The sequence below is a fragment of the Cebus imitator genome, unplaced genomic scaffold (genome assembly GCF_001604975.1).
Source record: "Cebus imitator isolate Cc_AM_T3 unplaced genomic scaffold, Cebus_imitator-1.0 Scaffold68, whole genome shotgun sequence".
Lineage (NCBI taxonomy): Eukaryota > Metazoa > Chordata > Mammalia > Primates > Cebidae > Cebus > Cebus imitator.
Window position 1 is genome coordinate 7,493,816 of NW_016107383.1, and position 69,902 is coordinate 7,563,717.

The window sequence follows — 69,902 nt, forward strand, 5'->3', positions numbered from 1 at the left end:
TTCAAAGGGATGTTTATCAATCATTGTTAGTCATAATTTTAATATTCAAAAATCGGTCACTACGAAGATACATGGAAGTAAACAAAGAATGTGCCTATTCTTTAAATGTCTACAAACTAGTGAAAATTTTCTGTAATTTCTCTGTTGTTTCCTTCTCCCTCCCTCAGATTTCCCTTGATATTTCTTAACACATATAAAGTTTGGAAGAGGGAGCTTTGTGTTTACACACAAAAAATTATTACTTATCAATAAGTAGGTCATCTATTATGATAGCTGAAAAGATATCAAGACAATGGGGGTAAAGGGAGCCTTGTAGGTCTTAGAAGACAATAGTGGAACATGTACTAAGTCATTCAAATAGTTACAAACTTCCACTCCCTCCTAAGGTTCAGACAGCCCCTGGAGTCCTTTTAATCTAATCTTATTTTTACAGTTTTCGAGGAGCACAAACTGTAATGTTTGTTTCTTGGCAAGATTCCCTTGCAAATATGTTTCTTTCAACAGAAGAGCTACTGACACACCATGGGGTGTGTAGAAACTGACTCTGACCCAACCAGCCACTGCTGGAGCATTAGGCACTAGGTCAGTCTATGGCGGCATACCCTATACCTGAGAAAAGCAGTCCAACTGAGCTCATTGCTGAGTCTGCAGTAGCTTTTAAAGCCAAAATAATTTGGCATTTATGGTGTTTTGAAAATATCTTATTTAGTCCTGCCAACAGATCTATAACTTACAGCATTATTTGCATTTTCAGATGAAGAAAATGTGTCTCAAGAACTGATCTAAAGATACATTGGGTAATTGGTTGAGCCAGGATTTAAACCTCAGTGTCTTTGACTCTAAATGCTGTATGTTGGCACTTTCACTTTTCTGACTCACTTTAATGGTGATGTGGGAAGAATCTGTCTTTTGGTATCAACCTTGAGTTTGAATCCTGGCTTGTCCTCCTCTCAGATCCATGAGATTACATAGTCTCTCTCAATCTCACTTTTCTAATTTGCAAAAAAGAAAAAATTTCAAGTTTTCAGAAGGCTTGCATAAATTCGTGTGTGTTCAAATGCTTTATATAGAACCTGGTGCGTAAGAGTTGCCAACACATTACCTTCCAAGAACTTTATCTTCTTCCAACCCTCTCTGCATAATGGGGTAAGTTTAGAGGCAGCTGACACCACTACCACTGCCCTTTGTGCTAGCAAGCCTGCCCCAAGTGGGAGGCTCATTAATTTCCAAGCAAACCTTGCATGCCTCTGTCTCAAACAACAGAAATTCAATTGCTTAGTCAGATTAGTTTCACTCTGTCTTATAGAGATGTGGACTTTCAGTTCATAAGGACTGTGACTTTTTTCCTTCCTGCCTGTTTTAGTGAAAGTGCCTGGTCTGTGTGTCTGAGCAACTACCACAGCAGCACCACAGGATTCACAAACATTCGCTGGATTCTGTGACTTGAAAGACAGCAAATTTCTAGGAAACAAAAATGAAGACTTCAATCTGCAATTCTAATTAAATTGCTATCGACTCTAATATCATCTTTTAAAGACACACAGGCACAATATTAGTCACAATAAAATAAACAATGTTATAAATTTATTACATAAGCTTATGGATGATTTTATTTACAAACAAATCAATAAAGTAACTACATTATAATTCTTCAGAGAAACAGAAACGGCAGGACACATACACACCTTATATAGAATTATATACAATTGTACTCTTAACATTCACTTTATTTGGGTACATACTGTGATTGTTGATACCTTGCAGTAGTACAGCTTCTGAAAGTCATCAAAAATTGTAGGTGAGTTTGAGAAGTTTACGTAATATTTATTCCTTGTTTTCTTAGTAAGTCAGCTTAATGTTTATTTTATATTATTTTGTCACTGGATGTTTGAGCTCACTTCTATGCAAAGACTTCAGTTTTCAACATTATTTTGCCTAAAATTAGCATTGTGATGTTTTCTAAAAGGAATATCTTATAAACTCTATTTCACAGCAGAATTTCCAAATCTGTATAGAGACTACTACAAAATTGGACCAGGATTGGCAATTCTTTGTAAAGAATTTGTGAATTGTATATAAATATCTTCTAACATTTAATAAAAATTTATTTTAACAAAAAGGATGTTAAAAATAATTTATTATATATTCTATATATATTGACTATATATTAGTAATATTTAGTGCTATATATTACTAGATATTACTAAGTAATATATATCTAATTAGCAATTACTAATAGTTACTAATTATTACTAATAATTGCTAATTACTAATATTACTAATTATTGCTAATTATTAGTAATAGTGCTAATTACTAATATCTAATTAGTAATTACTAATTAGTAATGTTAGCAATTACTGATATATAGTACTATGTTAATATTACTGACGGTATGTTACTGTTTATACAGGACTATACAATCTCTATATAGAACTATATGTATTAGTAATATATATATAATATATAGTCAGTAATATTAATCTAGAATTACACAATTATATAGAATTATATTATATCGTATATTATTTAATGTAATATATAACATATATATTATTTATATTAATTACATGTTATTAATATACAATATATACTAATTCCTATTATACAATATAATAGATTCTACCAGATATACATTTTTTAAATGGCTCACGTAATTATGGAAGCTACAAAGCCCAGACCCAAAAGAATCAATGATACAGTTGTAGTCCTGGTTTGAAGACCTGTGAACAAGGAGAGCCAACAGTGTAAGTTTCAGTCAAAGTTCAAGTCTGAGTCTGAGGCAGGAGACAACCTATGTCCCAGGTCAAAGATAGTCAGTACAGAGAAGGAATTTGTTTAAACTCAGTCTTTTATTCTATTCAAGCTTTCAGTGCGTGGGAGGAAAACCATTCATTTGGAGACAGCAATCTGCTTTACTCAGTCTATTGCCTCCAATGTTTATCTCATTTAGAAACAGCCTCACAGACAGTTCCAGAGGTCACATTTAAACCAGATATCTGGGCACTCAGTGGCTCAGTCAAGTTGACACGTAAAATTCACCCTCGCAGTAAGCCTTTAGGTAGCTGAGTTATACATTGATTACATTCATTCACGTATTCATTCAGCCAGTAAATCAGAACACATTTTACTGCCTTTCATATGCTAAGCACTATAGCAAGCTGAATATTAAAAGATAAATATCATCTGGTCCTCAAAAGTTCAAAGTCTACTGGGGCGCTGATGAATAAATATTATCTATAATATAATATAAAAATTTTTCTCAAAAAGCAGTCTATCATCCTTAATAATTGAAACCTTAAGTGTTTATATGCTTAAAATATGAAGATCTTACACTTTATAAAATAGAAGCCAAGCTCGCACTATATTTTTGTAGGTGAAGTCTTGAAGCCCAGGGATAAAAGCGCTAGTTAACTTCTCCGAGCTTTGGTTCTCTGTTGAAGTCTCCTACAGCGTGTATCCCACAGGTGTGTCTCTTCAGTCATGCCCCACTGGATATGTTGTTAATTACCTCCTGGGAAAGAGAGAATTGGAGGCATAAGGGTAAGGTTTCACTTCAGTTTCTCCACAAGTACTGTATCTGGGGCAGTGGGAATGGGAAGTGAAGGTAGTAGGCACATTTAGTTTGTCTTTTCAAATAATAAAATGAAAATGCCCACTTCAATAGTACAGGGCATTAAGTGCTCTAGAGATGAAACAAAGTGCATGTGAGTCAATTTGGGTAATATAACAAGAGCTGCTGCTTTTATTTTATTGTACTATTATCATAGTATAGAAAATGTATGACTACTACAGAGATGGGGGAAAGAACTGATACTGTTAAATGAGACTTCAACCAACGTCAGGAAGAGATTCTGCTTTTCCATTGTGACGTGGCCAAATTCTACTTTAGGTTTATATATATTAAAAAAAAACTCCATGTCTTTATACATATTTCAAAACACCATGTTGTACACAAAAAATATATGCAATTTTTATTTGTAAATTAAAAAAAAAATGAGTAAAAAGAAAAAAGCTTACTATGCCTCTACTCTGTGTGTCTCAGTCCCACAGTGCAGAAATCAGATTTTCCACTGTGTCTCTTGCACTTAGACCAAGAGTACACATCCTTTTCTATGTGCTTGTGGGAAAGTTTGAGGTTTGCCTGGCTCCAAATAGCTAATCCAAGGAAACATCTTCCATTCCTCACTTTTGGATATTTATCCAAAAGAAATTCAGAGGCTGCTAGAGCTGAGCAATTGGAAACACTTTCCAGAAAATAGTGTATGACAGTGTTTGCCTGAGTTCTCCTCTCTAGAACTGTAAGGGTGCATTGACTTGGTGGGTATATATAGTCACCATTTGTTGATTGCTTTTTGTATGCTAGGCACTGTGTTCAGTGTTTTGTAATCATTATCTCAGTCTTTACAATGATCCTGTGAAGTCAGCACTGACATCCCAGTTTACATATGAGAAATCTGAAGCTCAGATAGGTGAAGGAGCCTGAATTTAAACTCAAGTCTGCCTTAACAAAGAGAGCACCCTTTACCACTACATTGTGATGAACAGTTTTGCTAAGGGATTTGGCCCTTGAGTATATGTGAAATGACCCAATTTGGTGATGAAAGCCAGCTCACGGACTCCTAACCTTTGGCCATAGAGTTAATCCAAGTCTTTTTGAACCAGAGAAGGCACTGCAGAAGCAACCATGACATGCTACTTCTGGAGTAGAGGCTGGTTCTCTCCACAGAACAGACAGCTTGTTGGCTATGCCCTGGGCCACAGAAAACCTGCAAGCCATGTGCTCCAAAGAAAAGCCAGACTTCTCAGGAGAAGTTATCTTTTCCAGATTGTACAAACTTTGGAGAGCTTGGCTTAGTCAGGTTAATACAGTTTAACACAGAGGCAAAGTAGGAGGGGAAAGAAAGCAAAACTAATGAAGCTCGTCCTTTGATCTCTGCTAATCAAGACATTTCATGGGGTAGTTTATGATCCTGTAGTATTCCGTTGCTAATGAAATTGGTTTAAGTATGATTTTACTGTAGAGATCTAAGAGGCACGCATCTAGGGAAGCAGGCCAGATATTAGGTAACTCAAGACCACTCAGGAAATCAAAACAAAGTTACTGCTCCATTAGTCAAGTGTAATGTTTTTAGAGGGAAGGCAAAGGGGCCCAGGTAGCCAGAAATTTTCCCTGCCTTCATTCTCCCTGGGGAAAATACTGAGTATATTGTACATCCTGATGCATCCTAATCACTATCTTAACCTTTTTACAGGCAGGACTACAAGTCTTTTACCACCTTTGCACGCTAGCACTCAGCTGTTTACCTTATAATAATTTGCCTTTCCACTTTTGGCAGAGTCTTATTTGCCAGATGGATACTTCATTGAGTGTACATGTTCTGGAAGGAAGGAAACGTCTCGTGGGATGTGTCTGATGGAAGACAAAGATGTCCAGTGTATTACTCTACATTTCAATAGCACTTCATATTTGCAAAGGGCTTTATCACAGTGTTTTATTAGTGACTGCACACAACAGCCCAATGAGGGAAAATAGTGATGTTTTCACCGTGCAAACAAAACTGAAGCATATTCAGGCAAAGCATTTGCTCCAGCTCACATAGCAAAGATAAGAAATTTCAGATTCAAAGTTACATGTTTTCAGAGCCTCACTTGCTTTACCATCTCTGAGGTGGCAGCTACAACTATACAAGCCCCAACTGAAATGAAATCACAACTTAAGGCAGTAATCTAAGTATCCAAAGCAAATATAAATTTTTATAAGGTACAGTAAGTGTATCGTAACGGAAAGGCCAGGAGAATGGTTTACCACCTTCTTCTATATTTGCATAATCCCACGTTTTCGGTTCTTCCAGTTAATCTTCAGCAACTCCTCTCCATTCTCCTACTAACTTTGAACATTCCCTAAGGTCTAGATGCTGAGTTTTTAATTCCACTACTCTCCCCAGCTTCAAACAACATCACAATATTAACAAATCTCAAATTACAAAATTGTTCTGTCTCTTCCAAATTATTTTTGTCCATTCATTCATATGTTGACTCACCACATATTTATTGTATTTACCATATGCTTGGGGCACAGGACAAACAGGTAATTAAGTCTCAATACTTTATGTAGTTCTCAAGCTATCAAGACATGGTCACAGAAGAGAGCGTTCCAATATCCCATGATAAATGTCATCATGATCTCGGCATTATCAGAGCAGAGAAACACCTTGCCCTGACTGAGGCTTCAGAGCCAGAGAAATCCTGATGGAAACACACTTAATTCTTATTCGCATATTCCCAATTTATATCTTAATTATTCATGTATCTGGTGATTAATTATTTAGCACCTACTGTGTACAAGTCAGAAGTGAGAACACAAAACTTATTTATGGCTTCAAGGATTTTAATATATAAGCAAGAAGGATGCATATTTCTACAAATAAGAAGGAGTCCCATATTGATATTTATCTTATCTTTGTCTAGTTAAACATTTTTAATTCCTAACTTTCAGTATTTGTTTTTGTTTGTTTTTTATGGTTCTAGTAGAAAACCAGTTTTTAGATAAGTTCCTTAATGAAAGGGGCTCTGTGTCCACTAGTTACTAAACATGTAGCTGCAAGAAAATCATAGGATCACTTTGAATTTAGTTTCTTTTCCCCCAAATCGGAACTATGAATCCTATTCATACTATGAAGAGTTTAAGAATCAAATTATAGCAATGCTGTTATAAGAAGCATTTTCCAAACTATAGCCTGTATACAATATGAATAATGGTTAGATTATTTTTATACTGTAACTATGTTAACTTTAAATTTTAAAAAAATATTTGCAAATCTATGAATAAAAGTTTTATCAAATCAATTTCAAATAAGATCAACTATAAGATTTTTAATAATCTTGAATCTGCTTTCTTTATATAACCTCCAAATAATCTGTACAGCGTAGGAAGTGCGGTGAAAAGGCACTGATAATTAGAATTTTAATTTTACAAGAAAATAGTCTAAAATCAACTAACACCTACCAATTTTTTTGTAATAAGATATTTTGGACTTAAGTGATTTTTTATTATCATTCCTAGGGTCTCAGAACTAATTAAACATAGATGTGAAATTAGAGCACACATCAGCTAAGTTCTCATGCATCATATTTTATTTGTTGAATTTAGTTGATTTCCTACTGGAGGCAAATTACTTAGTTCCTATGAGGCCAAAGCAAACAAGATCCCATCCATATAATATGTAATACAGTGGGGTTTGTTTCTGTGCTTTCCTGTTTTACTTAGCTTCATATGATACACAAAATGGAGCGGGAAGCACGTTGGCACCAATAATAAAGTATTGTCATAGGGCAAGCATGGGAATGCATATCACTTCATGAAGTTCCAGAGGCTTGGACTGATTATTCTAAGAGCTCTATCCACTGTCATGCCCCTTGATTCCCAAGGACCAATGTGAAATGAATCTCATAATGGTCTCTTGAGAGATGAAGAGGGGAGGCATTTATTCATCTGCTCCTGTTTCCCATTGGTTGGGTGTTGCCACGTGGGGAGATAATTCACTCACACTTCCAAATACAATTCCTGGTAGGTACCAATAGAGGAACCACCCATTATGTAAGAGAATGCCCAGGACACAAAGGGAGAAAGGTGCATAGTAACTGCGGTAGGTACTGTCAGACTACACCTAAAAACCAGCCTGATACTGAGGTAACAGATGGAGTAGGGCATGCCAAGAGAGATGAAAGGAAGCAAAAGAAGTCAGACCTTACTATGTATCATATATTCTTTGCAACACTAATATAGTAGTTATTATGCATCATATATTTTTCTATACACACGCACTAACATAATACTATGCATCATACATCCTTCAATACAAACACTGACATAGTACTTACTATGTATCATACATTCTTCTTAGTGCTTTCCACATACTACGTCATTTAAACCTGACAGTAATTTATGACCTAGACACTAGTTCTATGTCCCTTATGCAGATGAGATAACTGAGGCAAAGGGGTTAATTCAGTTATTTGAGTTTACACGTTTAGTAAATGGTGTAGCTGGGAATTAAATTCAGGCATCCTGGCTCCAAACACCATACTCAGACTATCCTGCCCTAGGCAGTGCTTGGGAGGTGAGTAAAAGAGAGAAATGTTTTAACTTCTAACAGTACAAAGAAGAGTAACTTTGAAAGACATGCCTGACTGTCATTTTAATGACTACAAGAAGTTCAGTGTAATAGTTCAGTGAATAAATTTTCAGGTCAGACAGGCCCGAATATTAGTTCAGTCCTCAACCTGTTCTAGCTACTTTGCACAGAATACTTAACCTTTTTAATCCTCAATTCTTCTTCTATACAATGGGTCATATTTATTTCATAAGGCTATTGTGAGAAGTATGTTTAAGTTGCTTAGGTAACTTAAGTTACCTAAGTCCTCTAGAAATAAATGGTAGCTTGAAATTGTATATTTTTGTAGAACATTTTTTATTGCACATGTCTCTTCTGCTTTTGAAAGACCTTTATAAACAAATGCAAAAGAGAATGAAGCTTAGTGCTAGTAGCATATGGCTCAGAATGAGGCAGGAAACTTATTTATGTATATACTTGCTTTTCAGTTAAAATTTCTTTAAAATGTTTTTCCTGCACTTAGCCAACATAAAAAGGAAACCATTCTAACACTGGACAGTGCTGAGTTCTGTGAATTAAAATCCGGAGACTGCAGTATGTATAGAGCCCTGGAAGCACCTGATCTTAGAATCTCAGCTCCATCATTACTAACCTGCTAGGCATACATTTTTTTTTTAATTTTTAAAATCACTGAGCATTACTTTATGCCTTTTTGTTTGTTCATTTATTTATTTTTGAGGCAGAGTCTCGCTTTTTTGCCCAGGCTGGGCTGGAGTGCAGTGGCGTGATCTCAGCTCATTGTAACCTCCGTCTTCAGGGTTCAAGCAATTCCCCTACCTCCGCCTCCCAAGTAGCTTGGATTACAGGCACATGCCACCACATCCAGCTAATTTTTGTATTTTAGTAGAGACAGTGTTTCCCCATGTTACCAGGCTGGTCTTGAACTGCTTACCTCGAGTGATCCGCCTACCTCAGCCTCATGTAATGTATATAATAATGATATTTACTTAGCAAGACTGTCCTGAAGACCAAATGATATGATATAGGTGATGCATCTGATCCACAGGAGATGCTAACCAAATGATAATGTAGTTGCACTGTGATGTTGAAAAAACTTAGACTATTTGGTGGAAAGGAAAATATGAGGTCAACATTCTGTCTGAAGGAAAAAAATCTCCTGATACAATTTTATTTCTCTTCACCCTTACTTGTCCCTCTATCCTCTTAATATTTATAGGGATACCTCTGTTATATAAAGTTGAAACTTTGTTTTTGACCCAGTAAAATGGCAAATAGCTAAACACAGTGGCACTGGTTCATGGTGGAATGGCTAGTGTCGAATGGATAGATTGGTAAATAATGATAGGGCAATGAAAATTTGATTGGCAGAATACAAATTTTGGAATATAATTTTTAGGTTGCCCTTTAGGAAGACAGAGTGGACAGAGCCACATTTTATTGGTAGGTAATAGGATAGGAAAGACAGTCCTTCTGAGTGAAGGCCAGACATACATACTATCTTTCCAGGAGATTCCGATGGGATGCATTTGGCCTCACAGTTGCTTCTTGGGTACTATTTCTGCAAACTTTGCTAATTTAGGCAGCACTTCACGTAGTTGAGGAACTTGGGAATGAGAACTTGGTCATATATAAGGCTATGACTACATATCCTTTGTTTTGGGTCTTTTTTCAATATTTGATCAAGGCCAACATTGGACAGGTGCCTGGGGCTGCCTTTTGGGAGATGATTGGATCCAGAGCACAACATCTGTTTGACATGGGGTTGTTAATGAAACTTCCTGGCATTTGTCACTGTCTAAATTCATTTGGTACATGCTGTAGAATGGTTCTTGGATTTGGAAATAAAGTAGCATTACCCAAATTTCCCATATGCATTAATTTAATGATATTAATAGAAATAATATATTTCATAGTTAAGGACAAAGACCTGTCCCTCAATAATTTCTGGGAAACCCTGAAGGAAGGGGGTGTCTCATCTCTGTTATAATTTTCTCATGACTCATGCATTTTCATGGTAAACGCCCCTCATCTTCCACTAGATGCCCTGCCAATGTAGTTACCACTTTAAGGTGGCAGGTCACGCTGTCCGTTGCTGTGACTTCTGAGAAATGCTGGTTACCATATTAAGAATACAGTTTCCCAATGCTCTCATATCTGTGTCACCCTGGATATTCCAAAATGATATTTTGCTCCATTAAGTCTTCCAGGGCTGGAAAAAGCATCTCATGTATGCAGAAAAGAAACAAATGTTCCGTCCGCTACCCAGAGGCAGATGTACTCTAGGGCACTGTAGTGACTCTAGCAATGTGTTCACAAGATCCTGTATCTTATGCATTGACAATCAGTATTACAAGAGATCTTTTATATATTTTCATGCTTCAGATCTCTGCTTAAATGTCTCGTTGTCAGAGAAGTCTTACAAGGCCACTCTACCTAAAGTAAATCCCCATCCCCAACTTTCTCTCAGCATCAATCACTTGGAACTACTTATAATCAGGTAATTAATATATATTTACCTGCACTGAATTATTCAGCACAATATAGATATTTCATGGCAACTACAAAGCTCTCAATAAATATTCATACATTCCCATAAAATGGCATTATAAATATAGTCATAGAAATCCATAAAGAAAACACACATGACACAAATTTAAACTTGTGTTTTATTACTAGATCACACTAGCTCTTCATTTTTGGGGGGAACAGATAAATAAGTAGATAATCTGTTGAATAAATTCATGACACATGTTCAAATGAATGAAATCATGAGCTGAGGATAACTATTGGGAGCACAGTCAGGTGGACTGGATTGGATATGAAGATAGGCAAGTGTTACCTAGAACAAAAAGGTTAAGGAGACGCTCACTCTCAGTTCCTGTGAGGTTCTTGTAATGTTTCATATACCAAGCCTGCTCTTGCATGAACTTAAGAAAAATCTAAGGGTTCCCTCCTTAGATCTTCAACCCTGGCTGGTTCCCTCCTTAGATCTTCAACCCTGGTTCTGAAGTAGAATCCCTCAGCAGAGGCAGATGGACTACTTTGCATTTATGACTATTGATTGGGGTGGGTATAAATTATGGTGGCCTGAAGGTTCATAATTAGTATGAACATCTTCATCTTCAACTAGTGACACTTAGTTGGCTTGGGCACTGATAACTCCTAGGTCAGTAGTTCTCAATCTTCATTGTATATACGGAATCACACAGCATGCTAGTTTAAAAAGGCACATTACCATCCCTCATCCAGAAGTTCTGATTCAGCAGTTCTCATAGAACATTTAGGAACTTAACTGCTCTTGTCCTTCCAGATGTCAGCTGCTTGTCCTCTGTCCATTCTAGGTGACAGTACAGCAGAAGTTATGGCACATAATTACTGTGTACTTACCAACTCCTATTTTACTTTCCCTCTAGAAACACAGACCACATTGTCCTCTGGACTTGAAATCAGTTGAACTATGGAACTGACTTCTCAGCAGGAGTGGTCAATGCCACATCCAGGCCAGGTCCATAAAAAGACCCAGGCAATCCTCTATGCCCTCAACTTTCTCTCATTTATCAGCTGGATGCAGATCATGCAGAAGACACCTGAGAACATAGGAGATAAGGGGATTACACAGTGGAAGGAACCTGTACTTCTAAGTGACTGCCTGGGGCAGCTGCCCTGGCTCCAAAATGCTTTGGTCCAAAAAGTGAATGAAAAATTGGATATAATTGTATTAAGGCATGAAAGTGTGTGTTCAACAGCTAGTGCAATCTCCCATGACCAAAACAAAACTCACTTTTTCCTTCCGACCAAGTTAAGAACACAGTACTAGGTATTTGGGATGCTGTGTTACTTCTAAGTTTGACTTTGAATTTAGTGTTTTCTCACTGTCCTGAAATTCAGATTTGATTACCCAAGAGACACATCAGATGAGTATGAGGCTAAAACCTTGGGATCTGAAATCAGACCTCTTTGAGTTTGCATCCCAAATCCACCACTTACCAGCTGTGTGTTTTTGAGAGTTATGGAATCTCTTTGAACATACTTTCCCATTCATTTGTAAAATGAAGGGAATAATAACACTCTGTGAACAGTAATAATCAAATGATAGCTATTATTAATTACTCTTAATATTGCTCTTATTAATATAATTAGTAGTATTAAGTTATTAATATTAGTAGCCAATATATAAAATAACCAATATGTTGCTATAGTTTATGATTTAATTATATTTGTATGTTATATACAAATAATAACTTATTATTGGTGTTACTAATATATTACTAATTGACATTAGTAATGCCAGTTACTAATTAGTACATATATTACTACAAATATTTAATTGGCCAATTAGTAATGCCAATTAAATATTTGTAGTAATATATGTACTAATATTTATGTATTAGTAATAAATACTACTAAATGTTTTTATTACTGACACTCATAAAATTGGAGAAGTTTTATGTATATTTTTTCTTACATTTTTAGGTTTTGCAAATCCAGAATTTTTATCCCATTTACTGATTATTCATGTCTGACAATAGTTATGTTGAACATAATCCATAAGATTTTAGCCCACAAGATTGTCTGATAACATTTTTCTTAAAGAATGAATCTTTTACTTCAGCATACACGTGATTCTATTAAGACACTGCAAGGATACTAGCGACTGACCCATGGGTGCATACGGGTGTTTCATGTTGTTGCTTTCCACTTCTGATAACAAATCATGAAGCTATCTCATGACATGCCCTCTAGGCTTTTGGTGTCTGATATTTTCAAATGTCAGAGTTTTGTATTTGCCCTCAGATTTCGACAGATTTCAGCAAAATGTCAAGTCAGATCCAACAAATGTGGAAAAACAATCTTTACTAATAATATTACAAAAGATACAGTAGTTACTCCTATGAAAAATTTGTCTTAAGAGTTTCTTTCTTTTAAGAACTGAAGGAAAGAGAAAGACCTTCCCACGCAACAGAGAAAGACAATCTATACATTGATACGTTACCCTAAATATATATATATATATGTATATAAAAGTTATAATTTAACAGTTAACAAGCACAGATTTGTTTTAACTACTTTATTGAGGTATAAATGACATGCATTAAAGTGCACCTATGGGAAGTGTACAATTTTTTTTTTATTTTGAATTATGCATATACTCATTCATGTGCTCCATCACCACAATCAAGACTGTGAATATATTCATCACCCCCAAGATTTCTTTGTGATCCTTTATAGTCCCTTGCCCTTCTCTCCAGGAACAACTGATTTGCTTTCCATCACTATTAGTGGCATTTTTCTAGAATTTTATACAAATGGAAATATATAGTATGGACTCTTTGGCCTGGTTTCTTTCCTAGCATATTGAGACATACCCATGTTGTTCCATTTGTAAAGAGTTCAGTCCTTTTGTTGTTAAGTAGTATTCACTCCATATGTGTACAATTTGGTTATCCACTCACCTGTTGATGGACATGTGAATCATTTCCAGCTTTTGGCTATGACAAAATAAACCATTAGGTATATTCATGTAAAAGTCTTTGTATGAACATGTACTTTTATTTTAGAAAATACTCAGAAATAGAAACGCTGGATCATAGGAAAGGTGTTTATCTGAGTTTTTAAGGAACTGTCAAACTGTTTTCCAAAATAGCTCTACCATTTTACATTCCCACAAACTGTACAAGTGTTCAAGTTTTGCACATCCTCAACACTTAGTATGGTCAGTCTTTTTATTTTAGTTATTCTAGTAGGTGTGCAGTGGTAACACATTGTGGTTTAACTTTCCAGTTCTTTGGTAACTAACGATGTTGAGCATCTTTAAAGGTGCTTATTGCCATTAGTATTTCTTGGGCGAGCTTTCTGTTCAAATGTTTTGTCTATTTGTGTTGGATTATTTGTTCTTAGTTTCGAGTTCAGGGAGTTATTTAAATATACTGGATATAATCCTTTATCAGACATGTGATTGGCAAATATTTTTTCTTCTGGTCTGTGGCATTTCTTTATCTTCACCTAACATTTGGAAAGAAGAGTTGAAACTAATCCTTTAAGAAAACAGGACACTGGAGGACAGTGAAGTTATTTATTTACAATATAAACTAAATTGTGTTTCTAAAACATGCATGTCATGTTAATCCACATAATTGTCATAAGGTTTGGTGGCATATTGCTTGATGGCCTTTGATGGCATACGTACCTCTTCTCCTTGACAGTCCTATAATTAATTTTAACTGATTCCAGCCTGCCTTTTCTGCTTTTTAACACAATTAACCCTCACTGCTACCAGAGTATTCTTTCAAATATGTAAATCTAATCATGTGATTGTTTTTCTCTGTCTCTAATAGAAAAAAAGATATCCAAGATTTCAAATCCACAGACTCTTCATTGGCTGCCAAGTATGCCCACCATCTCCTAGGATGGCTCAAAATCTCAAGGTGGATACACAGAGCACGAGAAAGTACATGTGACTGAGACGCTGTCCCTGCCCCAAGCATCTCACAGAACAGTGATAGAGGAAAATACAAACAAGTTGAAAGTGTTTCTGGTAGAACTAAACCAAAGAAATGTGGATTCTATCCACATCACAGACTGGACAGAATAATGGGCTTTAATGTATAAATATGTTCAAACTCTGGCTATGCAAGTCACTAACTGTAAATCTGGGTAAGTCATTTAGTATCTTCGTACTTCAGTTTCCTTTCCTATATAATGGAGATAATAAGATCTAACTGGGAGAATTGTTACATGATAAAGAGATAATGCATCTAAAACTTAGTATCTATCAAGGCATCAAATTATAAGTTATTTTAATTGCCCAGAAGACTATAAAAGTAGAGCAGAAACGAGAAGGTGGAATCAAATATTTTGTATGGCTCTAATTTTGATTACTAACATTATTATACAGAACGTTTTATTTGCTATGTTACATGTATTATTATTCTTATTAATAAATGAAGAAAACGAGAAAAAAGATTAAAAAACAAAAGTATCCACATTTATACATCTCAAGCAGGGATTTTAACATAGGCCTTCTATCTGGAATTAAATTTATTGAATTATCTTTTCAATCTATGTAATGTCTATCTGGTTAATTCTGGGATCAGGTTTTCTCAATACTGTCGATATTGACATTTCGAACCTGATAATTCTTTGTTATGTGGGGGCTGTCCTGTGCCTGGTAGGATGTTTGTCAGTGAAATGAAAATATTTCCTGGTTCCCATCACAGGGCGTTCGATCCGCGTGTTGGTTGCCTCTTCAGGGCCCCACTGCTCAGGCCTCTAGGGGAGCCTACAGATGCACAGGCTGTGGGGCTCTGACCCCAGGGCAGTGTGTAAGGGTGAGTGTTTACAGCTCCTGAAGCCCCAGTGGATGTGTGTTACAGGGTGCTCTTTTACTTTGGTGTCTATAGGCGGCTTGTGTTAACCAGCTCATTGAGACCCTCTACCTTGTCACAAGGACAGAAGGCTTTCTGTATCCCAGGTTCTTGCCTTGGTGTACCAGAAGAATCGGATCACAGTGGGCTTGAAGAAGGAATGTAAAGTTTTATGGAGTGAGTTGGTCTGCTTGGTGGCCCCAGCTCTCCTCCAACTGCCCCGCCAAACTGTGTCTTGTCCTGTGGGGGCGCCAGTGTCTGTCTGTTGCTGTGCTCTTCCACCAGCATGTTCCCTCCATGTCCTCTTGCCGTCCAGCTGCGTCTTATTTTGCTGATGTGATTTTCTCTCTGTCCAGCAGCTTCTGTCTCTACCTTGCTAGGGCTTGGGTTTTTATAGGCCCAGGATGGGGGCATGGTGGGCCAGGGTGGTCTTGGAAAATACAACATTTGGGTGTGAAGGCAGAAGTGCCTGTCCTCACCTAGGTCCCTGGGAGTAGAGCCCTAGCCAGGGACCACGCCCTCCTCCACCCAGCACTTCCTTCCCCACTTCCATATCATTTAAAGGGACTACGCTCTTCCCTTCCCAACACTTCCATATCAGCAGCATCTCTGGCCTCTTCCCAAGAAATGCCAGCAGCACCCTCACTCCCAGCTGTGACAACCAAAAATATTTCTGGTCATTGCCAGGTATCTTCAAGGGGGTAAAAAGCACCCCTGTTGAGAACACTGTGGTAGACAGAAGTACTGCTCCAGATGAAGACAGAGTTTTGGCCTCTATGTATCTGAGTTCATAGCACTATATCACAACAAACAGCTAATAGAGTCCTATGTGAAGTTATAATTTTGCAATCACCCTACTTGTATAATGCAAGAGAACCTGAACTTTGACTCCCACTAAAAAAGTAGAATTTTTCAGGTAATTGTCTCCAGTGGGCATTCAGAGTCTTGAGTCACTGTCTTCTAAAGTTAGAGAATACCTTTAGGACACCTTCCTGGCTTTGTGCCTCTGTAATACTTTCAAGCTGTTGTATACACGGGGCCAATACATTAAAGTCAGGAAAAAGAAAGCCCTTCAGGGAGCTGAAAGTGGGTCTCTAGATCTCGGTGGGAGATCTCTGTCAAACGAGTCAGAACTGCAGCTTCTCTTGGCCCCTGGTGTGGCAGAACTTGCAAATGTTATTAAAACATGTTTTCTAGGGTCTAGAGGAAGGTGAAAAATGAGACATTTGTCATAAAAATTGCCAGTGGGTCAACTTGGACCTTGTTGAATTGACTCTGTTACGTAGACACATCCTGTTATTTAAAAAAAAAAAAATGGCCCCAAAGCCTTGTATTAGCTCATACTCCAACATAAATTCAGTGCTTTGTAAAAAAAAAAAAAAAGACCTTTGGAACTGAAAATAAAGGAGTGCATCATGTGGACTGCAGCAGTCTGCTTCTTGAGGAACAGTGGTGACTAAATAGAAAGCTAGGGATTTTTTTTTCCTTGCTAATTATTCCCTGAAAAAAAAATATTTTAGTGCTATAAAGGACTCAGATGGTGGGAATGGCAGGACTTGCTGTGTGAGCTTGAGAATAGCGCCTCCCTTTCTGCCACTCACTTTCCTCATGGTAATTTAAGAGTCAGAAGAGACAGTATTTGAGGATCTCTCAGCAAATCTGCTTTGCAATACTGTGATTAGAACTTGAGTCTCCTGACTTGACCATTGAATGCCTTCCCTTGGAAAATAATGGAATCCTCAGTTAATCCTCCTCAGAAAAGAAACTGAGTCCACTAAACTTCCAAGATGCTCACAGATTTTTTCTTATATACCAATAATTTACAGGAGAAATTTTAAGAACAAATGAGACGACTCTGAGATACTCACTCCAGAGCAAATGCCCTGCAGTGTTGGTGAGGGCTCCTTTTGCTCAAGATAATGATGATTCCCTGATCTCATGGAACTTATGTGTTGCATGAATCCTCTGAGCTGGAAAATTCAATTAAACAGAGAGAGAGCGAATAAGGGAGGCAGGAAGAGAGAGTGGGAGAGAGAACATAATTCTCTTCAATTATTACTTTTCTGTAATTTTCTCTTCCTTAAAAAATAAGTTAAAGGTGATATGTGGTATTAAAGAGAAGAAACTGACATAAGTCTTAGAATCAAATATATTTTAATGTAATACTTGTCATTGGTCTTGCTATCTCTATGATCTTGAACCTCAGTTTCTTCATTAGCAAAGTATGAACAATATTTTGCTGGGGCTGTTGTTTGAGAATTAGATTTATATAAATATCTGGCATAGAAAAATTGTTATAAATCTATAGTTTCAGAATTACTGCACAAATGAAAAGTCAGTAGCTACAGGGTCATTAACAATTTTTGACAAAAGAAACTTTCAAGATGATTGGAAAATATTGGGTTCTTATAATTTACAAAGACCTAGGCAATAAATATCACCATAATGGCAAACAATTGAAAAATTTATAACTATATGAACAGTTAATTTTTAATGTTTTATGCAGATGTTTGGCATTAGAGACATAACCAAAGAACTGCTGGAGTATTTCCTTATATCACGGCATATGCTTTGTGATCAGTCATTCCATACCTCTAATTCTCTTGGAACAGGGGGATATTGATAAAAAAAAGTACTTGAATTGGCCCAGCATGGTGGCTCACGCCTATAATCCCAACACTTTGGGAGGCTGACGTGGGCATATCACCTGAGGTCAGAAGTTTGAGACTAACCTAAACAATGGGGTGAAAGCCTGTCTCTGCTAAAAATTCAAGAAAATAATTAGCCAGGCATGGTGGCGGGTGCCTGTATTCCCAGCTACTCAGGAGTCTGAGGCAGAATATCACTTGAACCTAAGAGGTGGAAGTTGCAATGAGCCAACATTGCACCACTGCATTCCAGCCGGGGCAACAGAATGAGACTCCGTCTCAAAAAATCAAAAAACAAAAAAACCTGAATCTACTTCCTTTTCCGTAGCACATTTTATTTAGATCAGCAATACTTGTTCCCTGGGCACAGTTGGGTCGAGATGGGAGAAATCTATAAAATTTAACTTTGCACATTTCCAGAACCCCATTTTACCATTTATTCATTGAAAACAATTCATTTAATTCTGCCATTTGCCCAAGACAGTGCCAGCCCTAAGGAAAGCATAATCTTTCCCTTTAAAAAGAGAATCTGCTAGTGGTTTCACAGATATTAATCAACAGTAACATAAACAAACATAAAACTGCAGCTGTGATAAGTTCTTTTGTGGACAGAACTATGGTGCTATGAATGCACATTGTAAAAATTTGACTCAGCCAAGGCTTCTCTGAGGAAATGGAATTGACATCTAAGGAAGGTAAAAGGCAATGAATCGAGAGGGAGTGAAGAAGATTCCAGGCAGGTAAACAACATACATTAAGACCCTGTGATGTGGCTGAGAATGGGGAGTCTGTAAAACTGAAGAAGGTCTTTATGCCTTGACAGGCTCCTCAAGGGGAAGAGGGGTGAGAGTGAGTCTCAAGAAGCAGGTAGTGACTGGCCAAACTATGTATGGCTGTTTCAGTTTCAGCAAGACCCAAATCCTTCCCCTTATCCTGAGAGCAACAGGAGGACACTAAAGATGGCTTTGCAGCAAGGGAGAGGGTTCATCAGATTTATGCTTGAATAAGTCACTCTGGCCGGTGGGTTAAGAAAAAATGCTGGAGAGAGTCAAGTAGAGGATGCAGTGAAACCAGTTTAGGTTCTGTTACTGAAGCTTATGGGTAAGAAAATCATAGCTCAAACTAGGTGGTCTTTTGTTGTTTGACATAGAGGGGGGAAATGCAAATCTAGATGTAAAATCCAGTGTCTTGGCACGGACTGACTGTGGGTGCAAGAAAAGTGATGGAGAGGCGTCAACAAAAATTCTTAGCTACTGATTCAAGCAACTAGCTCTATAGACGACTCTTGGTAGATACAGAGACATAGAATAAGGAACAAGATCAAGAGTATTTAAAAGTCATTGATTAAGTTTTGGACATATTAAGCCCGGATACCTTTGAGATACTGAAGAGGATTCAGGAGCAGTGCCCAAGCCAAAGTGACAATTTCTCCATGGGCAGCATGTTACCTGTAGGAGGCATGTAGATGAGAGATGGAAACTGGTTTCCGGCCAGCCAGTCTTAACTTCAGAACTTAGCAATGAGCCAGGTGCTGACTTCCATGGAGAAAACTGGTCGGTTTTGCATTTTCTGGGACAACCACTTCCATCTCTTTGCATCTTCTCTCTTGTTTTTTTCTAGACTCACAATTTCAGTTGGCTGTTCCTTGGGATTTTAGGTCTCTAAGGCATCTGGTGTAGGGGAGTTTGCAATGAGAATCAGGAAGGATGCTTCAGTTTTTCCAGAAGGAATGCCTGAGTTTCTTCCATTCAGAACTTAGAATCAGACACACAGCTCCTTGAGGGTGAGAATGAAGTCAAATAAAAATGGCATGTTGAAAGGATCTTGTACAGAGAAGGGAGTCTAGAAAATGTTGTTTTTCCCTCCCTATGTAGGAAATGACCTTATCCTGATATGAGGAGAAAAACTGAGTAGAAAAGCTTTACTTGAGAGTGCCACTTCTGATTAAAGTGACAAAACCTAAATACCAACTAATCACTAGATAAACTCACTTCCCATTTGTTCACATTCTGTTTTCATTTGCTGTTTTTACTCCCACGCCTCTTTGGAGAAAAATAAAAATTTAGAAAGTGTATCAGCATGATACTCTTCTTCCCATTACCAGCAGTCATTATTTCCTTCTCTGAAAATAGGAATGATTACTCTAGCAGGGGAGTATCTGAATTGGTGCTCAGGTACTTTTTATTAAAGATCTAAGGTGCTTTCATAGTGCGGATTCTTAGGACTTAATTCTTGGATATTTCAATTCACTAAATCTGCAATGGGGCCAAATGATTTGCATTTTTACAAGCTTCTTGGAATAAGGTAATGCACACTACATTTTGAGAACTGTGGATTTAGAGCAGAAACCAATTACTTATTACACGATAGATACAACATTGAAGAGAGTTAGTAATGTTTACTTTTTAAACCATCCAACTTTCTCTCACTTTCATCTTGTTTATCTTATTTGCAGAATCTCTACACACAGAAGTTATCAATCTGTTAAGATAGCTCTGCAAAGACAGAAAATCTCAGTTATTATTCTATGCCCACCACAGCTCCTGGGACCCCCTTCTATAAAACTGAAAAGTCTTCATCTGTTATCTGCCACTGAAACTTGAAACAAACAGGAAATAAAACATCTTATTTCAATATGGATTTTTCCTTTTTATTTCATGAGCGTCTACATTATTTTACATGAAGTAATACTTCCTTTGAACAGTGGAAAAATGCTGAAACAATGGAGAAATGATTCTATTAAAGTATTTGCACGATACTTTAGATTGGCTTGCTTGATATCTTTCCATTCTCCTTTGGGTGTGTCTTCTGGGGCTCAGAGGCTACAAAGCTGGGTTCCAGATGTGACCTAAGTTATTTCTAATTGGGAGCAGTGATTGGCAGTAGAATTGAATTCCAAATGGAATTAAGTGTGGAAAGAGGCAGTAGGAGGCAAGACACCCATTTTGCTTGTGCAATGTAGTAGACATAGCATAGCTCCGGAGATAGTAATTCTAGAAATGTTACTTGTCTCTGGACATAGAACATTATGATCCTAAAGCCAGCCTTTATTAGCCAACTCTCCAGCTCCCATCTTTGGACCAATCATAACAAAAGCTATGGCTTACACTTCTGCACCTACAATTAGAAACATGATTCTGAAGTGCTACTGTTCCTATTCTCTGTAACATATTCACTTTTTTCGGGAGCATGCTGAAAATTAGGATAATTCACCAATTGGATAAAGTATTTAGAAGAAAAAAAGGTGAATTTGTCTAGACCTATACTTTGTATTAGTTCATTCTCATGCTACTATAAAGAACTACCCAAGACTGAGTAATTTATAAAGAAAAGAGGTTTAATTCAGTTCCACAGGTCTAGAGAGCCCTCAGGAAACTCACGATCATTGTGGAAGGGGAAGCAAATATGTCCTTCTTCACATGGCAGCAGGAAGGAAAAGAATGGGTGGCCCAGCAAATGGGGAAGCCCCTTGTAAAACCATCAGATCTCATGAGAACTAACTCACTATCATGAGAACCAGATGAGGGAAACCACTCCCATGATTCAATTATCTCCACCTGATCCCTCCCACGATACATGGGGATTATGGGAACTGCAATTCAAGATGAGATTTGAGTGGAGACACAGCCAAACTATATCATACATAAAGACTATTGTGAGGGATTGAGAAGAAGCATGAGAACAATAAACCAGCCATTGCAGTGATTTCCCTATTTCTTTTGAGAGACACCTTGCACTCACTGAATTGTCAGATAAAAAGGAAAAGAAAAAGAGCAAATAACATTAACAACCATAGTTACCATTTCCTATAGGTTTACTATTTGCCAGGCCCTGTACACTTAACACTAACTAGATGTCTGTGAGGTAGTAATAGCATTATCCTCATTTTACAGCTGAGAAAACTGAAGCATAGAGAAGTTAGTAATTTGCATTGTCACGTAGTTATAAGTTACAAGGTCAGGACTGAACACAAACATATTATTTGCCAATTAGATTTTTTTAAAAATTAAAAGAATACTAGTCTTGCTAATGTTTAATCTTCACATCTAAGATACAGTTTCCAATACAGAGAGCTTCAAGTTCATCCCCATATAGGATAAGCAGGGTATAGACACCTTGGAGATTCTTCCAATGAATCAGAGTTAGGCAACCACAAATTTCTTTTTGACTAGCGCAGAGGCCAATTTCCTTGTTTAATTGTGTGTGAGATGTAGTAGTTTATAAACTTGACAAATTCAGTCATCCATACACAGGTAAAATAGTCAAGGTGAAGAGTGAAATTACATCTGTCTTTTCATGAGCCACGTGTCCTTTTACATGCTTTTCAGGTTAATTGCTATAGCAGAGACAAAAGGTGCTTGAGTTTCCCAGAGTCTTTAGCCTTCCACTCATCTATTTCCAACACACAGAGGTTCATGTAAATTTCCTTTGTTAAGTACTATGCTTTTCCAAGGGCAGAGCCATGTGATTTTACCTACAACTTTTTATAACTAGGGAAATGTTTAAGTGTTGCTACCCATCAAGTTTTAGAAACTAAGCATGTTTTTTATTAAAATATATATGTGTTGATGATGATTACGGAATAAAAAGCAACTTCTATTAAAATGTTGGGCTGCACGTATAGAACTTTAATCATTTACATTTCAATATCCAGTGGAGAGCTCAGGAGGCACCATGAAAAATACTCATTTTGTTTCTCAATAGTAAGCAAAAAAAAAATAAAACAATAAAATAACAAATACACAAAAATCAGAGTCATCACTTCTTATGAATGGGATATATTTCTGAAAACACTATGATATCCCAAACTGAAAATAATGCAGAACAAATCCTGATTTTAAAATAGCCATTTTCTTTGCATATTGCTTGGTCTAAATTATGTAAATTTTCACAGTTGGTTGAACTGGCAGTTACATTTTTGTAAATTATGCAAATAAAATGAAGTTCTATTAATATTAAATATTACCTTACTTAAAATTTTAAAATTAAATTTATATATAATATACAAAATAAATGAATAATTGCATTTTTTAAATATTTTGTGCATACAATATTATTAAATAAATATTAAATAAAGCCTCCTATATGGAAACTAGCCTATTTATACCAACAAATAGACCTGTCTGCAATTGGGCCAAATGACGCTGATCTAATGTTAAAGTATATAAAATACCGTTTGAAAGTAAAGTATACTTTGGAAGTGTATAAAGAAACTTAGCCTCCAGCTTCCCTGTCTCCACTGAACAATTTAAATGTGCGTACACTTTGACATAAGTTGTTAGTGACTCAGACAGAGGATACATTAGAAGTTTAGGCTTTAATCTCATGGCTGAGATTGAGTTGGAACTGGTTTGAGCAGGATTTGTTTATTCTATATATCTAAAGTCAGAGCCAATAAGTCGCTTAGTTTTGAATAGCTGTAAATGTCTATTCCCATTTGGACAGGGTTGATAAGCCTATTTGCAGATAACTAGTACTCCCATGTGTGGTGTTGCACGTGTGTTGGTTGAAACAAGACATGTTTTGAAAAATAGCCTCCTCTGCAATTGTATCTGTATTTGTATTTCAGGCATATGGGGTTTCCTTCTTCCTTGAATGTTCAAGGTAAATGTATACATTGGCAAATGTGACTGTGTAATGGTTGGCCTATCAACCAGGAGATTAATGAGGGAGTAATTTAACAATAGATCAAAGGCAAGTTATATTGATGCATGCTCCTGGGGAAGGATGGGTCAGGGCACAGTGAAAGAAACCAGGTTTCAAATTGTTTAGTTCACGGGAGAAGAACCAGGAAAGAAAAACAGGATGGTAGCAAGGTAGCTGTCTAGCAAAAACGAAGAGAGAAGAGGAAAACAACAGGAGGTGCTTAGCTGAGAAAATTTGGGAGAAAAAGGTGAAAGACATAAAACTTTTATACAGAGAATCAAGAAGAATGATAGAATGCAGAATGGGGGTGTGGGGGGGTATTTTAATCTTAATTAAACCACATTAAGCGGTTTCCCAAGCAATGATAGTTGTTCCTATTGTGTGTGTGTGTGTGTGTGTGTGTGTGTGTGTGTGTGGTTTTTTTGGTTGATTTTTGTGTGTATGTGCAAGTGAGGGGAATTGTTTGATTTTTACGTTTTGTTTTGCCCTTTTTCAAATTGATACTACTCAACTAATACTCAGAAAATCCAATCATATTTGTGTCTATACTCTAGTCATTTGCAAAACCTGACCCAAACCACTATCTCAGAATAATTCTTTTGAGATTGTTTATATTAAGGCCAAGATCAATGTAATGGACATGCAGCCAAGGCAGCAACATAAGATCCCACCCTCAGAAGCTCTGTGGACACTTTCTTGAAATTCGTAATAATTTTACCTTTGAATTGGTGTTGTGTAGCGAAGTCTGACAGGACAGTGGAGCATGAGCCAGGGGCTTTCAGATCCAGCTCACACGCAGGCCTGCCTGGGACGTACCCTCAGGATATGTTTTCAGCTCCCTGGCCTCTACCTTGCAGTCACTGCCATGCTTCACCCCTGGTGGGAGCCTGGGTGTGGGTGCAGGGTGGCTTGGAGTCAGGTGTGTATGCTCTGCTTGCTAAGTCATGGAATGTGTACCTGAGCATCTGTGAGGGTCTCTACTCCCCTCAAATATTCCTGTGCCCAAGGGCACAAAACATTAAGTAGAAAATAAAAACTACCATGCATGATGAGATAAGGTGGGGGGAAGTGGGTGGTACAACAAGGCTGCAACAGAAATGAAAATGTCTGTAATATTTTTTTGTTCTTTTTTTAAAAAATCTTACTACACTTTAAGTTCTGAGATACATGTGCAGAACGTGCAGGTTTGTTACATAGGTATACACTACGTGCCATGGTGGTTTGCTGCACCCATCAACCTGTCATCTACATTAGGTATTACTCCTAATGTTATTTCTCCCCTACCCCCTTACCCCACAACAGGCCCTGGTGTGTGATGTTCCCTCCCTGTGTCCACGTGTTCTCATTGTTCAACTCCCATTTATGAGTGAGAACATGCGGTGGTGTTTGGTTTTTCTGTTCTTGTGTTAGTTTGCTGAGAATGATGGTTTCTAGCTTCCTCCATGTTCCTGCAAAGGACATGAACCCTGAATGCACCCAATCTCATCTTAATACTTTTTGAACAAGGGGTTTCACATTTTTATTTTGAACTGGCCCCCATAAATTATGGAATTGATTATGATTTAATATTCATTTCCTAAAAAACTGGAAAGCATCTCACATCCATTATCCGGTCCAATGCTACTCAGACATTGCTTAAAGAAGAGTACACAACACACTTTTCAAGGAGACAGAGTGAGAGTCACCAATACTCAAAAGAGATCAGAGAGAAGCCACAATTTTCAGTCCCCAAAAAGGAAAATCTCAACGTCCTTCCAAAGGTGACTAGGACACACAGTCCTGCAATCTCAGGGCTCTGAAGAACACAATTCGAAAATCAGCCAACTACTCCAAATGCTTCATTTGAGAGAAGAGAAGATCTGGACTCAGAAATTAAGTTCTCCTCCAGCTTTACAGAATTTTTCATGGTCAAATCTTAATTAGAATTCAGAATTCTGGATTTTCAGTCCCAGTAATTTTTTCCTTCACAACATCCCTTTGCAGCTGGGGCAATGGCTCACATGTGTAGTTCCAGCACTTTGGGAGGGTGAGGCAGGCGGATCACTTGAGGTCTGGAGTTTAAGTCCAGCCTGGCCAATGTGGTGAAACCCTGTCGTTAATAAAAATACAAAAATTAGCCTGCTGTGGTGGCATGCACCTGCAATCCCAGCTACTCAAGAGACTGAGGCAGGAGAATCCCTTGAACCAGGAAGGGAGAGGTTGCAGTGAGCCGAGATTACATCACTGAACTCCCAGCCTGGGTGACAAAGTGAGACTCTGTCTCAAACAAACAAACAAACAAAACAAAACAAGAAAAACCCTTTACTTGCCTTTGCCAAAATGATTTCTTGCAGTTTTTGGAGAAACAAACCTGCTTTAAGCTGAAAGATGCCAAAGATGGCCATTTCATCAACTTGTTGGTATGGAAGACAAAGCATGCCTGGGTTACGCCCCATGCACAGAACAAAAGTTCCTGCTGTAGGTCTTCCCATTCACCCGTATTTGCCCATCTCTCTCACTACTTCTTTTCTTCTTCTTTCTTCTTTCTTTTCTTCTTTCTTCTTTCTTCTTTCTTCTTCTTCTTCTTCTTCCTCTTCCTCCTCTTCCTCCTCTTCTTCTTCTTCTTTTCTTCTTCTTCTTCCTCCTCCTCCTCCTCTTCCTCCTCTTCCACCCTCCTCCTCCTTCTCTCACTACTTTTCTTCTTCCTCTTCCTCTTCTTCTTCCATCCTCTTTCTCTTTCTCTTCCTCCTCCTCCTCTTTCTCTTCTTCTTCTTTCTTTCTTTCTTTTCTTTTTCTTCTTTTTTTTTTTTTTGAGACAGAGTCCTGCTCAGCCACCCAGGCTGGAGTACAATGGTACATTCTCCACTCACTGTAGCCTCCATCTCTCAGGTTCAAGAGATTGAGTCTCCTGAGTAGCTGGGATTATAGGCAGGTGCCACTACATCTGGCTAATTTTTTTGTATTTTTAGTAGAGATGGGGTTTCGCCATGTTGACCAGGCTGGTCTCAAACTCTTGAACTCATGTGATCTGCCTGCCTCAGACTCCCAAAGTGCCAGGATTACAGGCGTGAGCCACTGTGCCCAGCCCTCTCTCACTTCTTTCACCTTTTCATCGTGTACTTTCTGTATACTAGACACTGTGCTAAAAGCTATACATAGAATATCCTACTTAATTCTCACAAGTGGACAGCATCATGTTCCTTATTTTATACATGACAACATGGACTCTTAGAGTGGTTAGGTAAAGTTCACCAAGCTAGAAAGGCAAAGCAGGGATCTGAGCACAAATCAGGCTGACATCACAGTACAGCATACTTACCTTCTAGGCAAGCTGTCTAGATTACTGAAAGGAGACAAAATCAGGACTGCCTATTCCTGCACTTCCTAACCCTTTCAGCCAGCAGTCACGAGAGAGTTGAGGAATCTGATGTACCTCTTTTTCTCTCTCCTAAGCAGTAACTGAGTTCACTCATTGCAGCAGACTGCCTGGTTCACACATTTCCTGGATTCCAAATGGTGGGATGGAGATAACTACCCATGGGACCTCAAACATAGTCACTCAAGGTGTATGTTCCAAAGGGGGGCAAGCTATGATTTTTAATTACTCTGCAAGCTTTTGCGGCTGCAGCCCCAGCTGGAGTTTAGGAGTTGCCAGAGCCTGCTGCTGCCCTGGGCTGTTTGCCAGCAGCCACTCTTGGAAAGCTGACAAATTTTACCCATGAGTGGCAACTCTGTTGCAGCTTCTTATTTTGATCCATAACAACACAAGGATTTTGCTACAATTGATGTCTGGGAACACTGGATTCTGGGCACTAAGTTTGTTTACAGCCCTAAAAAAGGGAGGGGGTGAGTTTATAGACGTCATCCTTTTCACCAAGATTGCTCTTTTTCTGCCTCAAACAATTAAATTTTTGCTCTCACAGCCTCTAATTTCAATATCCAAGTATCACCTGTTAAAAAAATCAACTCAGGTTTGGAAATAACATTAGCCAAAAGCAATTTTACAAAGCGATTATGCTTGACTTCTGTATTTGATTAAGTATTCATTTTGGGTGGCTTTATTATTTTTGGATAAGTGTCTCAGCTTAATCAATGCTGGAAAAATTCTTCCCAGACACTGAAAGAGTAAAGTTTGCCTGATAAAATTTAAAATAATTACATTGTAGCCTAAATACTATTTAAAATATAATACATTTATGCATTAGAAACATTCAATTTATGTGGAGGGTAGGGGTTTTTTAATTTTAGAATTCATTTCAAATTTCTAGGGCCTCATAACTGCCCTGCCCTTAAAAGCTTTGACACAGCATTAAAAAATAATTATGGTATACCCTGCATTGTGTTCATGAATTTATTTTACAATATTTATTGTATGTTATTTCCCAAGCTTTGTTGTAAGTGCTAAGGATACAGTAATGAATTGACTTATTTAACATATAGTGTTTGGTTAGTTACTACCCTATTTAATTTCTGTTATCTGATTTGGCCTTTCTACTACACAAAAAGTTACATAACAAAGGGATCATCTCCATGTTACAAGTAAGATTATTTTTGATTAATATCAAATAGAAAATAAGGAACCAAACCAGAACTCAGACTACAGTGTTATTGGTTTTTTCTTCTTACAGTCTCTTTTCTTTCTTTCTTTCTTTCTTCTTTTTTTTTGAGACAAGAGTTTTGCCATTTCACCCATGTGGGAATGCAATGGCATGATCTTGTCTCACCACAACCCCCACCTCCAGAGTTTAAATTATTCTCCTGCCTCAGCCTCCCAAGTAGCTGAGATTACAGGTGCTCACCACCACACCCAGCTAATTTTTGTATTTTTTAGTAGAGACAAGGTTTCACCATGTTGGCCATTTTGGTCTTGAACCACTGACCTCGTGATCCACCCACCTGGGCCTCCCAAAGTGCTAGGATTACAGGCATGAGCCCCCGCACTCGGCCAGTCTCTTTTCATTATACAAAAACAACCTTATTGAGGGCAGGAAGGACCACACCTGGGGTGGTTGTTGTTTTCCATAATACCCAGTGCCTTGTCTATCTTAATGACTCAATGACACCACAATAAGACATAGCAGCTCATCAAAGCTACAACACAAGTCTGGTGTCCTAAAAATAAAGTGGGCTTGGGAATCAGGGCGCCACATTTAAATTTGCATGGTTACTAACTAGCAGGATGACCTGGAGTAAATCATCTGGCCAATTAGTAAATTTCATATTTCATACAATCAGATAGTCATGCCCACCTCACAGAATTACTGCACAGGAAGTTTTCTGCTGCTTAAGAAGAAAAGCATTATTAAATTTCAGTTGAATCTAAATATCAATTCCTCACTAACTTTCTATTGAAGCCTCTTCAGTTACTCTTGTGATCCATAGCAGTCACCCCCATCAACCTCCAAACCCATCAAAGATGACGGAGAGCTATGGAAAAGTTGTAAAGATAAGTGACAAGGTCAAAGCTGCTTTTAAAATTAATCTTCCCTCTTCATATTACATTTCCTTTATAGCTTTACTCATCTTGTTCTTAAATTCTTTTTCACAAGAGGTTGCCCTCCCACTTTTGACATACAAACTCTTGTTTTAGGCCTTTTATTCCATCCCAGTTCCCTTCTTTCTTGGTCCATCAGTCAGCTGTTCTGTTTCATAAACCATCATCTCTCTCACCCTTAAGGATTCTTCTTATAACTATAATTATGTTCAGAAAATCTTTATTTGAAAAACCTTTTTATGGCTTGTTTTAAGGTCCTGACTTGTATGATCCTGCAAAGTACCATTCTTTTTTTCTACTCTCTTTCTCTGACAAATTCCTTTGAATAGTCTGTTCTTATTGCCTTCTCTGAACAACTACCAGCTTCTTTTTAGAACCAGAGGTTGTCATTGGCCTCTGATACTAACAGGTAATGTTTCTGCAATATAAACCCCTAATTTTAGTCAGTGGACGGATTTGAGACTGATCTCCCAGCTCCTCAGCTGCAGCACCCTATTAAATCCTTCCTTGGCAATAATAATTATCTCCATGATTGGCTTTCTGTGCAGCGAGCAGTAGGACCTAGACTAAAGCCCTGGTGTTTTGGTAACACAACTTTGTGACTATATTTTGTTATATTTGCTCATTTATATATTAACAATCCAACCTATTGTAATTAAGCCATCAGTATTTACTTGTGAGCATCCTATGAGCTAGGGCGTGTGTTAGACATTGAATTGTTTTCAACATAGCTAGTTGTCCTTCTCTATTTGCTTTATTGCTTGTTCTGTTTCTGCAATGTAGATATAAACACAAAGCATTAGGGTTCAGTTTTTTTAATCTTAATAATTTTTTTGGCCTTCACATCTTCAGATGGCATCTGCCCTTAAACAACTTAGTTCTATATCTATATTGAGAGTTCCAAGCTTAGTCCAATATCACATTTTAAAATGTTTGTGGGTTACTTATATTTAAATATCTAAATAGTACCTAAAAATTGGCACATATGAGAATAGCTTGTTAACTCCTTTGTTTCTTCATATTTTTCTACTAAGAAAGATACGTCTCATCCTTCTTTGTATTAAACCATCTTTAATTTTTATTGTATCTTGTATTCTCTAAATTACATTTCTTTTCTTTTTTTTTTTTTTTTTTTTTTTTTTTTTTTTTTTTTTTTTTTTTTTTTTTTTTTTTTGAGACGGAGTTTCGCTCTTGTTACCCAGGCTGGAGTGCAATGGCGCGATCTCGGCTCACCGCAGCCTCCGCCTCCTGGGTTCAGGCAATTCTCCTGCCTCAGCCTCCTGAGTAGCTGGGATTATAGGCACGCGCCACCATGCCCAGCTAATTTTTGTATTTTTAGTAGAGATGGGGTTTCACCATGTTGACCAGGATGGTCTCGATCTCTTGACCTCATGATCCACCCGCCTCGGCCTCCCAAAGTGCTGGGATTACAGGCGTGAGCCACCGCGCCTGGCCCAATTACATTTCTTTAGCTTTCATTTTCAATCTCTTCTGCTTTGGTAATTTTCATGAGGAAATAGCAGTAGTTAACAACTTTTGAATACTTATTATGTGCTTGGCCCTGTGCTTGAAGATTTACATATGATGTTTCATGATGTTTTACTTAATCCCCATATAAGGACATTCTGAAAAGAGGACAATTACTGTTTCTATTACACACACATGCACTCAGAGTCCATCTGTTTTCTCTTTAACAATATTATATATTTATGCTACTATCAATCATTGTGATATGGTTTGGTGGTATCCCCAACCAAATCTCATCTTCAGTTGTAGTCCCCATAATCCCCAAGTGTCACAGGAAGGACCCACTGGGAGGTAGTTTAATCATGGGGGCGATTATGCTCATGCTGTTCTCGTGACAGTGAGTGAGTTCTCATGAGATCTGATGGTTTTATAACGGGCTTTTCCCTCCTTTTCTTGGCACTGCTCCTTGCTGCCACCCTGTGAAGAAGAGTTTGCTTACTTCCCCTTTTGCCATGATTTGTAAGTTTCCTGAGGCATCTCCAGCCTGGTGAAATCGTGAGTCAATTAAGCCTCTTTGCTTTGTAAATTACCCAGTGTCGAGTGTGTCTTTATTAGCAGCTTGAGAATGGACTAATACATCTTGTTTTTCTAATTTGTTGCAATTTCTTGGAAGGAAAACATATCTGGCCTATGTTAACACATGCATATCTGGCCTATGTTAACACATGAGATTACTGGAACACTGAGAAATGAGCATGTTTTTTCTAAAATCTTCCTAGTCCAAAGTCAAGAAAACAGTTAAAAATGTTACTAAATCATCTGGGGATTAGTCTAGGTCCTGCTGCTCTCTGCACAGAAAGCCAATGACTGAGATGATGAATATTGCCAAGGAAGAAGGCTTTAATTGGGTACTGCAACCAAGGAGATGAATGATAAGTCTCAAATCCATCTTCCTGACCACTAAAACTAGGAGTCTGTGTAGCAGGGAAGAAATGTAACAATGTGTAAGAACACAGAAACTAGGATGGGGCAAAGAAGCAATTATGATGAATGAGGGTCTGGCATCTCATTGTCTGGATGTGGTGACCTGGTGAGTTTCAGCTCTTTGAAACTTGTTTTGAGAGGCCTGAAGGTCACTTCCTGAGGAAGGAACTCAGATAAAACAAATCTAAGGTTCAAGCTTTAAGACCAGAAGGGTCAATTCCTGTTTATCCAAAAACAACTGTTTATGAGACACTATTGGGTCTGTTTCAAAAGCATTGTATTTTGGAAGTTGCAAATAATAAAATATGACTAATTTCAAGCTACTATTATTATACTGTTTAATGTATTCAAAGTCCATCTTGTAATTGCCATTTGATAATAAACAAACGAATATCTCCTAAAGCAGAATCTCAGTTCTCTTTTTAAACCACTTACTCAAGTGTAATGGAGATAAAAAGCTGTAGATATGTATACCATTTGCAAGTCCCAACGCATTTTGAAATTAGTATGCTTATAAAAATAGCCCTGTGCCAATCTTTTTATTTCACAGATGAAACTCAAATCTGACAGGTTAATGTCTTGACAAATAAGTCAAAGGTAGTTTGTGAGAACTCAGGGCTTCTTTAATCTCCCTGCTCTCAGTAATAGTCACAATCTTGAAAAATGAATGGCAAGTTTCACTGGTAAACTAATTTTAGCCAATCATAAAGCTGATTATATTTTCCTTTCTGGAAGAGGATCAGTTCCACCTTCTGCTTATTTTCTTGCTTTGGATTTAATGTAACTGTATCTCTCAACACTGCTATTATATACTGATATCTGACAAATGTGGACCTTTTCAATGATTAGAAACAAGATAGTGATGCCCAGAGTAGTGGCTCACAGTGGGCCACAAATTTGTCCCCATACACACTATGTTATTCTATAAGAGTCTGTTTCTTAGAGCCTAAGCAGGTTCCATGTGCTATATATTAAGCTAAGATGCTTTATTTGGAAAAGTTTTGAGGAATCATTGAAGGATTTTAAATAAGCGTTGGCATGATCAGTAGGTGTTTTGTTGTATAACACACTCTATAGCAGCATGAATGAAGTAAGGATTAGCAAGACCTTGAGAAGCTTACACAGTTGATGGATTCTTGGTATAGCTGGCCTCTTCTGCCTGTTGCATATATGCCATGTTTGCTAATGGTATGCATTCACAATTCTATTCTGGAGATTAGGGATCCTTCCTAAATACTGTGTTGTTCCCTCCCAATCTAGCTAGAGCCAAGATGTTCCTGTGTGAAGAAGCTCTTCTGCCCCCTTCTTATACCTATTCTCTGATCTGCTTCCCATCTTGGTCATGGCCAGACTAGTGCAGCAGAAATTTAATTATTTTGTACTCCCAAATTTAGTCCACCTATTTTTCATGCTTACTATTTTATACAGTGATCAATTTAGATAAAACTAATAGAACCTCAGCCAGGTGTGGTGGCTCATGCCTGTAATTTCAGCACTTTGGGGGGCCAAGGTGGGCAGATCAGATCATCTGAGGTCAGGAAACCAGCCTGGTCAACATGGCAAAACCCTGTCTCTATTAAAAATACAAAAATTAGCCGTGTTTGGTAGTGGGTACCTGTAATCCCAGCTACTCGGAAGGCTGAGGCTGGAGAATCGCTTGAACCCAGGAGGCAGAAGTTACAGTGAGCTGAGATTGCACCATTGCACTCCAGCCTGGGCTATAAGAGCAAAACGCTATTTAAAAAAAAAAAGAAAGCAAGCAAGAAAAAAAAACCCAAATAGAACTTCATTATCAAGAGGATTGATAACAAAATATGAATAGATGTTACTCTGAAACTTATTGGAATCAATTCTTCTTTTCCTTCATTCCCAATAGTCTCTAGTATGTAGTCTGCTTTTGCGTCCTCTCCCTTCCGTCAACTCTCTTCTACCTCTCCCTTCCTTCTTGTTCTCTGTCTTGCCAGTTATTAATTTCTGGAGCGATTTTACTCTTGAATAAGTATGCAAGTTCTTTTCTAAAATTAGCCTTTGCCTTTCACTAATTCATGTCTTCATCAATCAGAGGCACATTCCCACCACAAACCTTCATTACTGTAGCTTAGAAATTATAATTTGGTAGTACATGTTTCACATGCAGGTCCGCATATGACCTTTACAAAGTAAACCAGCAGTAAAAAATCAAGACATTTAATCATAAAAGTGCAGGCTTTTAGTTTCTCTTTAATAAGCACCAATTCTGGCAACACCAAGCCTGAACTCCTACATAGCTTCTAACGACTGTAACCATGTAGCTACTATCCCAGCCTTAGACAGAGTGAGTATTATTCAGCACACCAAAGTCTCCATCCTTCTTTATTGCCTCCACAACAGTAAATCTAAGTGTCAGTTGGGATTTATCACAAGATTTACTCTGTTGATTTTCTTAGACTATAGAAATAAAGGCATACAAATTAGAAAGGAAGAAGGAAAATTATTCCTCTTTGAAGATGGCATGATTTTATATGTAGAAAACCCTAAAGACTTCACAAAAAAATCTGTTAGAACTAGTAAATGAACTCAGCATTCGAAAACAAAATCAATATACAAAACCAGTTGGATTTCTTTATACCAATAACAATCAATCTGAAAAAGAAATTTAAAAATTCAACTTATGATAACATCAAAAAGAATAAAATACTCAGGAGTATATTTAGCTAAAGAAGTAAAAAATCTGTACACAGAAAACTTGAACAAGAACGCTTATGAAAGAAATTGAGACACAAATTAATGGGAAGACATCCCACGTTTGTTGATTGAAACAATTAATTTTGTTAAAATGTTCACATTACCCCAAGCAATATACAGATTTAATGCAATTCCTGTCAATATTCTAATAACATTTCACATTGAAATAGAAAAATATTTAAAAATTTGTATAGGACCACAAAAGACTGCAAACAGCTAAAGCAATCTTCAGAAAATACAACAAACCTGGAGGCATCACTTTCTGGTTTGAAACTATATTACAAAGTTATAGTAATCAAAACAGCATGGTACTGGCATAAGAACATACACATTGGCAAACAGAACAAAATAGAGGTCAGAAATAAATACAAACATAGACAGTCAACTAAATTTTGATGAGGCCACTAAGAAGACACAATGGGAAAAGGATAGTCACTTCAAAAAGCAGTGTTGGGAAAATTGGATATTCACATGGAAAAGAATAAAACTGGACCTTTATCTTACTTTATATACAAATATCAACTTAAAGTGGATTAAAGATCTAAAACATAACAGCTGATTGCATTAAATATAAAATTTCTAGAAGAAAACCTAGGAGGAAAACTCCTTAACAGTGGCCTTGGCAATGATTTTTTTTCTTTTTCTTTTTTAACTAGCACATAGGTCAGTACTACAGTTTATATGTTTGTCTTCTCCAAAGCTTATGTTGAAATTTGGTCCCCCATGTTGGAAGTGAGGCATTGTGGAAGGTGTTTAGTTCATGGGGGCAGGTCCATCGTGAATAGATTAATGTTCTCCCTTGGGAGTTAGTGAGTGCTCACTGTATTAGTTCTTGCTAGAGATGGTTGTTAAAAAGAGCCTGACACCTCCCCCTAATGCTTGCTTCCTTTCTTTCCATGTGATCTTTGTACATGCTAGCTCCCTTTCACTCTCTTCTATGAGTGGAAGCAGCCTGAGATTCTCAACAGATGCTCAATCTTAAACTTTCTCAGACATCAGAATTGTGAGCCAAATAAATCTTTTTCCTTTACAAATTGCCCAGTCTCGGGTATTCCTTCATAGCAACACTGAACAGGCTAAGGAAGTCAGACAACAAAAGCAAAAATAAAGAAGTGGGACTACATCAAACCAAAAAACTTCTGCACAGCAAAGGAAATAATTGACAAAATAAAAATGCAGCCTACAAATTGGGAGAAAATATTTGTAAAATATATATCAAATAAGGGGTTAATATCCAAAACCATAAGGAACTCACACAACTCCATAACAGACAGGCAAACAAAAACAAATCACCTGATTTAAAAAATGGGCAAAGGACCTGAAGAGACACTTTTCTAAAGGAAACACAAAAATGATCAACAGGTATAAAGAAAAGGTGCTCAATATCGCTAATTATCAGAGGAAGTACTAATCAAAACTACTATTAGGTAACACCTCACACCTGTTAGGATGGCCATTAGCAAGAAGACAAGAGAAAATAAGCATTAAAGATGATATGGAATAAAAGGAATCTTGTAAACTCTTGATAGGAATGCAAACTGGAAGATCTGTTATGGAAAATTGCATGGAGGCTCCTCAAAATGTCAAAAATAGAACTACCATATGATCCAGCAGTCCCTCTGCTGGGTATATCGAAAGGAAATGAAATCAGTATGTCAAAGAGATCTGCACTCCATGTTCACTGCAATATTATTCACTATAGCTAAGATACGGAAACAACCTCAATGTCCGTTGACAGATGAATAAACCATGTTTGTATGTATGCATGTATGTGTGTATATACATATGTGTGTGTATGTATATATATATATATATATACATACACACACACGCACACACACACACAATACAATATTATTCAGCCATTAAAAAAAAGGAAAAACTGCCATTTGCAACAACATGGATGAACCTAGAGATATTATGGTAGGTAAAATTAGCCAGACACAGAGAGTCAAACAGTGCATGATCTCACTTATTAGGATTCTCTTTTTTTTTTTTTTTTTGAGACATTTCTAGGGGCAAGGACAGGGGCAGAAATGAGGAGATGTAGATCAAATGATACAAAATTGCAGTTATATAGAGCAAACAAGTCTGAATATCTCATACACAGCAAGAAGACTGTAGTTAGTAACATTTTATCCTGAAAAATTACTAAAAGAGTGGATGTGAGATGCCCTTCCCACAAAAATGCAGCCATGTGAAGTGTTGAGTATGTTAATATGCATGCCTGTAGTAATAATTTTATTATGTATATACATGTCAAAATATCATGTTTTTAACAAACAAACTCATGTTGTACGCCTTAGAAATACGTAATAAAATATAAACAATTTATAAAAATAATATGAAAATCGTTCTGATACAGCTATTTTGGTCAAAAGTGAAAAATATTGCCATTTTTTATGTTTCTGAGTACCAGTGTTTAGCTCCCACTTATAAATGAGAATATGCAGTATTTAGTTTTCTGTTCCTCATTAATTCATTTAGGATAATGGCCTCCAGCTGCATCCATGATGCTGCAAAGACATGGTTTTATTTTTTTTTTATGGCAATGTAGCATGTCATGATATATATGTGCCATGTTTTCTTTATCCAATTCACCGTTGATGAGCATCTATGTTGATTCCATGTCTTTGCTATTGCGAATAGTGCTGTGATGAACATACAAGTACATGCCTCTTTTTGGTAGAACAATTTATATTCCTTTGGGTATATTCCCAGAAATGGGATTGCTGGGTCAAATGGTAGTTCTATTTTAAGTTCTTTGAGAAATCTCCAATCTCCTTTCCACAGTGGCTGAACTAATTTACATTCCCACCAACAGCGCAACAGTGTGTAAGCATTTCATTTTCTCAACAACCCTGCCAATATCTGTTATTTTTTGACTTTTTAATAATAGCCATTCTGACTGGTGTGAGATAATATTTCGTTGTGATTTTGATTTACATTTTTCTGATGATTAATGATGTTGAACATTTTTCATACTTGTTGGCCCCTTGGATTCTTCTTGGGAGAAGTGTCTGTTCAGGTATTTTGCCTACCTTTTAATAGGGTTAATGGTTTTTTGCTTGTAAGTTCCTTATAGACTGTGGATACTAGACCTTTGCCAGATGCATGGTTTGCAAAAATTATCTCTCATATTGTAGGTTGTCTGTTTACTCTTTTGATAGATTTATTTTGCTGTGCAGAAGCTCTTTAGCTTAATTAGCTCTCATTTGTCAATTTTTGTTTTTGTTGTAATTGCTTTTGAGGACTTAGTCAAACATTCTTTCCCAAGGCTGATGTCCAGAATAGTGTTTCCTAGGTTTTCTTCTAGGATTCTAGGATTCTTTGTGGGTTTTTTTTTTTTTTTTTTTTTTGAGACAGAATCTTGATCTGTTGCCAGGCGCCAGACTGGAGAGGAGTGGCCCAGTCTCTGCTCACTGCAACATCCACCTCCCAGTTCAGGCAATTCTCCTGCCTCAGCCTCCCAAGTAGCTGGGACTACAGGCTCGTGCCACCACACCCAACTAATTTTTGTATTTTTTAGTAGAGACGGGGTTTCACCATCTTGGCCAGTATGGTCTCGATCTCTTGACCTCGTGACCCACCCCCTCGGCCTCCCAAAGTGCTGGATTATAGGCATGAGCCACCGCACCACGCCCAGCCTCTTCTAGGATTCTTATAGTTTGATTTCTTACATTTAAATCTTTAACCCATCTTGCATCAATTTTGTGTATGTACATGAAAGGCTCCCATTTTATTCTTCCACACATGGCTAGCCAGCTATCCTAACACCATTTATTGAATAGGAAGTCCTTTCCCCATTGCCTATTTTTGTTGATTTTGTTGAAGGTCAAATGGCTGTAGTCTTATACTATGGTCCCTACTGGAGAAGGAAGGGAGGGAGATAGGGTATGGGTTGAAAAACTGACTATGGAGTACTGTGCTCACTACCTAGATGACAAGATCACTTATATTCGAAACCTCAGCACCATGCAATATACCAATGTAAAAAGCCTGCGCATGCGCCCCCCATGAATCTAAATTAAAAGTTGAAATTATTTTTAAAAAAGGAAATACAAATTGTGGGTTAAAGGATAAACAGTATATTGGTGTAGCATCAAAATATTTTCCCTGACATATTCATTAATACCTTTTACCTAATAATTTCTTTAAAAGACCTATGACTAGTTAAAGCAAAAATTCTAACATGGTATTGTGGGATTTATTACGTGTAGGTGCAAAATGTATGAGAGAAGCACAAAAAATAGAAGGAGGCAAATAGAACTGTTCTGTAGCAAGCCTTTTATATTTTATACTTATTAAAATAGTATAATATTAACTATAAATAGAGTATAAAGTGTTAGAGATACATATAATTTCTAGAACAACCACTAAAAATGTAAGGAGGTGTCACTTAAATGTTAATAAATGCATTGCATTAAATATAAAAAAGTTTTTGTATGAGAATGTTCTTAGCTCCTTAGTCACAATAACCCAACATTCATGCAACAGAATTCTTAGCAATACAGGAAACAAACTATCAAGCATACACCGTAGATGAATCCCAAAAATATTGTGTTGAGTGAGACAGCTGAACATAAAATAACACATATTATATGATTTCAGGCAAAATGAACCTTGATGAAAAATGTAAATATAGAGAAAGCTACTGGGAGAGAAAACATTTTCCTGGGGAAGAACATGAGAGAATTTTCCAACTATGATGAAATTATTATATTTTTTCTTTTTTTTTTTTTTTAATGTCCTGGCAACTTTCATTTAAGAAAATATTATATTTTTTAAAATATATGAAGGTTATATGGATACATTTATTTGTCAGAAATATACAGTTATGATTTGTGCCTTTGAATGACCTCATTTAAAAAAAAAGAACTGATATATGGGTTTGGGGAATGGCTTGAACTGTAGGTGACACAAAAACGGTACATGGTTAGTGGTTGCCGACGCTGGGTGAAAGTCTATTACACTAAGTGGTTTACTTCGTACTGTTGAAAATGTTCTGCAACAAAACACTCGTATACAAAATTAGCAAAATGAAAACTAATAAGGCTGGTGAATTTTTTTACACTTGGCTATTTTACTCAGTTTTATAACTTTCATGCCTCCTGGAGACATCTGAGTTTGCAACTTTTGCTGAGACCTTTTGACTTGCATTTACCATTCCTTATTATTTGAAAATTAAGAGTAGCTTTCAGCATGGACAAATATACCAGTTAGCTTTTGCTGTGATGTGACTAAAAATAGCATTCAAGATTCTGAAGTTTAGCAATTTGGACTTGGTTCAGCTCAGTGGTACTTCTGGTCTCATTAAGGCTCACTCTTGCATCTGCTTTTAGCTACCAGGTCAGTGGGTAGGTAGCTAGACTGGATGGCTACATCTGGGAAAATTCATCTCTATTCTGTATGTCTTCCATGTTGCAGCTGCCTGGCTTGGACCACGTTGATATAGCAGAATTCCAAAAGAACAAGCAAAGGTGAGCAAAGCCACTCAAGGCCTACGCTTAGAAGTGGTAAACCTTTACTTCCTTCACTTTGTGTTAGTCACAGAAAGGCACTAACTATGCTAACTGCTGAATTTGAACCTTCACACAATGACTGCTCCTCTTGAGAGGATTCCACAGGTGCTTCGCCTTCAGAACCTGTTGAAAATGGAGAGACAGAAATGTCCCCAGAAGAATCATGGGAGCACAAAGAAGAAATAAGTGAAGCAGAACCAGGGAGTGGTTCCTTGGGAAATGGAAGGCTACCAGAGGAAAGTACCCATGAAATGATGGAAGAGGAAGAGGAAACCCCAAAACCTAAATCTGTGGTTGGACCGCCTGGTGCTCCTAAGAAAGTGCATGTAAATGTAGTATTCGTTGGGCATGTAGATGCTGGCAAGTCAACTATTGGAGGCCAAATAATGTATTTGACTGGAATGGTTGACAAAAGGACACTTGAAAAGTATGAAAGAGAAGCTAAAGAGAAAAACAGAGAAACTTGGTACCTGTCTTGGGCCTTAGACCCAAATCAGGAAGAACGAGACAAGGGTAAAACACTAGAAGTGGGTCGTGCCTATTTTGAAACCGAAAAGAAGCATTTCACAATTCTAGATGCCCCTGGCCACAAGAGTTTTGTCCCAAATATGATTGGTGGTGCCTCTCAAGCTGATTTGGCTGTGCTGGTAATCTCAGCCAGGAAAGGAGAGTTTGAAACTGGATTTGAAAAAGGAGGACAGACAAGAGAACATGCAATGTTGGCAAAAACAGCAGGTGTAAAACACTTAATTGTGCTAATTAATAAGATGGATGATCCAACTGTAAATTGGAGCAATGAGAGATATGAAGAATGTAAAGAGAAACTAGTGCCATTTTTGAAAAAAGTTGGCTTCAATCCCAAAAAGGACATTCACTTCATGCCCTGCTCAGGACTTACTGGAGCAAATCTCAAAGAGCAGTCAGATTTCTGTCCTTGTTACATTGGATTACCGTTTATTCCGTATCTGGATAATCAGCCAAACTTCAGTAGATCAGTTGATGGACCAATCAGGCTGCCAATTGTGGATAAGTACAAGGATATGGGCACTGTGGTCCTGGGAAAGCTGGAATCAGGATCTATTTGTAAAGGTCAGCAGCTTGTGATGATGCCAAACAAGCACAATGTGGAAGTTCTTGGAATACTTTCTGATGATGTAAAAACTGATACTGTAGCCCCAGGTGAAAACCTCAAAATCAGACTGAAAGGAATTGAAGAAGAGGAGATTCTTCCAGGATTTATACTTTGTGATCCTAATAATCTTTGTCATTCTGGATGCAGATTTGATGCCCAGATTGTAATTATAGAGCACAAATCCATCATCTGCCCAGGCTATAATGCGGTGCTGCATATTCATACCTGTATTGAGGAAGTTGAGATAACAGCCTTAATCTGCTTGGTAGACAAAAAACCAGGAGAAAAAAGTAAGACCCAACCCCGTTTTGTGAAACAGATCAAGTATGCATTGCTCACTTGAGGACAGCAGGAACCATCTGCCTTGAGACCTTTAAAGACTTCCCTCAGATGGGTCGTTTTACCTTAAGAGATGAGGGTAAGACAATTGCAATTGGAAAAGTTGAAACTGGTTCCAGAGAAAGACTAAGCATTTTCTTGATGATCCTGCACAATACTGTGAGGAAAATTGACTACAAAAGCCTGCTTCACACCACCTTCTCTTATTTTCTGCCCATTGATAAACCACTCCCCATATTTTGCAAACAGAAAATTCACAGTAAAAGTCCACATTATATTAGCTTTCTCATATTGAGAGCTCTGCTATGCCACTGTTGAATTTTTCCCAAGATTCTCGCCCCTAGCCCCCCCCTTCAAACTCTGCTTCCTTGGACAGATTTGGCAATAGCTTTGTAAGTGATGTGGACATAATTGCCTACAGTAATGAAAACCTACAAGAATTGTTTTTATTTTTCATTTTCCCCTTTTAGACATATTTAGTATTTTTTTCCCCAGGCAGATCATTCTGAGTGTGCGAGTGTGTGTGCACATGTTACAAAGACAACTGCCATGTTAACAAAATATTCAATTTGAAAAAAAAAAAAGAAAGAAAGGCACTAACTAGCTGGCCAGAAAGGAGTGGAGAAATAGATTCCACTACTTGAGGAAAGGAAGTCCAAAGTCTCATTGCAAAGGGCGTAGTACAGGAAGATGTGGACAATTGGGATTGTTTTAATTATGAATCTAACACACAAAAAAAGGGACCATAATGAAAAGCCTCACTTTATAGCCAGGGGACATAGTGAAACAATGCCCAGAAATAAGATCAAGAGTGATTTTGGGTGATTTATTGTCCTTAACAGATCCATTTCCGATCATTCTCTACACACTTGAGCAATGGTTCGAAACACAGGAATTTCTCTAACATTTGAGTTTAGTAGGGTCATCCCAATCAAATGAACAAGGATCCATTAGGCATGGGAACTAATGGGCACAGCCAGAAGCCAGCAAGCCAGGTGTTTAGGGAACTGGACAATCATTAGAGGAGGGAGCGGATGGCTTTGTAGGAGTCACAAGGAGCAGGGATGGGAAACTGAATGACCTAAGTGGCCAAACGGTCCAACCGCTCTCCATAACTATGACTAATGATTTGATAAATGAAAAAATGTAGGCTAGCTGGCAGGTCACTACATCACCATTATGTGTTTGCCTTTAAACCACAAGAGTCAGAGAGTAGATTTCTTGTACAGTTTGCAAACGGAAACTAATGATTTCTGTTCTCATACATGGACTTGCAAGCAGGAACTGCATGACTGCTTTCCAAATTCTAAGCTGACTGATCACAAGCAGCTCAGTAGGAGTTCCCAGCATAGCATAAGCCTGCTTCTAGCCTCTCCCTTGTATATTTCTGCTATGGTTACTTGAGGTCATTTATATTATTAAAAATTTTTGAAAAAAATAGAGAATAAATATGATAGTTTATTATGGCTGTCTTTGTAAGATTCTACCACCTATTGCAGCAAGTTTGAAGGTAAAAACATATTATTTTAATGAAGCTGTTTACTAAAAGATTAAAATGTTTAAAAGGCATAATGATGTTGGAATATTGTGGCATAGAAATTACAAATGTAGGTCTTCCAAATGTTAACTGTCATATTGCTTGTTTTCATAAGATTACGCATTGTATTTCACACTATACACAGACACCTGCAGATGTTTTATACCTATTTTTACTTATCTTCTAGAAAAAAATAGGTTTTGAATATTTTCTCCTTTAACCATATCACATAACTATAAATCTGTTACATACATGAGTAGATCAAAATCACAATTATATTGACAATATCTTGATATCAGATTAATAATTACTGCCTCTTAATTGGACTTCCAGTATACTTAAATTTCTTGAATTTAAATGCAATTTTATTATTTGAACCACTGATATAGAGAAATAGATCTCCTAATTATCAGTCAAAATCCCTATCCACAATACTGAGATAATGAATTCAAGACTAATTTAATTCCAGTCACAAATTTTGCCAGTGGTATTCAAACAAATATATAAGCTACTTTCTAGAAGTCACAATGTGGAATGTAAAATGCTTCAATACATTGGCTTTATTTTGCTTTCCTTTAGCACGCAGAACTAGTATTTGGATTAGTAGACAAAATTCAGAATAACTTTGCATTCTAAAACAGAATTCTCTGCTGGAAAGTTCTCACAAAATAATTTCTTTAAAGAGATATAACTAGTATAAGAGATTTGCAGACAAATTTGCATTTTTTTTTTTTTTGGTCCCAAAACCATTCTTATGGGACACCGTAGAATCCTATGATCAAGGAGCTTAGATTGTAGTGGTTGCTATCTGACTTTTTTTTAAAGGATATTTTTGTCAATGGATTTGTCAGATTTTCAAGCATAAAAACGAGGAGAAAATCCAGATTTGGCAAAGAATTTGGGGAAATGGCTGCTCTCAAGTACTGCTGTTAAAAATATTAATAAGTCCAATCTCTTTTTTTTTTTTCAATTTAGGAAGTTTATTTTGCCAAGGTTAAGGACATGCCTGTGACACAGCCTTAGGAGATCCTGGTGAATTAGTCCAATCTCTATAGAGGACAATTCGGCAACAGGTATGAGAAACTATAAAATATGCATTCCCTTCCATCTATTAATTCCAATTCTAGGAATATGAATCAAATAATAAACTAGACAAGTATTTATGCAAAGTTGTATATAAGAGGATGTTCAACTCAGCAGTCAATTCTAGCTAAAATTAAAAACGATGTCATTAATTACAGACTATCCAAAAATTACAAATAATTTTCTAGAAAGGAAATAGTCAACAGAGTAATATAAATCTGAATGAAATGATATTTAAAATATTAAATTAAAAAACAGGTTACATAAGAATACATTTATGATTCTACTTTGGTAGCTATAGAAGTAATTTCATTTTGTGTGTTTATTATAAATATATGTTGGATTTGCATACATAGATACACAAATTGAAGAAAACTCAGTAGCAAAATGAACAAAGCATAAACAGCAGTTATCATAGGAAAGTGAGATGATGACAATGAAAATGACGACTGGTCTTGTTTTCCACTTTCTATTTAAATTTCTTAACTCAGATTACTTGCATAAAAATAAATACATAAAATTAAAATAAGCTACTTCTGTCGAGTATGTGTCCTTAAAGCAGACACAGAACTGTTGCCCAGATATAACTCATTGCCCAGACTAGCCTGACTGCTAAAGAATCCTTGAGGCCATCTGAGTACTTTTTCTGAAGAAAATTAGGTAACTTACACAGCATCCAATGGCCTATGTAAAGTTATAAAGAATTTCTCAACAATAAATTTTCTTTGTTCCAAGTTTCCTCTTATTCATATGACTTTAATAACTTTTTCTTGTCCCAGTGATTAATTTATGCTTGTCTATTAGGAAAGAGATTATGGGCCCCTCCCCCTTAGCATAAGTCAGAGAATAGCCTTGCTTAGCACATATACAAAGTATTTTAGTTCACAGTGATCCAAAGTGTTTAGTGGTATTATTCTCCCATATTCACAGTCTTCAGACTATGCTTCAGACTGAGAAGGAAAGATATTCAGGTTTCCAAAAACCAGCAAGAATTTGGATAGAGTCCCCAGACAGCTTATTCATTTTCTTCTTTCCTGGTTTCTGGCTGAGACTTATGATGTTGAAACGTTATAAACCCACATCCCAGTCTTTTAAAATGAGGAAATACCTCAGTAAAGAAACAAAAGCTCCTGAATTGGATGCCCACAGAAATCTATCAAGTTATAAATAGTTTTTAGAAGAAGCACCCTAGGCACTGAAAGTACTTGTATGTGGGTATCTGATTTTGCACGTTACTGAAAGTGGTGATTTGAAGAAGAAATAGTTCTGTATCAGAGCACTTTTTAAAATTAAAACCTGAAAATGAGATGTAAGTTATCCAATTTTTTAGCACAACCTCAAACTGCCAACAGCAAGGGAAGGGGCAGCAACTGAGATCAATTTTTATACATGGTCCTAGTGAATCTCCTCAATAATCTCTTGGAGGACATCTTAACATTTTCACTTCATAGGTGATAAACTAAGCCCTAGAGACTAAATAAGCTGTCTAGGGTTACATTATTTGCATATGGGACACCCAGAATTTGACCTGAAGTGTTCACATTCTTGGTTAGATTTGAGAGACTGGAGACAGAGCTAGAGAGAAGAACATTAATCTTATGAGAGGATGATACATAAAATATTTACGATCAGAACCAACAGTAACTTTCTTCTCTGGCCAAAGACTGAATCAATTAACAAATAAGAATAAGACAGATAAGACAGCAAAAATCATCTTTATTACCAACAAAGCTGATATGACAGGCAATGAATAACATCTTTGGGAAAACTGACTTAGTGAGTCCAGAATTAAAGCAGGTGTCCCCATTCAGGTACAGACCATTTTGGAACACCATAGCCTCCCCTCTGGGAGCAAGCAGAGAACAAACAAAAACCCATGTTCTCTACAGGCAGGCTGTCTCCCAGGAAGAGAAAAGAATGAATATGGTGAACTGAGTTTGTCTACTTTATCCTTTTTTTTCTTTTTCTTTTTTCTTTTAAGATGGAGTCTCACTCTGTTGCCAGGCTGGAGTGCAATGGCATGCTCTTGGCCCACTGCAACCTCCACCTCCTGGATTCAAGTGACTCTCTTGCCTCAGCCTCCCGAGTAGCTGAGACTACAGGCGTATGCCACCATGCCCAGTGAATTTTTGTATTTTTAGTAGAGCCGGGATTTCATCATGTTGGCCAAGATGGTCTCAATCTCGACCTCGTGATCTGCCCACCTCAGCCTCCCAAAGTGCTAGGATTACAAGTGTGAGCCACCACGTCCAGCCTACTTTATTCATTCTAAATTTACCAATAAGAATGTCTCTATTCTTCCCCCATGGAGCAACGGAGTAGTAGATGAGAGGGCGGGAGAGAATCCAGGAATGTTACATTAGTAGAACTCCTTCCACATGGAAGGAAGCATTGGGAGTGTAGAAGAGTCATTCCTACACAAGAACTTTAGTTTGCACAGTCTAATAACTTCAAGATTCAAACAGTGTGTTTCTTTTAAACATACTGCTTAATTTCTAAATTTACAGATTTTTTTTTCCAGATTCTTGGAAAAAAGTAAAAAGGATATGACAAACCAGGAGAGCTGGGTTTCCCCTATTTTTCTTCTCCTCTCTCCCTTCAGTTCCTGCCACTCCTTGCGCCAGATAAAGTATACATACATAACTCTGACTTAGAGTGAAAAATGTTTATTCATAAGGAGCATTTTGGAAGATGAGATTCCCAGGGCCTAAAGGCAGTTGAGAACCACCTATCCCCTTAAACTGGGGAGGATAAGTGGGGTAGAGGAGGAGGGCGATAATTTTTTCTTCACAGGTGGAGTATGATGAGAGACCGCCCACAGATGTGTACTGGGACTCCACCACATAATAGAGAGCAGAGGAGAGAGAGAAGCATGGGATGTCTAGGGACACTTCCAGTATCACAGCCCACAAGTGGCATGGGAGAAATTCAGTACTGCCTGCTTGCTAAAGAGATACATGTAGATTAGTTGACAAAAAGGCTTGAGTCACAGGCCTGGGATGTTATGTGATCAGGAGAGGTGGGGTCTCCCCATCTCCCCAAGCAAATGTGGATGGTATTGCTGGCTGGTTCCACAGCTAAAAGTGTCTGATGAGGATAAGCACGGTGGAGAGTGCTGTGTGGAAACAGAAATACCTTCTCAGTGCAGCCAGGCAGAGGCAGAGGAGCTACTGAATACCACTGTCTATACCAGGAAGCTGATAAGAGTGAGAATTGAATCACATCTTCAGAATATCAGTGTGTGGCCAGTCAGGAAGCAATGGCCCTCTTCTTGCTTGAGAAGTCTCCATCTCTGTCCCTCCTGCTCCATTCTTGAGAATTTAAGATTGGAATCAAGTGGAAAGAAAGGAAAGCCTGAGATGGAGCTTTGAATTGAACTGAACCTGGGATCACAAACCTGAATTTACCCCAAAACTCACTGGATTGAATTAAGAAACTCCAAAAAAGGATGATATTAGCTATTCTGTTAAGCAGAAATTGGAACTCACAAGCTAAGTTAAAAAAGAAAATGTTTCCTTTTGCATATATGGATTGTGTTCATTATATCAGCTGTGGATCAATACAATTGTATCTATAACTTCATTGTGGTATTGTGTTGTCCTTTTCTTCCAATCACATCATCTGGCTCCTGGGGGACAGTTGAATAGAAAAATTATAATCTGTTAGTTGTACTATAATTAACAGGGGAGCAGCTTTTACAGACTTGAATTTAAAATATGCCAAGGAAGGCAATTCTAAGTTCTTCCACAAGAGAATAATCTTTCTCAGTGGTTCTTTGGATTCTAACCAAGACCCTCAAATAGGATAAATCCAAAATCACAGCTCTTGACAGAAGTAGCTGAGAAGTGGTTGTTTGGAGGATGTAATCTCTATGGCAACCTTCTGCTTGAAGAGAGTTCTTTGTAGATGACATCAATCATACAAATTTCTTTGATGGATGATGTAATGGGTTTTCATACTCATTTTCTATTTCTTTATTTTGTGCAGATGATGATGTAAAAGGCTGAACCAAAAATAACAACTGATCTTATATACACCATTCCTCTGCTGCATTAGTATGCTACAGCTGTGATCTTCACAAGGTAATTAAAAGGTGTTTATGGATACCCGTCAGCATGTGGAGTCATCCAGCTGTTCCATAATGCATGACTCAGAATCCTAGAATTAGAAAGTTGGGAAAGACTTACAGATATTTCTGTAACGTCGTTCCCCCCATGCAAAATTTTGTAGGTCTTGGGGAAAACATTCTTGGGCTTCTTGGGCTTGCAATATATTCTTATTTAGATTCAATTCCAGTGAAAACATAATCCTGTATGAAGATGCATGATAAATCTAGAATCAGGCAGCACACCATAGAGCTTCAGAGCTTGCTTGGTTTCTAAATTTGATCCCTCCATTTATTAGACATGTGAATGGATATGTAGCTTAACTTCTATTGTTTAACATCCTAATTTGTGTAATGAAAAATTTGGCTGGGGTGGTGGCTCACACCTGTAATCCCAGCGCTTTGGGAGGCCAAGGTGGGCAGATCATGAGGACAGGAGATTAAGACCACCATGGCCAGCATGGTGAAACCCTATCTCTACTAAAGTACCAAAAAGAAAAATTAGCCAGGTGTGATGGCACGCACCTGTCGACCCAGCTACTAGGGAAGCTGAGACAGGAGAATTGCTTGAACCCAGGAGGTGGAGGTTGCACTGAACCAAGATCACGCCATTGCACTCCAGCCTGGGCAATAGAGCGAGACTCTGTCGAAAGGAAGGTAGGAGGGAAGGAAGAAAGGAAGGAATGAAAGAAGGAAGGAGAGAAGGAGGGAGGGAGGGAGGAAGGAAGGAGTCTTTTCCATAGAGCTCTTGTAAATGTTAAATCATTTATCCATGTAAACCTCATAGAACAGTGGAGTACATAATAAGACTCAATGATGTTATCTCTTCGTATATATATGGACACACATCTGTGGATAAACTATTCAATTAAATGAGCAAGGTGAGTTATTGAGGGACCAGTGTTTTCGTACTTACATCCTGCTTGTTCAAAGATGTAGTGTTTGCTGGAAATAGATGGAGATGTAGTGTTTTTAAGAAAGACTAACAAATACTGAGTAATTTGATTCCTTAACTTTGGATCTCACTCCTTGTTCTCTTGGCCATTTTCTTCCCATCCTATTGTTTCTAAAATATTAAGGAAAGTTTTAAAGGAAAAGAGAATATTAAGAGCAGCTGATGGAACTCTTCTGGCTCCTTCGCTGGACACTATAGCAACGAAAGAAGAGTGACCTAAATTCAAAAACGCAGCATCTCATGTCTGTCTTAGAATTTCAAATACAAATCCCTTTTCTTTGATTTTCCTTATTCCTACCCTCAGTCTCTCAGCTGGGGAATTTCTATTAGCAAATTTCAGTGCATCTTCATTTGGATGAATCCTGGGAACCCAGACATAGCACGCAGCATCTGGGAAACATGGGAAACCCTTTAGTTAGTCTCCCCCGAGTTATCTGAAGATGAGAAACATCTGTTACCATCTTTTCAAAGACAGGGCATTTGATGCGTTTATTTTTCTGCTTTACTTGGATATTCTCAGCTTAGCCAAATATTTTCCATAAAGAAGTAATCACAAATAAGGTCTGATAAACCCATGAACTTAAGGTGTTATCAATCATAAAAATACTGTAAAACATCCCAGCGATGGTCATCCCCCATTATTTAAAAAATACATATATAGCTAAGATACTCAAAAGATTGTGCTTTTCATTTTCTGCAGAACAGCACCCAAGAAACAAGCTCTCTGTGTTAGTAGTTTGAACATAACTGGAAGAGATTAAAAAAAAAATGCATTGAAACAGGTGCAAGGGTGTCAGAGTCATTGAAGCATTGATGTAACTGTCTTAAGTCCCATAAAATAGTAGCAATTGGCGGGTATTTATATAACTGAGGTTAGGTTTGCCAGAAAAGTAAAGTAGCACTACTGGTAAGTTAACAAATCATATCCTATCAGAATTTCCCTGCATTCCATCCAAAATTTCTATGAAACTTTGGTAATAGTCTGATTCATCACATATAAATTCCATTCCAAAAAAAAAAAAAAACTATAACTTTCCCACAAGTTTCCCACTATTGCTCTGTAGAAAGGCAAAGAGCAATACTAGAAATATGTTTGCCAGTTTTTTGCTCATAAAGAAATATGCCATTATCGCTTAGCGATATTTCTCTCCTCATCTCCACCCACCTAAGATAGTACAGTGATAATTATAGGGAGTATCTAAAATGATAATAACAATATTATAAAATATACTTTTTTGTGATTGAAATTGCTTTCGATAAATTACATAAACGTATACAGATGAGTTTGCCAGATTGCAAACTGACATTCATCTAAGTTTCAAAGTGAAGTAATCTGCCTCACCCATTTAAGGAGTTAACTCACTAACAATAAGTTTATGACTACAACTCAAATGGGTGGCTTTAATCGGAGTTTAAATTAAATGAGATTTACAGATCATAAGAGCTAGAATTTTTTTTTCCTTATGGGTGTGGGGAAAGAACAGGCTGGGAAACAAGCCCTTGGATGAAGTACTGGGAACAACATTTTTTTTTAACTATTAAAGATCTGTTTACAGTCTACAGTGTCCCATTGTGTTGCACTTTAGCTAAATAAAATGACAACTGTCCTCTGTTTATAACTTGAGAAATTCCTGTGGCTGTGGAGTCTGGGGACCAACCTTTAACTCAGAGACCTCCCAGACTCCCACTTCTCTTTAACTTACCCACATGACTTTCCAATGACTCTACTTCAGTTCAGGAATGAATGTTCTGGAAATATTGTTCAGTTGTGTTAACTGGTGTATGAGAAAACTGTAATGCAGGAATTTATTTGCTTAACTAGTGACACACAAAAAAGTGCACCAGTGAAACTCTTAAGCATAAATTAGGCTGAGCTAGTGCCAGAGAAAAGCAATTTGTAATAAAATGTGTAATTTCCCTTTCAAGATAAAGAGTGCAGAATATAGAGATGTGGGAGAGGTCCCACATTGGGAACCACAATTTGAGCTTCTATTTTTTTAATTTAACTTTTATTTTCAGTTCAGGGGTACATGTGCAGGTTTGTTATATAGGTAAACTTGTGTCACGAAGGTATACAGATTATTTCACCATCCAAGTATTAAGCCTGGTACCCATTAGTTACTTTTCCCAATTCTCTTCCTCTTCCCACTCTCCACCCTCTGATGGGACCCAGTGTGTGTTTTTCCCCCTCTATATGCCCATGTATTCTCATCATTTAGCTCCTACATATAACTGAAAACATGAAGTATTTGGTTTTCTGTTCCTGCGTTAGTTTGCTAATGGTAATGGTCTTCCGCTCCATTCATGTTCCTGCAAAGGACACAATCTTGTTATTTTTTATGGCTGCATAGTAGTATTTCATGGTGTACATGTACTACATTTTCTATGTCCAGTCTACCATTGATGGACATTTAGGTTGATTCCATGTCTTTGCTATTGTGAATAGTGCTGCAATGAACATGTGCATACATCTTTATGAAAGAATGATTTATATTCTTTTGAGTCTATACCCAGTAGTAGGATAACTGCGTTGAATGGTATTTTTGTTTTTGGCTCCCTGGTGAATCACCACACTGTTTTCCACAATGGTTGAAATAATTTACACTCCCACCAATAATGTATAAGCATTCCTTTTTCTCCACAATCTTGCCAGCATCTGTTATGTTTTGACTTTTTAAAAATAGCCATTTTGCCTGGTACGAGATGGTATCTCATTGTGGTTTTGATTTGCATTTCCCTAATGATCAGTAATGTTGAGCTTTTTTTCATATGACAGTTGCCCATGTGCATGTCTCCTTTTGAAAAGTGTCTGTTTATGTCCTTTGCCCACTTTTTAATAGGGATTTCTTGTAAACTTAAGTTCCTTTGTGAGACTGGATACTAGACCTTTGTCAGATGCATAGTTTGCAAAAATTTTCTCCCATTTTGTAGGTTTGTTCACTCTGTTGATAGTTTATTTTGCTGTGCAAAACCTCTTTAGTTTAATTAGATCCCGTTTGTCAATTTTTTTAAGCTTCTAGTTTTTCATCTAAAACAACTTACCATACTGGGTAAATAAAATTTCCAGTAAGCCACCACCAAAGAGCAGCTTCACAGATCACTTTCACATCAACTGTGGGGGTCCCCTGGCATCTGTTCAGGAAATGACCACAAAGCTGCTTGCCTATGGTGCAGTGTAACAGTGGGTAAGAGGGCTCTTAGTGGCATCGAGGGGAAACAGCAGCTCCATCTTTATTCCATAGGAGACCAGGCATTTCTAAGGAGTCCGTCGTCCTTCCTTTGACTTCTTATGCTCTCCATTTTGGTTCTCCAGATAGAGTTAGACAGAAGAATGAAAACAAATACCTTATGTGTTAAGCATTTTTGCCTTTGCTCTCTGATTGTTGACGGGGGTTAAAATTATGAGCAAAGGGCTCTTGTATGTTACGCCATCAACAAACAATACAGGTTTTAGTATTCAAATCAAAGACAATTTCATGGTCATTAATCAGGCATTGTATTGATCAACACCTGAAAAAAATGTTTCTGGGAGAAACTAGTATCTTCTGAAATATTAATAAGTTCTTCATTAAGAAAAAGGAAAGCATGCTGTGGTCTAATCACTTTAGAAATCAAGGGTTAAACAAAGTTAAGCAGATTTAGTTTTTGTAGGAATTCTCACATCTATAATATATTATTCATCATCTATCTTAGCTCTAACTGGTATTTTTTCAGAAAGAGAAAGGAAACAGACAAGACAAAAATAATGAATGACTTTAGGAAGGCTATCAACCACATCTGCCACAATATACTCACAGGCATTACGATTCTTCAGTGGCAGAGGAGGAGTAATAAATAATACCATATTTAAGCATCAGTTATTTTATTTCAACTATGGCCACCACCATCTCACAGTTGCGCAGTTTGGGAAATGGACATAGAGGATACAGTTCTATGTCAAATCTTGTAGATCACAGTTACTTGACATTGTGTAATGTATGTTAAAGTTAAATATAAATCATTTAACTTCTCCTAGCCTCGATTTTCATAGCCACAAAAGTGAGCTAAAATTGTAAAAATTGCATGTGATTATGCACACAGTGCTTGGCACAGAAATGATCAACTGTTTTCTCCTCTCCAGCGCCTTCACTCTCACCCCAGGCCCAATCTGTCATTTGAAGTGAAAGTGCTTCCAATCGGAATAGGCCACTGCCCTGCAGCAGTGTAGACAGTTTCCTCCAGGGAACAGAGTTAGTCTCTGAGAGTGATAGGCTCTAAAATGTCTTCTGTCACTCATTCCACTCCTCCATGGGCAGCCAGCCAACATATTCTTCTGAGGTAGCTATCATGGGTCAGGCACTAAGATAAAGACAGACTTGATTTCTTTATCTGGGGGGCTTACTGTTTGCCACTTAAACGTGCAGTAGTGCTCACGTGTGACAACAGATCTGATAAAGAATGTTCCAGGCACTAATTTTGAACTAAGAATTATGCGAAGAATCCAGGGGAGACAGTCAAGATTTAGCAGAACCCTACTTTCTCTGATATGCCATGAAGAAACCAGTATAAAAATCACATCCACCGTGAAATACAAAGCAAGAGACTGGAGTGAAGAAATGAATGGGAGAAGGTTGTGCCTTCAAAATAGGTTTCTCATTTGACCCCAATAGCAATTCAAAAAGTTGTTCAAGAAGAATAAATAATTTTTCTTAAGAACAAAGAGTCATTTCCCAGTGGACCCAAGACTATTGCCAAGGGTTTCTAATTCCCAGCCCAGACTCTTCCCCATTGTACAGTTTTAAGTGACTGCTGGTGGAATACACCTGGAGGAATTTTCCTCAGATTTCCAACTAAAGATGACCCCATAATTAGATACTTAATATATGATGCATCCTCAGAATTTTGTCTTTTACCTTAGGACTTCTCATGCTGTTCTTAAGATTTCACCTTTTTTTCCCTCTGTCATAACATCTAATTATAATTCCATAAGATTGAGAACTGTGTTATTTTCCTCTATATGTTTTTAGTGCCCAGGTTCTGTTATTTGCTAAAAATAATTAATGGTTGAGATTAGTTCGTGTTAATTTGTATAATAATAAGCCCAGGCTTAAATTGGATTTTTGTTATATATAATAATTTTTCACTAAAATTATTTTGACTTTCAGTTTTGCTGTCACTGCATCTATGAATATAAATGACTAGATCAGAGACATTATAGGGATAAGAGGAAGGACTTCCATTTTATTGATATACTGGAGTCTAAAGAATTTGTAGCCCTCTTTTCATAATGCATTCAAGGTAAAAATTATAATAAAGACCAGCAGAAATCGGCCTTGACTCTCTCAATTCTGCATACTTGGTGGATTAGTTGTCTTTTAGTGTAATAAAGATAAGCCAGAAATGTTTTGGAAAAAGTATCAAGTCAAATAGAATTTAGTTCTATCCACTTAAAGTTTTATAAATTTCAATTTTTCTAGAAGTGACATTCTTTAAAAAATAAAAGAAATACATTAGACTCCACATTAACCTTGGGCATAACAGTTTGGTTAATTATGGATTTAAAAATGAGTTAGGAAGAGCTCTCTATTGATCGTAGAGAGTAAGTCAAGGGGATCTTCAATAGGCATTATAACCTTACACTTGTGTCTCAACTTTTAAGACTTGAGGCTCACTTTTTCTAGGGTCTGGTGATTCCATTTGTAGAAACTGTGTTCACTTAGCAAAAAATGAACAAGCTGGTTTTATGAGTAGAAATATTTTAGCACTACACTAAGTGGTGTATATCAATCTTCTGAAACTGGAATTGTAAAATGGATTGCCTAGATGTTATTGGGGAGTACACACTATGAATTTCTTTAAATCTTCTTCCTTCATTTGTATTGCTAGTCAAAATTTGATTAAGTGCTGTCATTAAAGTACTGAGCACTACTCAGGAAAACAATAAAAATGAGCCTTGGGATATTTCTTCAGAGCTTTTATAGAACATTTTGGCGCAACTTTGATTTAAGTTGGGCATTGTCATGAAGGATGGAAATGGTGTTTCCTTTACTCCTTCCTAGGATGTTTATATGATTCCATTTATCTGCAATCCTGGGAACCATACAATTCCCAGGGATAGAGCTATATTATTGGGTTTCCTGATGGGTGTTTCACATCTTTTGTGGCTTGTTTAATTTCATGAAGCCCTTTGTGGACAGGACTATTTGTTTTGCCAAATGCAAAGCCCAGCTGAAAGTCACACTCACAAGTTAAAGAAATTTAAAATTATTTGGTTAAATAAAAGACAGCACCTCTTAATCTAGAAATGATAGAGAAGACGTCCAACATCTTCTTGGCTATAACTAAGTATGAAGAAATCCTACTTGAATCATCTCAGTACAAATTAAAAACATGCATTGTAAACCAAATAACCTTCAATTACCAAGTTTTACTTATTTATTTACCTTTTTAATCAAGGGCGAGACCATTAAGCCAAATGCACTGTGGAGCTAGTTAAAACAAAAATGTGTAATAATCTGAAATGCCAAACAAAACCTCTGAATAGACTATATTCACTCACACTGTCATGATGTGATATGAAGTTCAAGGAATTATTTGGGTAATTCTGGTTCTTGGTCTTTGTTATTACATGTATGTTTTCTATAGGTCTGAAAACTAGAGAAATACATAGAAGATAGACATAGAAGTCAGATAAAAGTCAAACCCTGTCAACAAAAGACTGCATTTCCAAAAGTTTTTATTATACATAAGCATAAAGCACCCCAATGCTACTGATGAGAATCTGTTCTCATTATCCAAACAAGACTGAATGATGCTATCCAAACAAGACCAAAACAAACACATGCACACACACGCACACACACTTATGCACGTATGTACACACATACTCTCTCTCTCTCTCTGTCTCTCTCTTTTATTCCTTACTACCCAAATACAGGTGATAAAACTCATCTATGTCTGAAATTAAGGAGGCAAAATGGCCTTGAATTGCAGTAATGTTCCAAACACATTTTAGCAGGTCCAAGAAGGTTGGGACCACAATGACTCAACAAGAACATTTGGCCACTTCCTTATTTGTTATTACTTTGAAATAAAACCGAACTTAAAACATCATACCATGTGCATTCTTTACAGGTTTTTAAATTCTTTATGCAGCAAAAGATGTCATTTGTCTTCTTTCTACACCCATGCCCCTTCTTAATGAATACTTTTCACTTATATAAACCAACAGTTTGTTCTCACAGTTCTAGGTGAGAGGTTTGTGGGCAACATGAGCCTTCTCCAGGCATAGCTGTGACCCAAAATGGACCAGTAAGAATCCTCGAAAATTTGGGACAGAATGCAGAATTTTAATTAAGCTTTATTTGGCACTGTCCAGACAGGGAATAAAATTATAGAAGACAGAGAATATACTGAGGCAGATGCTCACAGCAAAGCTTTCAAAAGATGAACTGTGGCTCCTAATTTTCTAAGATGGTAGGCTTTGTGTCTCTTGAGGCCCAGTAATATTCCTTGCCTTTGTGATCTGCGAAATATCTCTGGATTATTTCAGTGAATTTCCTTTTTTACCTAAGTTAGTTTGAGGAGAGAGTGATCAAATTATCCCTAACTAAAAATCTACTAGGGAATTTCAATTAAAACTCAACCTCACATTTCCTGAACCTATGTTTTAAAATACTATGGTAATCTATAATACGTTAGCAAATATAGAAAAATACAATTAAATCACAGGCTAAACTTAGAGTAGCAAGCCATATACTATTACTATTTTTGCACATCAGAGCTTCTACTGCTAAAGAGGAAAATATTTTTGAAGAGTCTATAAACAGCCCTTAGTTGTTGGCTAGGCACCCACAGAAGCCACCTTTGTCCTTTTAGGCTAAGCCTAAGTGATATTTGGGGATAGGACTGTTTTCTTGTAGGAATGATGGCCCAGTAATGGTGCATCTGACATTTTAAGAGAACCTGAAAATGTACGTTTTACATGAAATTCTACATTTTAAAATGCTGGCAGGCTATTATCAAAAAGATAAAAGGTAACAAACGTTGGCCAGAATGTGGACAAAAGAGAACTCTTGCATACTGGTGGTGGAAATGTAAATTAGTACAGTCATTATGGAAAATAAAAATTAAAAATAGAATTACCATATAATTCAGTAATCCTTTGCTGGGTATACGTTCAAAGGATATAAAACAATATGTCAAAGTGGTATCTGCCTTCCCATATTGATTACAGCATTATTCACAATAGCCAAGTTATGGGGATCAACCTAAGTGTTCATTAATGGATGAAATGATAGAGAAAATTGGCTCTATATACACCATGGAAATTATTTAACCATTTAAAAGAAGAAAATCATGTGACAACATGGCTGAGCCAGGAGGATATTATGTTAAGTGAAATAAGACAGGCACAGAAAGACAAATGCCACATAACCTGATTTATATGTGGAGTGTAAAAAAGTCAAACTCACAGAAACAGAGAATAAAATTGTGGGTACCAAAGGTCGAAGGTTGGAAGATTTGAGGAGGCGTTGTTCAAAGGACACAAAAATTTCAGTGAGAAAGGAAGAATAAGCTCAAGAGATCTGTTGTACATTATGATGACTATAGTTAATAACAATGTATTACATATTTTAAAATTACTGAAATTTAATTTTGAGTGTTTTCATCAAACAATGATAAGCATGCGAAGTAATACATGTGTTAAATGGCTTGGTTTAGCCATTTCACAATGTGCACATATATCAAGACCTTACACTGTACATCATAAATATATATAATTTTTGTCAATTAAATATAATTTCTTAAATAAGAATTTTAAAATAAATATCTATTCACTGGTACAGATGCCATTTTGTATTGATAGGAAAAAAGAAAAATCATATTGCAAAGCATGTTTCTATTTAATTAAAATTGCACACAAGAAAAAAATTAAATCAAATGCCAACAAATAATTGAATTCAAAATACACACACATGCACACACATACAATTTTCATGTAAACAGACAAAAATTTCTGAAGCCCAATTTTGCCCCGTTAGCTGTTGTGTTGTTACTTATGCTTTAAACTTTCATAATGTGGCTTTTACTGATACTACTTGAGTATTTGGCTGCTGAGGTCCAAAAAAATTTATGTGAGTTGCTCTAGGCCAAATAAAACTATGCTGAAAGTGGGGAATTAACATACTTGTGGGTACACATAAAAATCTACAAGGCTATAAATACATCTGGTTCTGACATCAGCTATCAAATTAACCTTTTCACTGAAACATAAATATCATATGTTCCTACCTTTCTAATACTTTTATATGTATTATATTTTTAAAAAGTCAGAACTTCAAAATAATCTTCAGCCTAACATTTTAGTTTGCATCCTCATAACCTCACACTTGGAATGGATTGGTAACTTGTAGCTAGTACGTAGGTCCCCAATTGATTCCCTTCCTATTCACTAGGCATCGAGTTGTTATTGTTATAAGAAAATAGATTTTATCATGTAATTCTACTGTTTTTTTAAGAAATGGCTTTCAGTGATAGACATTACAAAGCTTAAGCCCCTTGACTTTCCAAAGTGGCTCAACTTAGTTCTCCATCTTATTACCCGTCCTTTGAGCTCTACCTAAAACTCTGGGCTATGGCAGCATTCTTCAAAGTTTACCCAACCAAAGGTGTTTTAAGATACACTACAAGATAGCATGATCTGGGGGAGATAAATTTTGTAGCCTAATAAGTTTTGGGAAAGCTAATTAACATAGTTGAACCAATTTGTTTAGTGGGTCCACAAACAATGATAGAGTGCCTTATATGTGTTCTATACTGTGCTAAGCACGAAGTATGGACTGGTAGACAGGAGAGGCACAGTTCCTGTTTCTCCCGGAGCTAAAGTCCAACACGGAAATTCTTAGACCCAAGCTTATTTAACCACAGAATTGCTCCTTAAGCATCCACAACAGTACATATTTTTACGAAACGCTCTTCTCTCTTCCATTGACTTTAATACTTGACCCCATCTCTGCTTTCTTTCACATACTCTTCTTTCTACCTGGGATGCTCTTCATTCTCTTAGTGATTGAACAAACTCTTCTTATCTCTCACTACCCACCAGTTTTCAATTTATTGAGACGCTGTTATGGTAAGCCTAGGAAAGTTTAGTTGCTCTGACCTCTGTCCTACAGGACTTTTGTGTCTTCATATACTTTCTTTCAGGGGTTAGAGTAATATTATTCTCCCTCCTGCCTCCATATATTGAGCAGGGGCCATATATCAGGCCTCTTTGTATTGTGAATTGCTTGCAGACTTCTAGGCAAATATTTGATAAAACCCTCCAATAACATCCATTTCCCCATTCTCTGCACTTAACACTCTTACCCTCTCACTTTACTGAAGATACTCTGACCTCCTTACAGTTCATCACACTCTATTCAAGCATGCTCCTGCCTCACAGCCTTTGCCTTTGCTCTTCCTCTGTTCAGAAAGCTCTTCTTTGTGGGCCTTTTCTAATAATCTGCATAAAATGGCCATTCTCTACCATCCCTAGGATTCTTACTCTGTTTTATTCACCCTATCAGTTCTATGCGGTTAGCTGTTGCCACATAACAAACCACCTCAAAACAGTGACTTAAGACAACAATGATTCACTGTTTCTTAGTTTTGTTGGTTGGCTGGGCCTGACTGATTCCTTCGTTGATTGGCCTGAGCTCATGCAAAAAGCTACAATCAACTGGTTGGTCAGCTGGGTTTGAAGACAGCCTCACTCATATATCTGGCATTTGAGGGTGGCTATTAACCAGAGCATATTAGTTCTCTTTTATGTAACCTCTCATCTTCCTGAAGGCTAGTGTGGCTGTTTTTGTGGCTGACTCAAGGAACTCTTTCAAGAGTTTAAGGTGAGAGTAACAAGGCTTTTTGAATCTGAGTCCCTCAACCTCCAACAGCACTTCTGCTGTATTCGATAAATCAAGTTGCAAGACAAGAAGTGAAAAAGCGATTCCACCTCTCTCTCTGTCTGTGTCTCTGTCTCTGTCTCTCTCTCTCTTTTAATCTTTTTGTTGAGATGGAGTCTTGCTCTGTCGTCCAGGCTGGAGTGCAGTGGTGCAGTCTTGGCTCATTGGAGTAGCTGGGACTACAGGTGTGTGCTACCACACCCGGCTAATTTTTATATTTTTAGTATAGAAAAGGTTTCACCATATTGGCCAGGCTGGTCTCAAACTTTTGACTTCGTGATCTGCCTGCAGTGGCCTCCCAAAGTGTTGGAATTACAGGCATGAGCCACCACTCCCAGCTGGGATTCCACCTCTTAAAGGAAGAGGCTGTAACAAGCTGTAGTTATATTTAATATGCCATATCTTCTAGTCTATCTGTCTATCCATCCATCTGTCTATCCAACCATCCATCTGTCTGGCTATTGCCTACCTGTCTTCCCCATTAAAATGTAAGCCCCTTGAAGGCAGTGGCTTGGCTGTGTCTCCTATTATATTCCCAGTGCATAGGACAGAACCTAGAATTTAGTAGATCTTTAATAAATATTTGTTCAGTGAATTAATGAATGATCTCATTTGGTCATCACAACCATCCTACAAAATAATCAGGAAGATTAAAGTCCTTGAGGCTATGAGCAGGTTCTGTTTTTTTTGAAGCTCTAAAGAGCTCCTAGCACAGAACTTGGCTCCTAGGAGTTGATGCTGGAAAATATTTGCTGACTCACTATTGCTCTCATGGTTTAACAGATAAGAAAACTATAAATTGAGATGCCAATTGGCGTATATGAGGATTTATAACTATTATTAAAGCCAAATTTAAAATATAAATCTTCTGGGTGCAGGTAGAGCAAGATAACCAAATGGAAACCTCTAGCGATCATCCCCTTGCAGAAACACCAAATTGAACAATTATCTACATTAAAAAAACACCTTTATAAGAACCAAAAGCCATGTGAGCAATCATAGTACTCGGTATCGATATCATATTAAGTAAAGAGGCATTGAAGAAGGCAGGAAAAACATTCTTGAGTTATCTACACCAACCCAATCCCTTCCCCATCCCCGCGCAGTGGCCATGTGGCACAGAGAGAGAACCTGTGCCCTTGGGTGAAGGAGAGCACAGTGATCATGAGACTTTACATGGGAACTCAGTGCTGCTCAGTCACAGCAGAAAGCAACACTGGGCAGAAGTCAGCTATCTTCCATGGAATGTGCATTTAGACCAGCCCTAGCCAGAGGCAAATTGTCCAACCCAGCAGTTTGAACCTGAGTTCCAGCAAGCCCAGCCACTATGGGCTAAAGTCCTATGGGGTCCTAAGTAAACTTGAAAGTCTAGGCCATAAGAACTGCAATTCTGGGGTAAGCTTTGGTGCTGTGCTGGGCTCCGATCCAACTGTGCACATGACTTAGTGAGATACCAGCTGGGGTTGTCAAGAGTGCTTGTGTTCTCTCTACCCCAACCCCAGACAGCATAGCTTGCAGCTCCAGGAGAGATTCCTTCCTTCTGCTCAAGGAGAGCAGAAGGGAAGTAAAGAGGATTTTGCCTTGCAATAGAATAGGGAAACAGGCAGAACTCTGAGGCTCCCATTCCAGGCCCTAGCTCCTGGGTGACATCTCTAAACACACCCTGAGCCAGAAGGGAACCTGCTGCCTTGAAGGGAAGGGCACAGTTCTGGCAGGATTCATATTCTACTAAGTAGCCTTTGGGCCATGAATAATCAGCAGTGGTAGCTAGGCAGTACTTGCCACAGGCTTTGAGTGAGACTCAGAGCCAGGCTGCATTCCCGGCTTTGGTGACTATGGAGAGAGACTCCTTATGTTTGAAGAAAGGAGAGGGAAGAGTAAAGGGTACTTTATCTTGCAGCTTGTGTACCAGCTCAGCTACAGTGGGATAGAGCACCAGGTGGGTTCCTGGGCTCCCCAGTTTCAGGCCTTGGCTCCTAGATGGCATTTCTTGATCTTCCTTGGGCTAAAAGGAAGCCCACTGCCATAAAGGGAGAGACTCAGGACTGGCAGCATTTACCAAAAGCTTACTATAGAGCCCTTGGGCCATGGTGAACATTAGTCATGGCCAAGTAATATTTGAATGGGCCTAGGGCAGTGGTAGCCATGAGGAGACACTCCTCTGCTTGATGAATGAAGAGAAAAGGGTGGGAAAAGCTTTGTCTTGGGACTTGGGTGCCAACTCAACCACAGTAGAATACAGCACCAGGACTCTTCCTAAGGTTCCCAGCTCTAGACACTGGCTCTTGGACAGCACCTCTGGATCCACCCAGGGCTAAGAGGAACTTGCCGCCCTGAAGGAGAGAGCACAAGCCTGGCTGGATTTGCCACCTGCTAACTGTAGAACCCTGGGGCCTTGGGTGAACATAGGTAGTAGCCAGACAGTGGGTCACCATGGGCCTTGGGCAAGACCCAGTGCTATACTGGCTACAGGACTGATCTAGTGCAGTCCCAGTGATAGTAGCCACAAGGGAGCTTGTGTCACTCCTTTCCCAGCTCCAGGCAGCTCAACACATAGACAGAGACTCTATTTGTTTCGAGGGGAGTAAGGGAAGAGAACAAGAGTCTGCTTGATAATCTAGGCAATTATCCCAGATCTTACCCAAGACCACCCAGGTAGTACTGCCAAAGCAGTACTGAGAGGAAAGTTTATAGCAATAAGCACCTACATCAGAAAAATAGAAAAACTTTAAATAACAACCTAACAATGCATCTTAAAGAAGCAGAAATGCAAGAGTAAACCAAATTCAAAATTAGTATTAAAATAGATAATAAAGGTCAGAGCAGAAATAAATGGAATTGAAATGAAAAAAATTATAAAAAATCAATGAAACAACTGCGGTTTTTGCAAAGGTAAACAAAATTGACAAACGTTTAGCCAGACTACCTAAGGAAAAAAGAGAAGAGACCCAAATAAATAAAATCGGAGATGAAAAGGAGATATTACAACTGACACTGCAGAAATTCCAAGGAACATTAGAGACTGCTATGAGCAACTACATGCCAAAAAACTGGGAAAATCTGGAAGAAGCAGATAAATTTCTACATACATACAAACCACCAAGATTAAACCATGAAGAAATTCAAAGCCTGAACAGACCAACAACAAGTAATGAAATAGAAGCTATAATAAAAACTCTCCCCGCAAAGAAAAGCCAAAACCCAATGGCTTCACTGCTGAATTTTACCAAACACTTAAAGAAGAACTAATGCTAACCCTACTCAAACCATTCCAAAATATTGGAGGAAGACAGAATACTTCCAAACTCATTCTATGAGGCCAGTACTGCCCTGATACCAACCCAGACAAAGACACATCAAGAAAAGAAAGCTGCAGGCCAATATCACTGATGAACATTGATGCAAAAAATCCTCAACAAAATACTAACAAACTGAATTTAACAACGTGTTCAAAAGATCCTTTATCATGACCAAGTGGGATTTACACCAGGGATGCAAGGATGGTTCAATATACACCAATCAATGTGATACATCATATGAACAGAATGAAGGTCAAAAACCATATGTTCTCTTCAATTGATGCTGAAGAGCATTTAATAAAATTCAACACCTTTTCATGATAAAAGCCTTATCCCCATCAAGCTACCAATGACCTTCTTCACAGAACTGGAAAAAACCACCTTAAACTTCTTATGGAACCAAAAGAGAGCCTGCATAGCCAAGTCAATTCTAAGCAAAAAGAACAAAGCAGGAGGCATCACACCGGACTTCAAACTATACTAAAAGGCTACAGTAATCAAAACAGCATGGTACTGGTACCAAAACAGATATAGACGAATGGAACAGAACAGAGGTCTTGGAGGCAACACAACATATCTACAACCATCTGATCTTTGACAAACCAGACAAAAACAAGCAATGGGGAAAGGATTCCCTGTTCAATAAATGGTGTTGGGAAAGCTGGCTAGCCATGTGCAGAAAGCAGAAGCTGGACCCCTTCCTGACACCTTACACTAAAATTAACTCCAGATGGATTAAAGTCTTAAACATAAGACCTAACACCATAAAAACCCTAGAAGAAAATCTAGGCAAAACCATTCAGGACATAGGTGTAGGCAAGGACTTCATGACCAAAACACCAAAAGCATTGACAACAAAAGCCGAAATAGACAAATGGGACCTAATCAAACTCCACAGCTTCTGCACAGCAAAAGAAACAGTCATTAGAGTGAATCGGCAACCAACAGAATGGGAAAAAATTTTTGCAGTTTACCCATCTGACAAAGGGCTGATATCCAGAATTTACAAAGAACTAAAACAGATTTACAAGAAAAAAACTAACAAGCCCATTCAAAAGTGGGCAAAGGATATGAACAGACACTTTACAAAAGAAGACATACATGAGGCCAACAAACATATGAAAAAATGCTCATCATCACTGGTCATCAGAGAAATGCAAATCAAAACAACATTGAGATACCATCTCATGCCAGTTAGAATGGCGATCATTAAAAAATCTGGAGACAACAGATGCTGGAGAGGATGTGGAGAAATAGGAACACTTTTGCACTGTTGGTGGGAGCGTAAATTAGTTCAACCATTGTGGAAGACAGTGTGGCGATTCCTCAAGGACCTAGAAATAGAAATTCCATTTGACCCAGCAATCCCATTACTGGGTATATATCCAAAGGATTACAAATCGTTCTACTATAAGGACACGTGCACACAAATGTTCATTGCAGCACTATTTACAATAGCAAAGACCTGGAACCAACCCAAATGCCCATCGACGATAGACTGGATAGGGAAAATGTGGCACATATACACCATGGAATATTATGCAGTCATCAAAAACGATGAGTTTGGGTCCTTTGTAGGGACATGGATGAACCTGGAAACCATCATTCTCAGCAAACTGACAGAAGAGCAGAAGATCAAACACTGCATGTTCTCACTCATAGGCGGGTGTTGAACAATGAGAACACATGGACACAGGGAGGGGAGCACTACACACTGGGGTCAGTTGGGGGGATATAGGGGAGGGACGGTGTGGGGTAGGGAGATGGGGAGAGATAGCAAGGGAAGAAATGCCAGATGTAGGTGATGGGAAGGAAGGCAGCAAATCACACTGCCACGTGTGTACCTATGCAACAATTTTGCATGTTCTTCACATGTACCCCAAAACCTAAAATGCAATAAAATAAATAAATGGGGAGAAAAAAAAAGCCTTCAAAAAATTGGGTATAGAAAGAACATATCTCAACATAATAAAAGCCATGTATGACAGACCCACAGCTAATATCATACTGAATGGGGATAAACTGAAAACCTCTTCTCTCTGATCTGGAACAATTAAAAAAAAAAAAAAAGATGTCTTCTTGCACTGCTGTTATTCAATATAGTACTGGAAGTTCTAGCTAGAGCAATCAGGCAAGAGAAAGATAAAGGGCATCCAAACTGAAAATGAGGAAGTCAAATTATCCTTGTTTGCAGATGATATGATCTTATATTTGGAAAAACCAGTACACACATACCTCCCCCACATACATTTTAATTCTCTTTGAGAACCCACCTTTCCATTTTTTTAAAGACACTTTGTCGCCCAGGCTGGAGTGCAGTGGCACCATCTGGGCTCATTGCAACCTTCGCCTCCCAGGCTCAAGTGATCCTTCCACCTCAGCCTCCTCAGTAGCTGGGATTACAGGTGCACCCCTCCACTCTTGGCTAATTTTTGGATTTTTAGTGGAGACAGGCTTTTGCCGTGTTGCCCAGACTGGTCTTGAACTCCTGGGCTCAAGCAATCTGCCTGCCTCACCCTCCCAAAGTGCTAGGATTACAGGCATGAGTCATTGCGCCTGGCTCTTATTATTCTATTAGCATCTAGTTACATGTCTATCACAGGCTGGGAAGTAGAGAATTGAAAATGGAAAGAAAAAGCCTCAGGCACAAAAAAGCGATGTCATCCATACATCTAGCTGAAATGGCCTGATTTCCAGTTTTATAGACCCCCTGTAGCTTCTGAAAAGTACTCTTTTGGTGTGAGGGTGTGGGTCTCTAAATTCATTTACCATTGTGCTAAAAGCCTTTATTGCGTTAGTTCCTTGGGTCAGACTTTCTTTCCTAGCTGCATGCATAAATAAAGCTCATGGTGACCCTCTACAATCTCCGTTTTAGAGGAAATTTGTTCCAGGAAGGAAAGTGCTATTAACTACAGAATACAAGGGTATGCACAGTGCTTTGCAAATAACTCCTAATAAACAGACAGGGCCAGGTGTGAAACATGATTTATACCTTCCCATGGTACAAAACCACATGTATCATAATGCTTTGGCTATTTATTGATGGTTATCTTGTAAATGTGCCATTCTCCCCCAGGACATAGATATGGTCTAGCCCTCTAGGTGGTGAGCGGCACTTCCTTGCCTTTCATCCACTCTGAGAAGGAAAACTCTGGGCCAAAATTAATAAAGCCTCAATGACGTGGGGGAGAAAGAAGATATGTGACCAGTGGTGAAAGAGAGCTCTTCATGACTGAAAGTCATCTGACCTATAGCTTCGCTGGCCTGAAAGAATGTCTTCCTTTTGTTGTGGTAAGAAAGCAAAACTCCTCTCTACTTCCAACAGTCTTTTTAAAAGGTTTCTGCTAGTCCAGTCTCTTTGAGACCACACAAGACTACCCGTATAACCAACTGAACAGTCATAGAAGTGACAAACAAGAAGATATTATATCTTCTCCTGCCCAGCCTGCTCATCCTATATATGGTAAGGAAGAAGGCTTAAACACGGAGAAAGTAAGCAGATAAAGGAAAACATCAGAAAATAAATCATAGGAGAGAAGGGATGGGAAAGAGTCCAAATGAAGAGGAGGAAAATGTATAAATGTGGCGTGATGGAATGGTTCCTGATTGAGCAGTAGACAAAGGTTCTAGTCCTAGTTCTAGTTAAATGTGACCCTCAATATTCACTTCTTATTTCTGAAACCCAGTTTTTTCACCTATAGAATGGGCTTATACTTTGGAAGAACCCACATTGTTTGGATTGTGAGAATTAAAGGATCCGTCTGAAAGACTGATTAATTGTAGTCTGAAGAAGATTAGGGAAACAAAATGATTGAATGCAATGTGGTTTCCTGGATTAATCCTAGAAGAAAAAAAGGACATTGTCAGAAAAAACAGTGAAATCTGAATAAAGTCTGTAGTGTAGCTAATGATGTTTTGTCATTATTAATTTATTAGTTTTTATTAACTGCATCATGGAAATATGACATGTTGACATTAAGGGAAGTTGAGTAAATGGCGTACTGGGGCTCTCTATATTGTCTTTCAAATTCTTAGGTAAATCCAAAATTATTTCAAAAATTTAAAAAACAGTGCTTCTGCTGCAAACAGGTTTCCCTATCTTTGCAGCCCCATTCAGTCCTATTTGTCTTACAAAGCCCAGCTCATATGTTATTTCTCTGATAATGTCTTACTCAGCTTCTTTAAGGAGTTTCTGCTTCCTTCTTCAGCTCCTTTGACTATTACATACCACAAATCCTGTAGGTCTTTGGTTCTATTTAACCTTAAATCCCTGATCCAGCATTTACTATAGATCTGTTTAGGTAAAAGCATGATATTTTGAAATGCAAATGCATTTGACAGAGTGAAAAGCTATCAATCACTCATGTGTAAGGTTGATTTGCTTTGATGGCATTGGAAATTGTTTAACGTTGGAGAAAAATGAGGATGGAGAAAGGATCTGGAGGCAGGAAGCCATGGTCACCTGAAGGATTGAAACAGAGGGATCCAGAATGAAGGAGAAAGATGAAGAATGGGTGCTGAAACATAGCACATATAAACGTGTCTAACAGGTTATCTTCCATAATGCCTTTAGAAAAATGTTTGGCTTTATAGTGTTTCGTGGTTTAGGTTTCCTTGGAAAGTTACCATGAGTCCAGTAATTTATGTGAGAATTGATTGCAAGAAACACTAATAATGGGGTGGGAAAGTAATGCAGGGAAGATGGCCAACAACAAAAGCACGATCAACCCAGTTACCACTATAACAGGAGCTTCATTCCACTGGGGGACTCTGGAAATCAATAATGTGTGAGCTCCCATCCAAGGGTAGAGGGGTCAGAGAATTTATATGCCAGATTTCATCATCCATCATCAGTTGTCTGCTTTGTACAGGGAGTGCTCTCAGGAACACCCAGCCTACCTTAGTGCTGCCACTGGAAGTTCTCAGGCAGACACTGGCTGTCTTGCACAGAGGAGGAGATACAGCCTGGGTACCAACGGCTTCTGCTATGGGGTAAGATAAACCTGCTTGCTTCAAGCCAACAGGAGAAGCTTCGACAAGGTATGCTGTGCCCTTTCCTTTGACTATGATGGGGGAAAATCCTCATATGGTTGTTAAGAAAATGAAAAGATTGATTGTATGGATTTCACTCATGGTCTCTGACATGAAACTTACTCAATAATTATTCTATCTCCACCCAGGCTATACCCACTCTGACTGTGGCTCAGACCCAGAGCTCCAGCCTCAGTGATTGTCCTGGGGGATGGAAACCATTTGCACCCATGACTGCATAATTTCAGGCTGATATAAGGAATGTTTCCCTCAACTGGGGGGGCAGGGGGCAAAATGAGGGTGGAGGAGGGAAGAAAGTAGGAAATAGAAACCAGCATCATGGCAGTTAAATGACTCACTGGATTTTTAAAACCCATGGAAGGATGCAGGAAAGCCTGTTTCTGTGAGTATCTTTCTCATGGGGTTTTCCAGGGATCACTTCCTCATAAGGCCCCATCAGACCCTCAGCATATGTATTACATATTCCAGCCTGCGGGTTTGAGGCACCAAGATGTTTTTAACGAAGTGCATTGATGGTGCTTTGCCAAAAGCTACTCATAGAAAAACTAATATATTTTCCATTTCTTGGGTCCTTAGGGAAAGATAATATTATAAACCATTATCCAGAGATTCTTCTTAAGACTTTCCCAGCTTGACAGCTCTTTTAGTCTCATATTGTTTTTCCTTGAAGGCTATTTCTATTGTTTACACACCAGTGTTTTCTGAACTCCCCTTTTCATCTAAAACCTGACAAGGTTAAACATGAGTCACACATTTTAAACATAAACCTCATGCTGCTAAACTTAAAATAACTGATACCAAACAATAGCAGACCCTTAAATAACTGAAATTTAGTGAGCAGTACCTTGAGGAGCAAAGAAGAAAATGCCAATACACCAATCTGAGAATTTTTAACAGCATCTTGCAGAGAATGATTTGAGATTACTCACATTCAGTTGACCCCTTCGATCATCCTATATTTTTATCTCTATTTACACAACCCAAAGAAAACTACTACAAGATCGTGGTCATCTAAAAAGACCCATTTTTTTCTTAAAATACTGGACCTGGTAATAAAGACAAGTGAGTCAACACATTTTCTCTGTTTAACTAAGAAAATAATGCAGATCGACTTACCCTGATTAAACCTTAGGACTAAACAAGGCTTATCTCCCATTACAGAGGGACAAGTTATGAAGGTAAAATTCAACAATTAGTCACAAAATGTTGGCCACTTCTTCTCTGAGGGCCTCTCACACCCAGCACCTTCTTTTCTGTTCTTTTTGCTTTCCTCATTTTCAGATTCTCACTTCCACACAATCAGAAATTTTAGTGGGCATTTCAATGGACACCACTCTGCCACAATCAATCCACACTACTTGCTTGCTTACATCAATCCATCCTGTCACACATTTGCTCAGAAATATACAGCAGCTCTCTCCACCTCAGAGGGAAAAGTGGCAAGTTCTGTAGGTGAGATATGGATCCCAGGCTCAGCCCCCACTAATTCCCTATATAAATCTTTACTTCTT

General features: G+C 37.8%; 1 protein-coding gene across 1 annotated transcript; it reads left to right on the forward strand.

Moving 5' to 3' along the window:
- Positions 1-29,189: 29,189 nt before the first annotated feature.
- On the forward strand, positions 29,190-41,855 carry LOC108305945 (eukaryotic peptide chain release factor GTP-binding subunit ERF3A-like). Its single transcript, XM_017530714.2, is given in 4 exon segments — positions 29,190-29,223; positions 40,058-41,410; positions 41,413-41,536; positions 41,538-41,855. Coding segments are annotated over 4 exon segments (1,539 nt in total). The 3' UTR covers positions 41,566-41,855.
- The last annotated feature ends 28,047 nt before the right edge of the window (positions 41,856-69,902 follow it).